The 72,089-nt window shown below is 41.0% G+C and overlaps 1 protein-coding gene across 2 annotated transcripts; it reads right to left on the reverse strand.

The window, feature by feature from the left end:
- Positions 1-2,677: 2,677 nt before the first annotated feature.
- LOC130165302 (prospero homeobox protein 1-like) lies at positions 2,678-41,650 on the reverse strand. Of its 2 annotated transcripts, XM_056370450.1 has the most exons (8): positions 38,876-41,650; positions 37,069-37,141; positions 34,586-34,998; positions 33,747-34,373; positions 31,830-33,062; positions 26,759-26,866; positions 17,519-17,713; positions 2,678-3,648 (listed from the first exon to the last, which is right to left on the reverse strand). In XM_056370450.1, exons 3-8 carry the CDS (start codon positions 34,934-34,936, stop codon positions 3,463-3,465), a joined length of 2,700 nt encoding a protein of 899 aa, XP_056226425.1. In that variant the 5' UTR covers positions 34,937-34,998; positions 37,069-37,141; positions 38,876-41,650; the 3' UTR covers positions 2,678-3,462. The 2 variants fall into 2 exon arrangements, with proteins under 2 accessions (XP_056226425.1, XP_056226426.1); XM_056370451.1 differs by lacking the exon at positions 37,069-37,141.
- Between the last annotated feature and the right edge of the window lie 30,439 nt (positions 41,651-72,089).

Raw genomic sequence — 72,089 nt, forward strand, 5'->3', positions numbered from 1 at the left:
ATTTTGTAAGGTGGGTAACTTCCTTTTTTTTTGCTTTATTCCCCTTTGACTTCTTCATAGAGAAAACAATCTTCATAGAAGCTGGTTTATTACAGGAGGCATAACTTTATGGGATTATAAACTGCTTTACTATGTTATTATCAGCATCGTACTTCTGGCAGTAGCTGCATTATTACATGCAAATGCTGCCATATCATTGTTGGAATTTAATTTAAACATGAGCACAGCACAACTTGTAGCCATGTTTTATACACACCTTGTTTTTTCCCCTCATATTTTCGGTGTGTGTGTGTGAGAGAGAGAGAGATAGACAGCGAGGGAGAGAGGCAGAGACAGAGTGTGAGGACAGAGGAGAAAAAAGAGAGGCACATTGAGTGCTGGCACTTTATCTCATGCTGGTGATGCTGGTTGGCATTGTGTGATGCCAGTTAGTGTTTGGCGCCAACACACAGAGGGCATGTTGTGTGTTTGTGTGTGTTAGGGAGGTAAGTGGTGTGAGAGGAGGGTCGATGAAGTGAAAGCTATGAGAATGGAAGCAAAGAGGGGAGAGACTGGAGAGGTAAAAATGGGGAAGAGGAGAGAGTAATATCAGTGATAAAGGGCTGAGAGAGTATGAACAGAGAAGGGATGGAGGAGTGAGAGGGATAGTAGGGCAATGAGGGCAGACGGGCCTCGTCCCTGTGCCTTTGTGTGTGTCTGTACCTATGTCTTTTTGTGTGTGTGTGTGTGTGTGTATGTGTGTGTCTGTCCCTGTGTCTTTGTACTGGCTAATCTAGGCGTCAGCAGCTTTTTGAGGCTTTTGTGCTGACAATAATCACACAGCGCTCCTCTTTTCAATTCATCAGCAACAACAACAAGGGATCACATGTCCCCTATACAGAATCCAGAGAGAGAGAGAGAGAGACAGAGAGAGGGAGGGAGGGCATGGACAGAGTTAAAGTGGCCATCATGTTGCCTAGTTACTGCTTGGGTTGATGGTGATTTGGTGTGTGTGGGAAGGCACAGGCAAACGGTCAACGCCCTCTGCACCTCTGCTGGGCGCGAATAGAACAGAGAAAAGTACAATCACACACGTACAAACCAAACATCCCCTCCCCCTCCTTTTTTTTTTTTCAAAGAATAATTTATTTCATGTTGCAGTGTGATGGATAAACAATGAGTAAACCACTGGTCAAATCTGTAGCAAGCATTAATAATAATCATCATCATCAGAATAACATTAATAGGAATAATTATTTCAATTATAAATAACAGTATCAGAGTGATCAGAGTAATTATTACATCTATACAAGCTACAAATATCAGCATTTTGTTGTATGTATTTTTTTTCTGCTGTTAAAACCTTAAACACTTCACACATGACCTGGCTGGTGTAGCTGCCCCTCTTGGCCGCCCAGAGCAGAGAGAAATATCTAAAGAAATCGAATGTGTCAATGATGAAGGGGGTTAAAATTGAACATTTCTGAATGTATGAGATACAAACTTAAAACTAAGAACATCTGATTGTACCACAGTCAGCCATCTGAGTTTTTAAATGTGTTACAATCCTCAGTGCAAGTGTTTATTTTTAAAGTCCAATCAATACTTAAACTTAATTACAAATACTTAAATGATAATTCTTCATCTTTCTGATCAAAGAACCAGATGAAACTGGAATGAATGGAGAAATTAAACAAACACTTTTACCAAACTGCCCTGTGTAAATCAACATTACTTTAAAAAATAAAGTGAAAAACTGACATAAATGTGATTTTGAGATTCTGTGAAACATGACGTACAAATGAAGCATCTAACAGAAATTAAATAAAACACACACAATGACATGAAAATTTGTACAGCACCTGTCATGTCTTAAGCATTTATCCATTATCCTATATCAGTGCTATATTTTCCAAATATTATAATTAAAAAGCCAGAAGTGGTGGAGGCTGCCGTTGGCATTTTTATAGTGGTGTATATATTGGCTGATAACTGACACTTTGTTTTTGGTTATGTAGTCACCATTACATAGTTTGTCCACCAGAGAGCACTGACGTGTATTTTTCCTGTAAAACATCCTGCTCAGTACATATTTTGGTCATAAATCTCAGATAACAACACTTAAGGGCTCCTTGTCGTGCAGAAAGTGTACTGTAAACAGACAGGTGTGTAGGAGATAAAGCAGTGGTTCAAAACAAAAAAGTCAAATACTTTTCAGTCAAGCAACCTTCAGAAGGTCTTAAACATATCTACTGAATTCCCAATAAGTGCTGACAGTGTGTGAGAGCATCTGCCTCAAAAATCCAGTGTTGGTCAGGCTCTTGTAATTAAATAAAATCAGTGCAGTAAATGAGAAAACATGGATGAGGACAATGGGTCTCTCCATAATCTGGTTTTCAACAGTTTACAATAATATGTTCATCAAGTTTGTCTCAGATGTGGATAAACCTTTTTTTTCTTAAACAGTATTTTGTCATCGACGCTCTGGGTGCCTGAATGCAACATGAGCCAAAAGGGGCAGCGAGGGAGGGGCAGGGAGAGCCACACAGTCAAGACAAACAACCAGTAAGTCTCAGTACAGTAAGAAGAGGAAGAAGTAAAAAGAGGAGGGAAATGAAGGGAAATAAACTAAGTTTGTTTTTTGCCCAGTTTGTCTGGGATTGGGATTGCTACTGTGCTTTTCTGTTCAAGAGGTGTGTGTGTGTGTGTGTGTGTGTGTGTGTGTGTGTGTGTGTGTGTGTGTGTGTGTGTGTGTGTGTGTGTGTGTGTGTGTGTGTGTGTGTGTGTGTGTGTGTGTGTGTGTGTGTGTGTGTGTGCCTGTATAAGTGACTGAGAAGCTGTAAGCTCATACAAAGGAGAAAAATTACAGAAACATCACTTTTTTTTCCAAAATGTCCATGTAACTTAAAAACATCCACAATAAAAAGATTTCTATATATTATCATCTTTCTTTTTAGTTCACTCCTGATCCCAAATCTTGGGCTGAAGATTGATCCATAATCCTCCTCATCCCTGAAGGAGGATGAAGAGCGAGCTTGGACGAGATGGAGGAGAAAGAGGAGATCGGGTTTTTGGCAAGGAGGAGCTTTTCTGTAAGTGCAAGGAGGTTCAATTTTCACTGTTTTGCTTTTAATTTATAAAAGTCTCAACACACTTTGTTAATTTGAGTATCGTATGACTCACGAGTTTCAGCCCTCTACCTCAGTGAAGAGGAATATTTTTTCTTTATAAAACATCTTGAGGGCACGTTTGTCTTTAAAAGATGGGCTGACCAAAAACAACCACCAACAAACCTCTCCAGAAGCCTCCAAGTAGAAGAACTTCAAGTCTCTGCATCGTGTTATGAAAGTCAAACTCCTTCAAATGTATTTCACTGAAGACCTTAACCTAGTCTAACTGTGCGCCTTCAGAGGCCTTTTCTTAAAGTCTTCTCACAGTTCTTGGAGGTTTGTCTTGCTTGCTGTGTTTCCTCCCTCGCCCTAGTCAGTCGTGGAGGAGTTCTTGTAGACAGTTGGGGGATTTGAAAACCTCAGGAACCTCGCTGTCGAGTTTGCAGATCACCTTGTAGATGGCCTTCTTCCAGGACGGGTCTGCGTCTTTGCCAGCCACGATGGCATTGAAGAACTCACGAAGAGTCACCTGGGCCACCTCCAGAAATCGATCTGGAACCTGAAGTGGATAAGAGGGAGAAAGAGGGAGAAAGAAAAAGGAAATCATGAGTCATCATGTGTCTGTTTGATTGGTTGAACTGAAGAGGAACCTCTCCTCACTCGCCTTCTTCTTTCTTGTCCTAAATTTAGATTTACAACACAGTATTCTTCACCATAAAAAAGTTCAATATACAGAGCAGTTTTACTTCTGTATGAGCAAAATGGAGTACATTACATAAACTGTCATGAGCACTGTCAGGTCCAACACACAGTGTTTGGTGTGGAGACCTGGCTCGCAGTTGGTGTTCCGGTTCATCTCAAAGGTGTTGGATCATGTCAGGGCTCTGTGCAGGCCAGTCAAGTTCTTCCACACCAAACGGGGAAAACCATTTTTCTTTTACTCCGTGTAATTTGTGTGAAGTGGCACTGTTGTACTGAAAAAGGAACTCCCCCAACCTGTTGCTACAAAGTTGGAAATATCATTAAGATTTACAGCTTAACTGGAAATGACCCAAACCATAAAGCTCTACAACAAAGGTAAACACAGTTTTTCAGTCAGCAGCCACAGCCATCAAAAGTCCCTTAGAGACATCCAACTGTCCAAAATTATCATTGCAAAGCAAAAATAATCTGTAAGAATAAAAAATGTTGAAGAACAAGTACTCGGATACAGAGGGTTTGCTTTTAGAAAAGTGATTGTGTGACTGAACTGGATCTGAATCAGGGTAAGTGTGCGTGTGTTTCAGGTGTCCATATATTTCTATTTCTGTAACAAGTTCTTGTTCAGCGGTGAACTTCCCCTAAATGTACTTCCCCTTTCTTAACAGCCCCCAGCTGTGTGTGTGAACACACACACTCACACATAATGACAGATGACACACTCAGTCCTTGACAATGGCAGGTGGACAGTTGTCTGTGATCTGTCACTGTTTGTGTGTGTGTGTGGGTGGGTGTGTGTGTGGGTGTGTGACAGAGTTTAAACAAGAACGAAGGGATTGCAGGGGTCCAATTGTCCTTTCCACAAGTAGGCATAAATATACTGTCATCACAAGGCTTTGTGTGTGTGTGTGTGTGTGTGTGTGTGTGTGTGTGTGTGTGTGTGTGTGTGTGTGTGTGTGTGTGTGTGTGTTTTTGTGTGTGTGTGTGTGTGTGTGTGTGTGTGTGTGTGTGTGTTGGGAGGGGTTTAATGCTGCGTATGTGCTCATAGCAGTGTTTGACAGCAAAACAATGGCGCACACACACACACTTTTCAGTCTTTTTTCTACCCTTTCTCCCGGGGGCAAGATCATACAAAGACACTAAACAACCTGACGAGGGTTCTCCACCCCCCACCCCCCTTTATTCTTCTTCTTTGTCTCTTTTTCTGCGTGCAGATGCAAACATAAACATACACACACACACACAAGGCTGACTCTTCCAGATGAGTACATGCTCCTTTACACACCAACAAACTCACACACGTGTAGAGGACAGCAGAGTGCCATCTGGGTGTAACCCCGTCACGCGTGGCAGGACATGCCAAGGTTAGACGCCACCAGAACGGATGAATCACCCTCCACATACACACACACACACTCACACTCACACACACACACTCACACATAAAAACACACACACACACACCCTAAATGATTCCCTGGACTCTCGTATACTCTGTCTACCCTCACCTACCCTCTCGCTCTTTTTAGCTGGCCCCTTGAGACCACAGTTATTTCAATGAAGCCCTCTGTCACTGTCTTGGTGTAGACACTACTGTACGCACACACACACACACACACACACACACACACACACACACACACACATACATATACACACACATACTCTTTACTTAATTGCAACTTTGGTCTTGATTTTGTATTTTGTATTTTCTGTGGCCATCATCTCAGTTCTGATAATGTCGTACTCTCGAATGAGATCTAGGAACGTGGTAACTGCTCTTCAATGAAGTCCAACAGGGCAAGAAACCAACAGTCAGACAATCAGACGCCAATAGTTTTGCCAGACCAACTAACTGCTTTATTTACAGGTGATACCAAAAGTAGGTACTTTCAAAATGTTCGTGATTATCCCTCATTGCACACGAATTTGTGTCTGCACAACTCCAGTAAGATTGTTAGATCAAGGTTGAACCAGGAACTCACCAGAAAATAGTGATGGATATTTATAATGAACAGCATTTTGACTAGCTAGTTGTGTCTCTTATCTGGTCTGCCTTTTCACTGATGCAACAATTAACATGGTGAACACAATCAGAACTACAAAAATAAGACATGGTTGCAATGAATGGAATCTTCCCTTTTTACTAAAAAGAAAAATTGAAATGAGGCTTAATCACTAAATCTCAGCAGGTGCCAAAACATTTATGCAATTTTAAAAGGCTAAAACTCATTGTTTTATCTCTGAAAAAATTTAAGAAGCCCCAAAGACAAGCTGCTGTTTTTAATAGCTGCTGTGAAACTGCCCACTGGGACAAATAAAAGTTGAAACCTGAGCTTGATCTTGAAGATGAATGTGCCTTTGAGTCGACCTCTCCCTCTTGGATTACATCCCTTCATCCCTTAGTTGTTCAAATTTACTCTTATCTTAAAAAAAGACAAAACTTCTCTTTTTAATGTCTCCCCTGGACAATTTTTCTTAATTTTTTTTCCCCTCAAGATCTCTGACCTCTTTACTTAGGGTGATGTTCACATGTGAGCTTCTGTTTATACATTCATTCTGATGAGGCGCATCAAGGAAACACCCAGATGCTGTGAATGAATATTACCCTTAATCAAACACCTCAACTTTTGCAATTGCAAAGTCAAAAACCAACATGCACAGTGGGACAATAAGAGATTGAGTGGCCTTGACCTAGAAAGGTCCAGGTCTTGTCTTTTTGTTGTAACACTGGTTCTACCATGTTCAGTATGATGATTGGTGTGTTTTTAAAATGTTTCAGGGTGGAGTGCGTCATCATTACAGTAGGGAGAGGAGTCAGAGTGCTGAAACAAGACTACGACGTGGAGAGTAAAGGACACCGCTTATTCACAGAGAGGTACGGAAACACAAGCAGAAAGAATGAAATGAACCAGGGAGGATATTGAGTGTCCGGTTTGGGTATCAGCTCAACTGGACAACACACAACACACACACACACAGACACACACTTGGGTCCAGATGCCCAGATTTGTCTGGCCATCGTAAATCAGTCCAATAAAGAGATCTAAATTAGGCCATCATCAATACAGATGGGCCTGTTTCCCCTGTGCGTGTGCATGCGCGTGCGTGCGTGTGTGTGTGTGATTTAGCCCTGGCTCGGATCTCGATATGATGTCTAGTTGCCAGGAGAGAGAGAGCGAGTGAGGAATGAGGAAAGTAGGAAAGAGAAAAAAAGATAAAGAGGAAGAAAGACACTTCGTTCCCAGTAAACATAATTCGCATGATTGCTCTGGTTTGGTGGGTAAATATTGGATGAAGGGAGGCTCAATTACTCTCTCTTCACACACACACACACACACACACACACACACACACACACACACACACACAGACTCACACAGATGCACGCTGTCACACACACACACACACGCACGCACGCACGCACGCACGCACGCACGCACGCACGCACGCACGCACGCACGCACGCACGCACGCAGAAGGACAAGAGCCTGTAAATCTCTAAATCACTGCCCAACAAAGAGGCCTACAGGGACACTATCCCTCCCTCCCTCTTTTATTCCTTGTCTCCTTCCTCTCATTCTCTCCCTTCGTCCTCCTCCTTATTGGCTCCTCTGTTCCTCATCTCTGCTTGGAAATTTATTTTCTTATTTATTTTTTATCTTGTGATAAATCATAAGCTCATGTAACCGTTTATCTTTCATTACACACACAACCTCGTGGTGTACTTTGACATGTTTGAAGTGAGAAGTGCTGACGGAAACATTTGCTGCCTTCAAGAAAAGTCACCTGCATTAATGCCACTTCAGCTCTTTTGTTTGTTTTTTTCTTGCTTTTCCCATTGCAGTTACTGCTTGTCCTCAGTCATTTTCCACTGTTTCGTATGCTATTGTCATTTGCATTTTCTGATTTATCAATCTTTACCCTTTAGTTTCACTGTCTCAGTTGCATTTTAGCAATGTCGTTGCCTCTCTTTAAGGTTTACAATGGGTTGTCAAAACAGGAAGTTTCTTGTGAACAAGTCTTATGAACAAATACTATATGGATTCATAAATATAAACATTCATTGCATTGCTCTATCTTACGTGGTGTAACTCAGTGTAGTTTTGCTCTTTCCCAGTTATTATACACTACAACAGCAGATGCTTGTTTGCAATAAACAGAGAGATGATAGCATTCTTAGCATGAGCAGTAATAACAAAAACGAGCGCCACCTGCAGAAACTCAAACCATCACTTGAAAACCTGAAGTGCAGAAACAGCACAGCAATAAGCTCATAGCAACAGTGACGTCTACTTTGCTAATTTTATCATTTTTTACAGTGCAGGCCACGAGCACAAAAGGGCAGTGTTGTACTAAAAACTATTTTTAGAATAATAGAGAGCCCTTTAGAAGTAGGTTACTTCTTTATAGATGCAATGTCTCATTTTAACACATTTAAAATAAAGAAACTTAACATAGATTCCACATAGTTACACACAGACAGAACATCAACACAGACAGCGTCAAGAGTATCCTCACTTTGTCCACAACAGTGTAACTCCTTCCTGTCCCTCTGTGTCCTGCCCTCCTCTCTTCTGAATATAAGCCCCTCCTCTTTCTGCGTCTCCCCTCCATCAAAAAAGATTTATTCTTTTCCTCCTCATGCCGTCACCATGAGACTGATGCAGACGTCTGGGCTGTGTGTGTGTTTGCGTGTCCTCAGTTGACTTTACCTATTCACCTCTCCATACGTCTTCCCACCTGCCTATCTCTCCTTTACTTTTCCATCCTCACTTACTGCCTTGCACAAAAGGGAAAACACACACACACACACACACACACACACACACACACACACACACACACACACACATACACATAGGGCTCTTAAGAAATCACTGCACAAACACCATATGTTTCATTCTCAAGGTGTACAAACAGAAATAAACTGTGTGTGTGTGTGTGTGGTGTGTGTGTGTGTGTGTGTTCTTTTTTTCTTTTCTATCTACCTTCCTCCCTCAATGACACTATTTACTTCAGTGTGTGTACACATGCTCAGCTTTGTTTAGGCAGTTAAGTGTTTTTTTTTTTTTTTTTTTTTAAAGTTCATGTTTATTTGCATCATTTCATCATTGATCATTTTTTCAGCTCACTTGTACTTTTCAGACGACCCCTCACTCACTCCATTTTGTTGCCATTCATTTGCTCTGTGGCCTTGAGCTCCACTTTACTGTTGGTCAGTGGAGTATTTTTCTATCACTGAGACAATACTGGAACTCTTTCATCTGCTGCTCCTTCTGTGTGTGTGTGTGTGTGTGTGTGTGTGTGGTGTGTGTGTGTGTGTGCGTGTGCGCGTGTGCGTGTGCGTGCGCAAGAGAGAGACTGAGTGGACATATCATTTTTGTGCCAACACATGAGCATCTGCTTCCTTTTTCCTCCTCTTCTCTCTCACTCACTCTCCTGCTTTCCCTGCTATCAAGCGTGGCTTTAGTCACACACACCCTGGCAGGAAAATACAAACACACATACACACACACACACACACACACACACACACACACACACATACACACACCAGAATGGCGTGTCCTTTCACTCTTTCTCTCCCCTCTCTTCTCCTTTCATCCTCTCTCCTTCAAGTAGTAATTCATGAAAATTCATAGTATGACAAATTAATTTTGCCTTTTTGTATTATTGTATTGAGATTCAATTTTGGCTTAACAGTCCCACAAAGATCCCTCAGCCTCCCTAAAATGCATGACAGTATTTTATACCCAGTGCTACCTCTAGCTTAGCTTTAGGTATTCAGTTTAAACGGAGACAAACATTAAGGAAGTTAGGGAAACACTCTGATTGCTTTGGAGGTTTGTAGAAAAATATTCTTAAATTTTTCCCCTTGTCTGTATCTGAAATCTTCTTTTCCCATTTCAATCTCTATTTATCTGGGGAAAGTGGACTGAGCATGCTTTTCTAGTTGCATCCAGTCTCTCTGTAAACACTGATTCATGCATTTGAAGGACACTCCTTTATTTGTGTCCAAAACATTGTATTCTGGTTTGATAGTCTGAGGGTGCACACCTCTTCTGCATAAAGGCGTGTTCTCCTCCTTTACCTTGTAAGCTCCTGACGCACCTGCACACGTAACCACTCCTTCTACCGTGCATACTTGCTGACTGTCTATAACTGTCCCCCTCTAGCGAAATCTAACATGAAATGGCTTTTAATGTGAAGTTGTGCAGCTGTAAATCTGATAAAACCACAAGCTGCTGCTTCTGGTTCAGTAGTAGGGGCTTTAGACTTGGAGTCAATTCAGATTTTGGTTGAGTCAGAAAAAGAAGGACATTAGACTTGCAAGAAAATGTAAGATGCTGCATTGGTGGGGGCGTGTTGCTTCATGTACAGTGGAGTCCAGTTTCAGTACAGTTGATAACTTTATAATAAAAACAGAATATATATACAGCATTCATGTTACAAGTAGGGTTTTCTTCTTCTTCTGTTAGACTTGAAAAGCAAAGTCCCATGTTTTGATCTCGGACTTGGTCTCACTTTTGTGAAAAAAATCCACTTGTTTTCATTCAGAGACTTCTAAAGCAAATTTAAGGCTTGTCACTGGGACTTGCCGTCTATGACTTAAGATGACACTCATTTGTTTAGGGAAGATGTGGAAATATTCCTTTGCATTTGTCATTTCTCCAGCCAGTCAGGGAATTCAGTTCTGTTGCTCTATGTCCCTGCTGCATCATACATTCTGCACATAAATAGCACTGACAACAACCTGCTGGTTAGGTGCTCTTTGACACAGTCACCCATATTTGCACCAGGCACATAGCTGCCATTCCCAAGTGAAGCAGGAAATGGAAAGCACTGGAAGACAAAGTTAAAAAAAAAAATAAAACACCTCATAGCTTTTTAGAAAAATAATCAGTTTGATGGCAGGTAAATCCTTCTCATCCCTATTTCAACAATATTCTGACCTCAGGGTCACAAGTTTCTTGTAGCTGCCACGTAAAGTGTGAAATTGAAGGTAAAAGTGGAGACTGGAGGTTCCTCCAGGACATCAGCAATATGTTTCCTTTCTCTGCTGCTCTTTTGTCAATCAGTCACTGATCTCACTATCACCAGGACAATGGCTATGAAGTTTCTCTTTGTTCAGACTGCATGTGACTGAGAGGAAGGGTCTGCGTCCTGAGATTGCGTCTGTGTGTGCGTGTGTGTGTGTGTGTGTGTGTGTTTGTCTCTCTCTTCTCACTATCTCATGAGTGTGTGCATCTTCTATTTGTGTGCAGCTGTTGTGTGTGTCTTCGTGTCTCTGCATGCTGCCATTTGTGTGTCTGTTCATACACGTGCTGTGCTTCCTTGGAATGGTGTGTGTGTTCTTTGCTTCCTTGTGCGCGTGTGTGTGTGCATGTGTATGTGTGTGTCATCCATAGAGGACAATAGCCTGGGTCATCTGACTGAGAGGCTGCAGACCACTAGTATCACATGACAGAGGCTGAAGGCCACGTCTTTGTTACCAGGCCTATTGTTAAAGCTAAGGAGACAGCTGGGGCAGGGGAAGGGAATCACTGCATGCACAACACACACACACACACACACACACACACACACACACACACACACACAGATTCACACAGATATAGAGGAAGACCATACAAATACACACACGCACGCACACACACATACATTGCCCCCTCGTGACTCCAATCAGGCTCAGTGACAAAGATGATGCCTTCTTCTTCTCAACTGGAATACTAAGACACACACACACACACACACACACACACACACACACACACACACTGCAGCTATAATTATAGTGACAGAAACTGGCAGGTGGCATTGTCTGTACCATACCACTTTCTGTCAACCAACAGCAGAGAGAAAGAGACAGTGAGGAGGACTTGAGTTACTTAGTCCTCATACTTGCTTAATGACACTGACAGCAGCAAAGAGTGTGCTTTCACATGAAGTGTGTGTGTGTGTGTGTGTGTGTGTGTGTGTGTGTGTGTGTGTGTGTGTGTGTGTGTGTGTGTGTGTGTGTGTGTGTGTGTGTGTGTGTGTGTGTATTAAACCATGTTTCCGCAAAATATATTTTTATAATTGGCTTTAGCAAATAGTTTTGTAGGAAATGAAATAATCAACAGCTCGGTTAAATATTGAAAAAGATAACTCCAAAGATAAAGCACAAAATGATGTTTTCACTCTTCTGACCTGTTCTTAGTCTTTAGCGCTTCAGTACTCTACAGCTAACGATATGTTGCATGATCCAAATCCCAGTGTCCTGTGTCAAAATTTGAAGCTTTGCACACCAATCCACCCACCCTGACCTACAAGACAAGGTCACATTTAACTTTGGTCCAGCAGATGTGAAGCAGTTTTTCTTAATTTTTTTTTATTCATAATTACTGCAGACGTCATCAGATCTACACAGATTGTTGATGGGAATCCCCCAGTCTGAAAGGATTCCCGAAGATAGCTGAGTTATTTCTATTTTGTATTTGAATAGAGGCTTTTGGTGTCCCATGACAGTCTAAAATTCAGTGTCAGATGTGTTGGTTCCCCGTTAAGATATTTCATCATTAAATATTTAATTTTCAGAATTCCTTGGCATAGAAAATAGTTGTTTTTTAGCAACTGAAACCTTGTGTAAAGTATCATCAATTAGTAGCTTGGTTCCAGCAATGTCTCTAGTGGTAAAAGCCTTGTAAAACTATCATCACATGAACCCTAGTGTGTAAGACCTAAGTGCCAAACGCTCTACGCTTAAAATGACACATCAGAGTTGAGAAAAAGGGAGGAGAGGAAAAGAAAGCAGGATAGGTATAGTGTTTGAATTTCACCGGCTCTCTAAAGGCTGATCCGTTTCTCCGAGTGTGTGTGCGCCTTCTGGGTACGTTACAAATAGAAGACAAGAAAGTTTAGGTCAACAGAAGGATGGAGTAAACGTAAGGGGGAAAAATATAAATGTAAGGCTAATGGATTGACACAGATGAAGCTTTAATATTACAGTGTGTTGATTCACTGAAACATCACTGTTCACAATAAAAAAAAAAATAAACCAATGAACCCAAACTTAAGCACCAAGGCATTGATTTAAAGCTGTAGAGCATTTTGTATTTGTAGAGAGAATCTGATAGAAAACCCACGATTCCTGAGAGTTGCGCTCTGTCCCTTTTTCAGTGGAATCGTATGAAGAGGAAGCGGAAAAGATGAGTGAATAGATGAATAAGGGGAGAGGAAGGATAACAAAGAATCTAAAACGGCGGAGAAAGACATGAGAACTTCAGCCTTTCATGAAGTGCACAGCTTATGAAATAAGATAGCCCTGAAATGTGAGTGTGTGACCACTCTGCCTCCAAGTGTGTGTGTGTGTGTTTGTGCCGTTCAAGTCAAAGGGCAGATTTCGATGGCAACCACACCTACACTTCAAGGGAAGGTATCTCTGCTCTTTCAGATGAACACAAATGAGTATCTGTGTGTGTGTGTGTGTGTGTGTGTGTGTGTGTGTGAGAGAGTGAGGCGCAGCTGTGCTGTCGTTTGGTGCTGACAGAGCCAGTGAGGATCCTTGAACTGGAAAGATGAGAACGTCCTCTAGAAGGCTTCATAAAACCGTCTCATTGTCCCTCCTCACACACACACACATACACACACACAACTATGACAACTTCATCCCTTTACAAGACTTCAGGCCTCTATTCTTTGCTTCACATTTACTTTGTTTGTGTGTGTGTGTGTTTGGTGGAGATTTTGCGCATGTGCTCTGGCATGTCTAAGTCACCAAAGTGTAGGTGTACTTCAAATATCATACCAAAACTTTAACACACACACACACTCAGGCAAGTTAAGAGTGCCTTGCCCAGTGCTGCTGGCAGACTTAACCAACGACTCATCAATCAGTTTTCAATATAAAAAAAGAAAGAGGAAACGTTCCTCTTCCTCTTGGCAGAAGGTGGAAGCTGACACCTTTCCCTGAGTGTCCTGGCAAAGAAAATCTCTCTCTGTCTCTTTTTGTTTTCCCTATTCTTTTTTTTTTGAAGATGAGACTATTCCCTGTCTCCTTTCCCAGCCTCCTTCCTTTCTTTGCCTTCCTCATTAGTTAGTGGGCAGAGCCGCAATTAGGACAAAATTGTTTCAGAGAAGAGGGACTGTAAGGGAGGGGAGGGGAAGGAGGAAATGGGAGGCAGCAAAGATGGAGAGAAAGAAAGGGAGAGAGAGAGAGAGAGAGACAGAGGTAAACAAGAAAGAAGAGTTGAAAGAATGTGGCTGGAGAGGAGGGGAGGAGGAGGTAATTAATGAAGCTGCTATAATTACTGAGGCCTGTTTACGCCAGCTTTGGAAGACAACACTCACACACACAAACTCCCGACAAATTACACTCACCTTTCCACAGCAATAATCTGCAATTATTATTTAAAATGCTAGAGGTGTACATTGACTAATGACACAACCTTTTCCTAATAACCCGTCAAACCTAAGAACACTTTCTAATTTCACCAGGTAGACGGTGTCGACTAAGATTAAATTCTTTTTTAACCAGGAAGATGTAAGAAAAAAAGAAATTATTTAACCTTGCACGACCAATTTTTACTGTATAATTTAACAAAGAACAGATTTGTATTGTAGAAAGCAAAGCTGAGGGGAACAAAGATGAGAAGATGAGACAAGTAGGGGGAGAGAGGAAAAAGAAGATAAGATGTAGATCTGAAGGGAGTCCAGGAAAGAATAAGACAAAAGTTGGAGGTCAGAGGAAGAGTAGGTGAGACGGTTGGAGAAAAGGAAAGAAAAGAAGAAGTGTGGAGGACGGGGAGAGAAAGGGACAAGAGTAGAGGAGGAAGAGGCAGCAGTGGACAGAAAGGGAGTCGAGAACAAATGAAAGGGGGACAAAAGAAGAAGAGGGGAAGGAGAGGAGGCGACGGAGAGAACATACTGACAGAGGACAGATTCAGCAGGAAGGAGAGGGAGCAAGGAAAGAGCAAAAAGAGGAGGAGAAAGGAGGGGAGGGGTGTGTGATGGGGGACAAACCAAGGTGGAACTCTGATGATGCTAAATTTGGCAAAAGGAGAAGACTGACTGTGTGTGTGTGTGTGTGTGTGTGTGTGTGTGTGTGTGTGTGTGTGTGTGTGTGTGTGTGTGTGTGTGTGTCGGGAGACTTGCTGAATCGGCTGTGGTTCCAGTTTCACGCCTCTGAGTTTGACAGGGGGAGAGAGAGGGAGAGAGAAGGAGCGAGAGAGAGGGTCCCTAGCCAGTAATGTTCCCTCAGGGCGGACGGACGAAAGGATGGTGGAAGGGATGGAGGGAGGTGAAGGGAGAGAAGGAGGCAGGCAGGAAAGGGGACAGAGTAAGAGAAGGAAATTTATACCTACCTTTGCGAACACATTATCGCACAGAGGACGCACATGTTCTTTTACTAAAGTCCTTATCAGCATCTTCTCCTGATTACAGTTATATCTAATAGTGCTGCAAATTGGCTCTTTAACTCCAAATCTAGACCTTTTTTCAACAGTTGTAAGTTTGACTTTTCTACCTTTCAAGCACTGTATGTAAATGAACTTTCAGAGTATTGAGGGCAGTCATCTTCTCATTGTCTCTGGTCTTCCCTGGTCTGTGTGTCAGTACGTTTAATACCCAAATAGATCCAGCTGAGTTCTCTTTTGGCTCTGATCAAGTGTCATGTCCACACCTCTGCAGGAGGGGCATGTGTTTTTAGACGCTTCTGCTTGTTAAAACACAGAGAGCCAGAAAATGATGGATTCTTCAGGAGATGTTTACTGTTTTTGTTTCTGATTTACAACTACCACTACTTGGATGTATCTCAAACTTCAAGTCAATTAGTCCATTAGTCAGTTGACATGAAATTAATTGCCAACTACTTTTATTATGTCATAGTAATCTGATCATGTTCGGTGTTTGGACTGTTGCTGGGACAAAGAAAACTGCTTGAAGACATATTAAGACAGCATGGGCCTCAGGAAGTTTTAACAGTTACTGTTTTCTGACGTTTCATTTATTATTTCTTTAACTGAGGAAATAACTGGCATATTAATCAATATTGAAATCAATCATTAGTTGCTTATTTCCAGCAGTTAGCAGTCAATTGTCGGGGACTGTTAGGAGAACCCCATTGCTGATGGTGCATATGTTCAAAGAAAGATAGTGAAACCATTATATTCACATAGCCTTTTTGGAAAATCAGATCTGCAAGTCAAACAATTATCTCACATTTACATTCTCAATAGACAATGCAAAATGATAACTACTACAATATCCTAACTATGAGGGTAAAACAAAAAAATACAAATGCAACTTAATAGTTTATCTATCTCAGCCTCCGGTATCAAGTATCCTCACCTTGATTTTCATATTGAACTGAAATGAACTTAAGCAAAAGTAATGAAAGCCGGAAGGCTGACAAACGAACTTAAAAATGTGTGATAAGCTTTCAAGGATTGTTGGCACCAATTTAAAGTATAATTGCTATGTGGTTGAAAGGCGAAGCCACCGTCATGGTTCCCGATTCCTCACCTCAGTATGAACCCTACCCTATAATCCCTAAAAATAACCCCACTGAAGACGGGCCAGAGTAAACACAAATTAACACAACAATTATTTGCATGTGTGTGTGTCTGTTTCCTGTACAGGTTCTTTACATACACACCTGTAAAAAGCTACCTGACTCTCGTTATGCAAAGCATGCAAAGCATTTGCTATTCATTCGTCCAAAGAGGATATTCAGATACCTTAAAGTCAGCGTGTGTATGACTGTCTGTGTGTTGTGTCTGCAAATCTTGTTCTTTATACATTTAAGCTTCAACATTCATCTCCCTAAGCAAAAAAAGAGTGAGTGTGTGTGTGTGTGTGTGTGTGTGTGTGTGTGTGTGTGTGTGTGTGTGTGTGTGTGTGTGTGTGTGTGTGTGTGTGTGTGTGTGTGTGTGTCAGTGGTGAGGTGTGCGCTAATGGACATCTAAATGCTGCTGATGTTTCGTTAGATAGTTTAAGGCCCCTCAGGTCCGATATTGGGAGAGAAAAAGTGAGGGAGAGAATGTGACTTCTGCAAATCGCTTTGACAAGGACACCCGCGCCCCGAGCGGCGTCCTCTTTCGCCTCATCGAACACACACACACACACACACACACACACACAAACACACACACACACACACAAACACACACACACACACACACACACACACACACACACACACACACACACACACACACACACACACACACACATACTGCGACATCCACACCTCAGCAGAATTGTGAGGTGACTGTTGCGCTCCGAACAGCTGACTTGGTAGAGGACGTTTGTGTGAGTGGGCGCAAGTTATGCTGAATCCAGTTTTAATTCAGTTTTGAATGTGAAGAAACAGAGAAACAGTTTGCAAATGATGAAAGTCTTAATTTTCCGAAGCAATGTGCAGTGGATAAAGGAAAGGTAACAGCTGAAATATTTTGGAAAGAAAACCAATCACATGTTGACTAGACTGAAGGCGAACTGGCCCTCTATCCTGAATTCCAGCAAAGGAACCTTGCAAGGAATTTAAAAAAAAAAAGCTTTGTATTGAGTAAAATGCTTTTTTTTTACATGTTAAAAAATGTTTTGAGAGGGTTTAAGATAACTTTCACAAGTTAGCAATTAAATGCACAAACTTTCTTGCCATTTTACTCTGTTGAGCTGAAGAAGCTTTGTTACGTCCCTCCAAACTCTGAACAGATCATTATATCCCAACATCTGGCCCATCTTACCTCAAAGTCATTGGCCTTGTTGTAGTGCATGTTGAGTGCCCTGAAGAGCTCAGCGTCGCGGCCGACTGTCATCTCCTCTGAAGCGGTTACACCCTCGTTGATGGCCTGTCGGGCAAACTTCTCCATCTGGATGTAGTAGAACTCCCTGAAGTTGCTGAACCACTTGATCAGCTGGGAGGTGATGCAGCGATTGAACTGGAATAGTACACACAGAAAATGAATTACATTAAATAAGCAATATAAATTTAGATTTAATTTCCACTGTGTTTCAGAAGTTCATTTTATATTGTTTTAATTGTAATACATTCCTACATTTCTCAGTATTCCAATGGGCAGCCCAAACAAAACAGGGGTAACCTCTCCCCCTTTACTCCAATGCATTCTGGTCTATAGACGCCAAACACTGATGTTTAGTGTGGAAACATTTTATATTGAACCATATTGATATATAACACATGACAACTATGGCCATTTATTCATGAGATACTAACAGTTAGCTCTTCTGGAAATGTAAAAGAAAAATGTTTGTAACAGATTGTAGTGATTTACAAAGGCTATGAAAGATTTTAAACATATCGTAAAAGGTTATAACAGATTTTAGTTTCACAGTGAGATGGAGTAGATTAAGCACTGAATGTTGCTTCCTGTTTGATGGTGCTGTCGATTTACAATGGAACAGCCTGTTTGCTTTGGTACTTATTTGCATGGTGGTATGTCATCAAATTTGACTGGAACTGGGCCTCTGTATGAATGCTTACAACATTTACAAATGAAATTACTTTTGTACAGAGTGCATTTTAAACGCAGTTAGAAACTCTTCTTACAAGGTCAGTCCTTGAAAATCTTCTTTTTCACTCAAAGAAAACTTTATCAGCACTGAGCTGAGGTCTTTCTGTACTTCAAAACTGATGAAACAGGCGCCTTAAACACAGGAATCGCTGAAAGGAAATTAGCAGACTAACCTTGAGTTTGTCTGAGTTTGTATGCTTTTCATATTCTTCTTTAGGTGATCCAGTTGATGTTAAATGTGTGAGTTTGAATTCAAACGACTTTTGTTTTAGCATGTGCTTTAGTTTCGGTTGAACAATTTTCTATACAGTGGGAATATCATTCAAATTCGGCAATCTGAACAGGAGAAAACTGTTTTAATTTACTTGTATTTTCTTGTGTGTAAATGCATTTGAAGACAATGAGCAACAGAAACCCTTCCTCCAATTAACTCTTAACTAACACACACGCGCGCACACACGCACACACGCAGCCATACACACACACACACAGTAAAAAAATATTTCCATTTATCCACCTCATTAGCCACTAAAGCAAAGTCTAAACCTTGAGGGTCTTTGTTGGAAAAAAAAAAAATCTGCCCCTAGAAACCTTCCTAATCAAACATGAATGACCCAAATATTCAATATATTTTATTATTGCGCCAGAATGAGCTTTCAGACTGAGCAGAACCAACATTAAACAACTCAACAAACACTGTTTCTACCCCGCAGGCCTGAACAGAGCACTGCAAATATACGCTGAGAATACAAGACATTTACACTTGTTCTCCCAAAAAATAATGTTTACAAAATCAGAATAATGGAATATTTGCCCTCCACTTTTACTCATTAAATATATTCCAGCACTAAATGTGAAACATCAAAAATATTTACTAAAAATTGTTGTAGTTCCATTTATGAATAGAATATTGATCACCTTGTAAGTACTGTGTGAATGAGGAAAATGAGGGAGCAGTGTTTTTCTGATCTGCTCTGACTATCTGCTAAATTTGTTGGATTAAATCATTTGTAGGCTTTCATAATAGTCGTATTTGTGTGTGTGTGTGTGATATCTACTTGCATTTGCATCTCTTCCTCATAAGTAACTGAAGGCGGAGAAAAAAAAAAAACAAAACACAGTGACAGCCCCAGTGAAAGTGTATGTGTGTGTTTGTGTGTGTGTGTTCGGTGAAGGGGAAAAACGGCTTTGACACGGAGATTAAGCTTGGTATTGTTACAAGACATTGTCTCACAGGAACAAGGGATGAGCGAGAGAGATAGGGGGAAAGAAAGAGGGAGACAGAGTGAGAGAGCAATGAATGGAGTGAGGTAGCACGGAAAAAGGAATGCAGTGAGAGAGAGAGAGAGAGAGAGAGACAAGCAGAGGATGACAGAGGAAAAGAGATATTTTTTCAGGAGCGGTCAGAGGGGTGACATAATGGAGCATAACTGGGGGGCTGGTGTGTAAGTGTGTGTGTGTGTGTATGTCTGCAGCAGAAGGAACAGGAGTTGGTTTTACAAAGCATAGAGACAGGAGGGGAAAGTGTGTGTGTGGGATGATGGGGGTGGGGGTGTGTTTTGACCCACAAAAGATTTGCACGAAGGGAACGTGATAACTCAGCAATTAAAACACAAGTGCACACAGTTGCACACGTAAGACGATGTCATCTGTCCATCTACAAACACAAACAGCAACCTGGCACGCAAACAACATATGTACACAAAGCCATTAACCTATGTAAAAACACTGGGAACTATATATATTTATCAACATTTTTGTACTGTATAGACTTCCAAATATTCCTTACCAAAGACGTTCCACTGCAAAGTGTCAAAGGCCACCGCACATTCCATGAATTTATTAACATAATTTATACACTAATTGGCACTAATAGAAATTTAAACTTTATTAAACCCGCCAAGTCTAGCAGAAATGTCGAGGAAGTGAGAAAGATGGTGTCGTCAGATAAAAAATAAAAAAAATGGACACTACTTTAACACTCAGATTAGAGCTAATAATTTAGTTGAGAAAGTAATCAGCAACAATTTTAATATTTGATAATAATTTAAGGCATTTAAGGGTCCGCTTTGAGCAGCGTGATGTAAAGATCTGCGAGGGTCTGCGCAGACCCCAGATAAGAAAATGGATTGTTGGTTTGAAGAGAGCTTGTGAGGAGATTGTTGCCACACTGTGCAGTCTGGCCAGATAAACTACAGCAGGCAAAACTACAACCCCGTCTGATGTCTTTTTATGTCTTTCTGGGGGGGGGGGGGGGGGCGTCAAGTTGCAACAGAAGGTGCAGGTGTCAGTGTTTCTCAACCCGATAATTTGTTTTTTGAAAAGGACAAAAGGCCTCTTTCAGGAATTACTTAATATGTAGACAGGACTGGGAAATACAAACACATATGCATACACCCAACCATCCGACCACCTGCCCTCCCACCCACTGGTCCCGTCCAGCTCATCACAATCAGCAAAAACCAAAACAACCAAAACAAAACAAGAGAGGCGAGAGACAAAAGACAGACAGAGAATGGGGGGGGGGGGCAAAACGCTGAGCTTGAGGAATGCCATTTTCTGTTTACAACGAAAAGGGGGAAAGAGAGTGTCAGAGAAAGTGTCAGGGTGCCCCGACTCCCCTCTCCTTCCCTTGATGGTGGGTGTCGTCAGGCCCCCCAGGCCATGTTGGAAGGGCAAACACACACATCCTTTAAGAATCTGCCCACTTCAACCAGATTCGTCATGGCTCGGCACATTTTATAGAGGACAGCGTGAATGTGCACGATCAACATAAATTCACTGAGTTCTAACACTGAAGGTTTCCTGTGGATCCTGGAGGAAAAGCTGTTGTAGGAACTTTTTCAAATTATGTTTTCAGGCATTTCTGCTTTACTCGACAGTATACACTGCACGAAAGTCGTATGTGTGTGCGTGCATGTGTGTGTGTGAGCAGCCTCTTCATGACTTTGGCTGACTGTCTTTACAATGAAATGTTAAAGAAATGAGTTTCACTGTATTTGTTAACCATAATACTGTATTTACCAACTTGAATTCAGCCCATTTTGTTGTCTTTTGGACGCAAAATCCTGTGTTCTTTGCACTGTTGAGTTTATTTATTATTTTGCAAGTTTTATTCAGGTAAACTCTAAAACTCTAAACTATCAATTATTACAAACTCCTTACACCTTAAACCTGCTGCTCAGTAGCTGTTCTGGTAATGAAAATACTGAGCAATTAAAAAAAAGCTTGTTTCAACGTTTTCCCACACAGTTCTAAATAAGTAAAATTATAGCTACATCATTTCATGCTACACATCTCTTCTGTCACATCAGTGCATGTTGAGCCTCTACAGTCCCCACAATTCAGATTTAAATGCTTTTGTGGAAACGCACATGGTAATTACTGAAGTTCAGTTATATCAGTGTCAGTAGATGAGCTGTTGCTGGTTCATGTCCTGATGTTGCCAAATTGGCTGTGTAACTCTAACTGACAAGACGAGTGAGAGGCGGGTTGGATGCTAATTGATTCCTGCTGAGACGGCGGCATCGAGATGTCATTTCAGACTCTCAAGTCTTAAGAGCTCTCGCTGATGAATGTGTTGCTGCTTTCATGTTCAGTGCGTGCGCATGTGTGTGTTTGCGAGTGTGTGCAGTATGTAGAAATCCTCAGCTGGCCGGGAACATGTGAGCGAGAGTGTGTGTGAGTCTGGAGGAACTCCCTGAGCCAGCGAGCTTCTAATTAATCCTAACTCCTCCAGTCTTAACAAGGTCTTAATTACTCTCACTGACTCTCTCAAGACGAGACAGCAGCGACCTCAGCGTCTCATGCTAACATATATGATTGTCTGGTCAGAAGGCAAGAGCTTTCTCTATGCAATTAAGCTCCTGTGTGTGTGTGTGTGTGTGTGTGTGTGCGCGAATGCTTGCTCATCTGTGCCTAAAACAGTTGTCAGCTCAACCCACTTCCCACACCAAGTGAGGGGGACATTGTGTGTAAGAGGCTCATCTTTAAGAACCAGTTTCCCATAGACAAAGTCCATTCAAGTCCAATTAGGGGAAGCCATTCAGGGCCCTAATTCCCTTACAGTGAATCTGCCTGATCCTCCTAACACATGCTACTTATTGTTCCCTGGGAAGGAGGAGGGAGGAAGGGGGGAGGAGTAAGAGAGAGAGTGAGAGAGAGAAGAAGAAAAAGAGACATTGACCCGGATTTTGGAAATATGGTAATGATGAGGGTAATGAATGCAATGGGACAATGAAACAGGACACACACATACACAGACAGACAGCAACAGGGTGCTCTCTCTACTCAGTCCTATACACACACACACACACACACACACACACACACACACACACACACACACACACACACACACACACACGCCTTGAAAAGAACAGCCTTGTTCAACACAAATAGGATTATCCATGATTCATTTTTTTATTAAGGAAAATAATATCTGCAGAGTTCCTCCCACAGATAAATACGATGGATTAACTAGGATTACGACTCAATTAAATCTAAATTTGACTGTAAATCATTATTTGCATAAAATATGAAGGATGAGACATTTTCTTAAAGGATAATGCTGTTGAGACGTCACATTCTTCTTATTGTCAACTAATTCAATGTAACAACCAAAAGCATCAATTAATTGCTCCTGCTGACACATATTATCTGTATGGACAAAGCAGGATATACCTTATTTTTTCTGTGCAACAAAGCTCCAAAACCGATGAGAGAACACATCAGCGAGCCACACTGTTGCACTGATCGACATGTTCCTTCATTAGCATGAATACACACTGTAGTTTATTTAGCCTCAATCCCACATACACAGACTTGTTGCTGTAAATACTCACTAGAGCATCAAAGGTGTATTCTTACACATCTGAAAATAGTTAGAGTGATTTTTGCTGAACATGACAGTGCTCAGCTGTTTTAGATTAATTAACCTTTTTAAAAATGATAGACTATATATTTGTGATATTGTAATATTTAGATCTTCAGTAGGAACCAGGTTTGGGCCCCTGTGCCACAGATGTGATAGGAAAGGTGCAAATTATAGAGAGACATACTAACGGATTGTAGGTTTTGGTCTTTTCATGGGTTTCATTTACGAAGATTTTTCATTAAATCAAATCCTGCTTTTCTCTTTGTTGGCATTGTTGGAGTAATAGTCATTCTAAGCGTTTGTGGTCTATAATTACCTCTATATTTAGTAGTTTTCTTTGTTAGTAGCAGAATCTGCCGCCTGCACTGTGGATTCTGGTTGACCACTCACGCACGAGATGCATTGCTGCTGTAAATTTGACTAAATGTATAGATAGGAGACAGAAAAAGATGTAAAACCATCTACACAAGTTTGCTTTGTCTACAAGCTGCGACACTGTATACTGTCAGTCCTTAAACCTCATACAATAAATTCCAATAGAAACATTTTTCATTCCATTAAATCCCCGTCCTGTGTGCGGTTCTGACTGCAGTTACAGATCGAAGCAGTAAAACCGTCCATCTGCTGAGCAAAGTGGCAGGCCAAAGCACTGCAAACATCTCCTAATCTAAATCCATGTTTGCTGAGATGAAGAGATTAATTGAATATCAGTTTGGATATAAACCCACAGATTGGAGACTAGATTAATTTTAAAAGCTAATATCAATCTCCACGAGATGAACTGAGCGTGTGTATTAACTCATTAGTCCTAATTTATTCATTTTCCAAATTAAACCCCAAAGCCACAGTTTATTTGGCCACATAAATATTAAGCATATTACTCAGATAATGGAAAGTATGACTTAGACAGGGGAAGTAAGCTGATTATGGAAAATTGTCAATGTCAGCACATAATAGTTTTAAAGTGTTTTCATTTTTCTTTTCCTGTAACTGAAGGTTGGCCAGACTTTTAGTAAATGAAGTTTGGGGATACACAATCATTTATTATAACTCATTAGCTCACTTAGCTCATTACTATTAATGTTGAGATTCAGAAGTTCCGAGATATTCTTGATTTTCATTATTTATTTTTTCTTTTCTCCGTAGACTTTAAGAAAAAGTGAAGCTTTAAAATTCTACTGCCAGCATCTGTGTGCAACCACCTAATTTAATTTATTCAGCACATTCACTGCTCTCAAAACGGTGTCGTTGTGACACAGAAAAATGTAAGATTTTAAGTCAGAAATTCTTCCAGAATGAAGAGCTTCTAGCTGGGATTGTCACTATGCAACATATGTTTCCGTCCTTGCAGAGTGAATGTATTAAATAATATTTAGCCTGAAGATAATGCAATGTTTAATGCATTGAAGAAAATTCTTTGAAACCTTTTAAGTTTGCATTTAATTTATTTTAGTTTTGTTTCTTCGGTTGACATTTTTAGAATTATCAGTGTCACTATGACAGAATTAGATTTTTTGGAGAAATTAAAGTTTTAGAGCATGTTACTTTGGCATATATCTGATAATTGGTTGATGAAATCCATAATTTTCTGCTTTTATTGCATCATTAACACTAAAGAGAGCTATAGCTGGGTACTATGATGCCCATTTTTATTACTTAATGGATTCCAGTTAATGACAAATCAGAGTCGCACAAACTGGGAGCAGGTAGGCTTAGCAACCTTGTGTTTGCCTAGCAACCTGGTGTCCCAGCGACCCTTGTTGCCATGGCAGCTGATAAGGATGTGGCACTGTCCTGAGGAAGTGGTCACCACAGATATGAGCCAAAGGGCAGCTGGTGTGTGTGTGTGTGTCTATACGAGTGTGTGTGTTGCTGCTCATTTGAATACAGTGTCCTGAATCCGTCGAGGAGCCGTATGCTCCTTTTGCAAAACACATAGCAGCCTGTAAACACAAAACAATCAGCGCCTTTGTTTTAAAGCTGTTGTTCTGTTGTCATCCCTCTCATTTGTTTGTCCTCCCCTCCCCGCGTTCCCTCATTTTCTCAAAACACCACACAACACACACACACACACACACACACACACACACACACACACACACAAGCACACACTTTCCATAATCTTCTTTTTCCTTCTTACTCATTTTCCTTGTCTTGCTATTCACTCTCTTGTTTTCTTAATGATTTCATTTCCTTTTATTCCTTTTTATTTATTTTTTCTTTCTTTCTTTCTTTCTACCTGAGTATCCTGTCATCTGCCAACACTTAGACTGAGTATTTGACTCGTCTCTGTTTAAAAAACAGTTTAACTTCTCATGTTGTGTTAGTGAGAGTGAAAGTGTGTGTGTATGTGTTTCGGGTGAAAGGGAGCTAGAGGTTGAGGCCGATGTGTGTGTGTGTGTGTGTGTTTGTGTGTCTGTGTAATTGCAGTGGTGGGGGGCTTACAGTATGTGTGTGAGAGGGAAAATGGGCGTCGTCACCCCCCTTCCCAACCCCGGGCCGATTAAGGCCAGGAACTCTAATTATGCCACAAAGACGTGACAGACTGGAGCACCCATCTGCGCTGTAGGGTCTCTCTCTCTCTCTCTCTCTCTCTCTCTCTCTCTCTCTCTCTCACACTCACATATACAGAGTAACGGAATAACAAACAAAATTGAACCAGATCATCAAATGCGCACAAGTCTAAAACAGATGAATGTGAGACTATTTGACAGTGAAAGTTGGTGTGGAGAGAAAATGATCGTGAACATTAAAAACCCATCTCTAACCAAATCTGAAGACTGAATGCGTCACACAAATACAAATAGTTCGTCTGCTGCATCTGTCACTGAAAATAACACTGATGTGATTTTTGAGATCTCATTCTGAAGATGCATTGAATTTCGCTTTCTGTTCACGCTCCGACCCTGACAGTGACCACGTGGCCTCTCATATTGCTTGTCTGTTCGAGTCATGGTATGAGTCACTTCCTGCTCTCTCTCTCTTCTGTTTCGGCAGTTATGCACATTGAGGAATTGATTTTGACAAGGCAAACCTGACTTTTTCTCTATCTAGTTTTAAGAATCCATGACCAACTTAAGCAAAATGTTAAACTTGTGCACACAGATCTGCCTCTTAATGTGCTCTGCATGATGAAATGATAACAGTTTGTCCTATTAGCACATGTATAGTTTTAACCTCAAGAAAGAAACACAGTTGCTAAAAATCAGAACAGGCAGGACTCATGCCTTTGCAAACATTTTGTATTCATTTATTTGCTGATTTTCAGTTCATTGTATGAGAGAGTGTGTGTGCCTGCACGGAGTTTATCAAGGTTAAGCTGTGTGTCTCATTGTTTTAAACCTTGTCTAAAAAAGCACTTCATCTCCTACAATCTCAAGAGAAATAAGAACATTGAATTCAGGGTGAAATTAAAAGATCTTGAAAAGTCAGATGAAAAATGACACAGAAGAGAGGCTTGAATGTGATGGAGATGGATAAAAAGAATTAGGAGAAAACAGTGATAAGAGGTTCATAAAAGAGAAGAAATTGGAAAGAAACAGCACGGAAAAGAGAGGAGGAAGGTGAGGTCTTACCTTGACATCGGAGAAGTACATCTTGAGCATGTTAGAAGAAGGGTAGCGGGTGTAGAAAAACATCAGCTTGGCTTTCTTCAGGTGGTTAGGAGACAAGCCCTCCTGAATCTGAAAAGTAAGATGTTAAGGAGCCAGCAAGCAAGTACCAGTAAATCATCTGAAAATATATTGTTTTCTCTCAGTCAGTGCACATTATCATCAACTTCATATTAAGTGATGAGTTTAAGCGAAATTCTGTTGTGTTGGCTGTAACACGGCAACAATCACAGTTGTTGTATGCTGCACAGAATGGTGCCTGCGTCTCCGCTAAAGCAGTTTGGCATTTAAGTTCTGCATTTAAACCTCACTAGTGAGGAAGTGTGGTGTCACCAAACTCAAACTGTTATCTTACAACCTAGCTACAGCCCTCTGTTGTTACCAGAAACCAGACAACATCCATTTCAGTTGAGACAGAACGTCTTGTTGCATGGTTTCCACTTGTCAGGAAAATGATAATGGACCTAAATGGGAGTTGCTGGTTACCACAGTATCATTTAGAAGAACCACAATGGGCTCAGTTATAGACTAGCTACCTGTCCAGGATGAACCCTGCCTCTCACCAAATGCATGACGGAAGAGGCTTCAGCAACCTTCAGCCAAGCTCCTAAGAATGATGCTGGGCTGTGTAGCATCACAAACACTGATATAACTCTTTGCATAATCAGACCGGTTTCAAAAGTCTGAAAGAGCCATTCATGTGTGCTCAGACAGAAAAAGGCTCCAGCACAACCAGCCTGGCCACAGTAGAACCTAAAAATGACCCATAGACTTGAGGGTGTCTGAAAATCTTTGAGCAACTTTAATTAGACAGATGGACAAGGAACTACAAGAAACTCCGCCCCCTTCCCTTAATTATATCTAAATTATTTTTAAAACATAATCTACAATAGCCTGTTCAAAACAGAGAGCAACAGTGCTGAGAGAAGATTTCTGTGACCTCGTAGTGATTAGTGACAAAGGAGGGTGACAGCAGTACCGTTTAACACAACCACCAAAACCCAGAGATAGGAGAGACCCTTGTCTCTGGTAGGTGTGCCATTTTACACCTAAAGTCAAAGCAAACACAAGCACCTGCTGGCTTTGGATCAAATCCCAAATTCACTCCAGCATCTCGCCGACTCTGCAGCCCCAATGTCAATCCCATTGTCTCTACATGGAAAATAATAATTGTGGAGGCCCTGGTTGCAGGGGCGCCGAATGTGTGTGTGTGACATGTATGTGTGTGTGACAACAGCTGTGCCCCACCACGCTGCCATTTCCCCACCACATTAACAGCCCTATAATCTATCAGAGAAGATGAGGCAATCAATGGAACCCCCTGCAAGGTCAATTAGCACACAGACAAATACACACATAAATACACACTCACACAGACACACCCACACACACATGTACAGAAACCCCAGGGGCCCTATATGGCTGAAAGAGGGAGAGTAGCATCAGCACACGGGAAAAGAGGGAGCGAGAGGAAGTGAATAAAGTGTAAAGAAAAAGAGAGATGGAGCAGCGTCAGGGCAGGAAGCAGAGGAAAAATTTGAATTTTTAGTTTGGCCTTTTAATTCTCACTAATTGTTTTATGTTCTTATTAATTAGGGCTGGGCATTGCCACTCATTCCCCGAATCGATTTAATTCCAATTCACAAGGTCCCGATGTGAATTCTGATTCGACTCAATTTGATTCAGTATCGATTCAGTTATAGATAATTACAGTTACAATACTTTTTTTGCTTCGATATGAAAGAGATTCTTAAAGAACTAATGCTGTAAATTGTGCCTCTAACCTGGTGCATTATTAGAAATATTAATGCTAACATAAGAACATTAATGGAAAAAAGCCATAGACTATAAAAGGCATATAATAAATGATCAATCTCAGGATTTGACTAGATATTTTATGAGATTAGTGCGTGGTTTGCCAGTGATCCTTTTCATCAAAATTCAAAATTAGTGGGTTGGATTCAGTTAAGTTTGCTGAATGGGTTTTAATTAACTTTCGCCAGTTGTGATGTTAGTTTGAAAAATGCTGTTTTTCCACTGTAATGTACTTTCAACTGCTACAACACAAAGTAACCTGACTATATGTTACATATTAGCATGATACCACAAGACTGTTCACTTGGCCTCAGTAACTGAAGAGAGTCGAATTGTCATCCCTCATTCATTTAGGAGCAGATACGTCAGATAATCGGACAACAACACCATCACCTAGTTAACATTCATACCAACCTGTCACTATCGCTGTTTAGTTCAGGTAAATACACTGTGTTCAGTTTTTGCAACCTGACTTGTTTTCACACACACACACACACACACACACACACACACACACACACACACACACACACACACACTAAAGTACACAAGCATGACTCAGAGTAAACAGTGTGAAGCAATATCATGATGAATAAAAAGCAATAAAAAGTGTGTGTAACAAAAGCTAATGTGAAAAAACAATGCAACTAGTGTTGTTCTTTTTCTTCTACTCATCCTCCTGCCTCCTCCTCTTTTCCTATTGGTGTGTGTGTTCATCCTGATACACACCAGGTGTATCATCAGCTGTAACTTGACCTTGCTGCCAGGTGTGTGTGGTGGGGGGTGGGGATGGGGGAGGCGTATTTCATAAATAAATGGGGGGCATCTGTTCAGCTCAGTACAAAGGATTAAAGATACACAGACCTGAGAGAGAGCATGTGTAACTGCTTTTGTGTGGGTGTTTGTGTGCCTGTCAGGTGAACTATGATTGATGCAAAACAGCGTAACCTAACTGTAAGGCTTAAATCCACCGACAGTGACATGATCTATTATCCCTACACGGAAATCAAATAAGGATGTGCTTCTTAAACTAGAGCGGAAGAAGGAGATGAACAAAATAATATAAACAGAGTAAAAACAAAGAAGTTCGAACAGAAATTACAAAAATTATTTTTTTCTTCTAAGGATCATCAGAGGATCAGAGTTTATGCAAAATATGGCCTATTTGAGAAAATAGCCAAGTTTGGCAAGTTTTCACAAGAGCTAAAACTACATTTAAGACACAAGTGATCTGGGATGCGCCCATGGTTCAACTGGTAGAGCGCGTACCACTTAGGCTCATGTCATCCCGTCTCTTCCCCAACTTTCCTGTCACTCTCTCGCTGTCCCTATCTAAATTAAAAAACGCCCAAAAAATAATAATAAAAGACACAAGTGATCTGTGCAGCTAGTCCTCATGTTTGAGAAGCTGTTTTCTTGATGAATAACTTTATAAGAATTGTTTAGTTGATTTCCTGTTCATCCACTCATTGATTAATCAACTGATCAAAATAACAGAATAACAGTGTAACTATAACCACAAGTTAACATGAAATAAAAACTAAATTGACTAGTGTAGTAAAAACCAACAGTACCTAAAAAATAAAAAAAGGAGGGTTGAAGGGTGGTCAGTATCTTTGAAATACTAATGTCCAATTTCAAAGATTTTTTTTTTTCTTCCAAATGAATGGAAAAGCATTTTGGAATGAAACGGCTCAGCAGGATCAAGAGACGTGTCAAATTTTTCTTTTTTTTAATTAAAGCAACATCTAAATTGGCTTTGAAGACGACACTGTGATCAAATCCTCATCACAGCTGTAAGGAGTTCCTATTAGTCAGGTTCAAAGTCTTATTTTTCTTTTCACTTTGTTCTTCAAACGTGCATGCGTTTGTGTTCACGCGCCTGTTTGTATGCAGTCAAATGTGTGTGCATGCGTAGTGGCCGGGAGAAGCCCTCTCCATTTGAAAGGTTAGGAACAAAAAGATAAACAGCTACCTGCAAACACCTGTCCTCATGCACACGCCATGAAAGGGAGTGTGTGTTTGCGTGCGCGCGCGCGCGCGTCTGTGTACGTGCTACGAAAAAGAAGCAAACAACACCACACACAGCTGCCGAGTAACTGAGACAGAAGGCCAACAAATGAAAGCGAGTAGGAGTGATTGACAACGAGAGGGCGGGAGACAACTAGCTAAAAACTGTAAAGAGGAAACCAGTGTGTATTTTAGATATTACACTTCTCCTAATGTGTGCCCACATACACAAAACCAGAAACACACATTTAGAAAGCTTCCATCAATGAGGCTAATCATTCACCTGTCCCTCTGCTGTGCTCTTTGAAATATGATTAGCTTTGAGCTCCTATGTACAAGGTCTTACCCACACCCACACACACATGAACACACATGCACAGACACAGTAAAATATGATTTGCTTTGAGCATTTATGTACAAAGTCTTTGTGATGAAAGAGAACCTAACAGCACAAGTGTCTCAGACAGTGGGAACAGAGAGAGAAAGAGTGTGTGTGTGTGTGTGTGTGTGTGTGTGTGTGTGTGTGTGTGTGTGTGTGTGTGTGTGTGTGTGTGTGTGTGTTGAAGAGGGACCTCACTAGCCTCTCTCAGCACCTTTAAACACCACAACCTGCTGCACAGACTTAAAAGAGCTTGAGAGAGCAGCGTGCGACCTGTTTAATCTTCCCTCTCTTGCAAGACCCGGCGCGCCCCTTTTCATCTTCCCCACTCGGTGAGGAAACAAGAGGGTTAGAGCAGGAACCAATTAATGCAGATTAATTGATGTTAAAGACTTTCTGTGACTACTGGCTGCTGCCTATAAGACGTCTCAGTATGTTTGACTGTGGTAAAAATGTGACTCTTGTGGAGCAGAGAAATCAAATCTCTGCTTTCCTAGTGCACAAACAAAATCTTAAAGGTATTATTTTGCTAATATTTAACATATTCAGCGTAATACGTAATAACACCAATGTGTCCCAATTCAATACTATATGCTTATTCTATATGGCAAAGCTGGACAGTAAATTAAACAATAAATAAATAAATGAAATTTGTGGACTGCAGTCTGGGGCTGATGTAGTACGGAGTTGGGACACATCTGAATTCTAATCTGAACTCAGAGGATTAACCACTGAAAACTTGATACGGTGAGTATAACCTTCTGAGGGTTTAAAGCACTCGTAAAACATTCACACACACACAGCAACAAAACCTTACAGTGACAAGGATACAGTGCTGCCTGAGTAGGGCGATATGTCGGCAATGTCTTGCAGGTCCCCGCACTCAGACTTGATGAGGGACAGGGACAGACCCTCTGGCCCATGCTGGCTCGGTGAGCTCTGCCTGTGGTGGTGGTGACTGAGATGGCCCCCTCCGAGGGCTGCCATTTTGGTTCTGAGGCTGACAGTTTCCCGCGTCATGTCCATGGAATCGGGGGAGGACCGATGGTGGTCCTTGGGCCCTGGGGGGTAGCCAGCTCCACCCCCATGCGACCCCAGGGGGCTCTGAAAGGGGTAACCCATAAGGGGAAGAGGGAATGGGTGGCGAAACGATGGAGGGCTAAACCCGAGGGAGGCTGTGAGGGGAGAGGGGTGCAGGGAGGGATGGTGAGGAGGAGGAGGAGGAGGAAGAGAGGGGTTGATGTTCTCTCCTCCACCTCCACCGCCACTTTTGCGTACCACCAGTGGCAGTGCCTCTGTTTGGTCGTTTGGCGTTGGTACACCACTCAGTCTGCTGCTCAAACCACCAAATGAATCCAGCGGGCTCGGGACAATTACATCACCAAAGCAGTGCAGCCTCGGGTTTGAGGAGTGGTAGTTAGGGGTGGGACTGCCATCACCATTCAGAGTGAGAGCCAGGGCACCACTGCCAAAGCGTGAATCCGGGGTGAGGGAGGGGAGGGGGCCGAAAGGTGGAGGACACGAAGAGGACGAGTTAGAGGAAGAGGAGGGTGCGGCTGGTGTGTTGCTGTGGCAGCCATGATGGTGACTGACAGCCTGCTTGGGTGAAGAGAAGCCCTTGACGACGGTGTCAACGACCTGCGACACGGCACAGTTCAGCTCCTGCTTCAGCGTCTCTGCTAACTGCCTTCCTCCTCCCCCCCTTCCTCCCGCTGCTCCGCCTCTCCTCTTCATCACCCTTTCTCCGTTCCGCTCCTCTTCATCCCTGCCATCAACATCTTCCTCGATGTCTCCGTCTAACAGGGCCTGTTCGCGGAGGAGGGCTCGGGCCCGGTCCAGGAACAGACCTGGGTCCAGCTCAGACAGTTCGTCATGGCTATGGCGCCCTCTGTCCCTGTGCCTCTCCTCCAGGCCGTCAGAGCGGATACTGTCCTCTGACAAGTTCCCGTCCTCCTCTCTTTCTCCTCCTCGGTCGACCTCTCCACTCTCGCCATTCTCCTCCTCTTCCTCTGTCTCTGAGTCGTAGATCTGGTAGAACTTCTCCTGGAGTTGGCGCAGTTGTTTCTGAACAAGAGAGGATAGAAAATGTTAGAGATGTCTCCTTTTAAATATCATGGGAAAATATAAAGAAGAGATGAAAATACTATAGTATGCCTTTAATTATGTGCAACCCACTTGACTTTAAAGAGAGTCATGTGTTCTTCTGTTTTGAATGTGCAAAACACCAGGCAATGATTTTCCTACATCAGTTCTTGCTTCTCTCTAGGTACAAATTCAAGAAATATGTACGTACTGTCCTATTCCTACTGTTGAAAAGTTGGCCTTCTTTTAGACCCTGAAATCCAGGGTCTAGTGCCATGTTTCTCAGTAAATTCTTGAAACTCCAATAACACAGACAAAAGCATCAACCGTCATCAACTCCCATTTTATTTTTTTACTCCCATATATATACATATATATATATATATATATATATATATGTATATATATATATATGTATGTATATATATATATATATATATATGTATATATATATATATATGTATATATATATATATGTATGTATATATATATATATATGTATATATATATATGTATGTATATATATATATATATATGTATATATATATGTATATGTATATATATATGTATATATATATGTATATATATATATATATATATATATATATATATATATGTATATATATATATACTGCAGAGATGCCCTGAATGTCATCCCCTACCAACCTGCATGTCCTCCAGTTGCAGTTTGAGCTGCCGTCTCTCTTCCTGTCTCTGCTCCTGCCTCGAACACACCAGCTGGGTGAAGCTGTGTTGCTGCTGTGGCAGACGCTGCTTTCTCTTATTCTCCCGGTAAACTTCACCGATGCCGACGACACCGGCCCGCGACCCTGGAGAGCTCAGGAGGGAGGAGGGACAGTCACTCCGGATATGGTTGTGGTTGCTGGTGTTGTGGCTGCTGTCTCCTCTGTGATCGTTGCTGCTGTTGCTGTTGTTGCTGCTGTTCTCATTCTCACGGTTGCTCTCTTGGTTGTGGTCGCTGCCGTTGGGCCGGACGTGCGGCGAGTGACTCATGCCGCGGATGATGTTTTCCACGCGGGCGCGTTTGGCACGAAGGTGCTCATCCGACAGCCTGTCCAAGTCAAAGGAGGAGAGGCAGAGGGGCTGAGAGGGAGCATGGGAGTTGAGGCTTGAAGGAGGCGGTGGCCGTCCGAAAGAGGAGGAGGAAGATGGAGGGGGAAGCGGAGGCCCAGGAGAGAGGCAGTCAGATGGGCTGTCCTGGTCGCGGGAGGAGTTGCTGCAGGCGTCCTCGGCCTGGATCTCTGAGCCTCCACTGGACAGAGCTCCACTCCCCTGTGATGGACAACAGGAGGACAGAATTAATAAACAATTAATGGATTAATTAAATGATTTAATGGATGGGGATTGAAGACTATTAAGTGCCTTGTTTGTTTGGTTGATTTGAAGGGTGAAATGCAATGGCGACTAAAACCGTTAATTATCAAAACCGAAAACATCTAATTGATTAATTGACTTAATGTTTCATCATGTGTGTTTGTATATACCTGGAAACCTGAGTCACTGCCTCCATTCTTTCCTATGTTATTCTTCAGTAGCTGAGAGATGATGGTAGCACCGGGGAAAGGCATTATGGTGTCTTCATACGAGTTGGCCCTCTTCAGCAACTTCCTCAAAACATTTGACTTCTCTCCATCACTGGTTGTTCCCCCGTGGCCGTGACCGACCAACGAGCAGTCTCCGTCCTGATCAGGGCCGTGCGATTGGTTCATGCTGTCGAACAGGGTCTCTCTGGCGCGGGTGAATATTACGCTGCCCACAGTCCTTTTCACCCCGATGTCGACACGTCGGCGCTTTGTCTGTCTGGTTAGGAGGGTGGTGCTGTCATGATCAGGCATCCCGCAGGGCAGCTAAACGGACATGACCAAGGGTCCTCACAGAGACGGATGAGAGGCGTTACCTGGTCAACAATAAAAACAAACATGATGCCTTTCAATATCACTCAGGAAAAAACATTTAGCTAAACTCTACAGAGAGTATTAAAGTTTTCATTTACAAATGAGATTATCATTTAGCAGAATCATGCGTGAAGTGATCATTCTTTGGTCATAGAAAAGCCCATTCATAAAAATTTGTAACTATATTTAATGACTTTTAATTTTTAAAATAATGCTGGTGTGTACAGAAGGAAAAGTTAAAAAATGTTTTGAATTGTTGGATGTACTAGCACCAACATGAAAAGAAAAGACTTTATTAAAAGCAGTGAATTGGTCTGGTGAATTGGAAATGCTTTGTGGCTTTTAACAACGTCAGAAGACTTTCCAAAATAGAAAAACCTGTCTTTAGTCCTTGTTTTACATTTTGTTCATACAGAGTAGACAATAAATATGACACATAAATCACCACTTATGGAACTATTGCAAAACTGTCAAACAGCACAGACCAACATACCTGACAGAAGCAAAAGGGGCAGTCAGTTCTATTGATCACACTCTGAGCACTATACAAAAGAAATCACTCAGTGCATTTCTTGACCAAAAACCAAGGTATGAGAAAATAAAACACACTTTTTAAAATAGTTCAAGGAGATGTTCCCACAGAGGAGTAACACCTCCCTGTAATAACCAACATAATTTCCCATTTCCCCCTCCCCTGAGGTGTAACCTTGATTTCTGCATCTTGTGAGGAGCTGTGAAGAATCGACAGGCTCTCTTATTGTCAGAGGGATTTCGCTTCACTCTCAAGAAGAGAAAAATGATTTTTTTTCTCCCTTTTGTGTTGTTTTTTTTTTTTTTTTACTTCATCACATGATTTGAAAGCAGTCGCTACTTATCTTACATATTTAAAAACAGTGAATTTTGACGTTATTGAACTTCAAATAGTTGATTTTAACAAGAAAAGTTGAATTCGTATAAATACTACCGGGTTTTGACAAGTTCTCTGTGCACTTCATATCAAAGGTTTCTTTTTTTTTTGACGAGTGAATATTTCTTGTCTAATACACTGCAAATGTGATCTATTGATGCTCTGGAAACACTTAAAACTAACGTAGGAGTGGGGAAAGTTGAAGAGCTGGCTTCATCCCTATTCAGAAATATCACCTATATCTGGTTTACATTGACTGAGATACTTGCAGTGTAGGGTATCCAAACCTGAACTATCAAAATGGGATTTTAAAGAAAGATCAAAGAAAGAAAATTCTCAGGCTAAAGTTGAATTTAAGTCCGAGCTGATTTTCAACATTGCTTTCCTCATTCATTTTCAAATCTAATGGACAAAGAAAAAAAACATCAAAAAGCGTCACCAAAAATGAATTTTGGCTATTTTTAGATGGTGCAAGTTAGTATCTGCTTGCGCATGTACCTTCACACACATGCACATATAGGCAGTGTTTTCCATATTACCTGTTTGCATCTGTTTTGCAAATGATTTCACGGTCAGGTCTAGGGAAATATTTCACAGATTAAAGCTGCTTCCTACAACAGTTTGGTAGAGCTGCGTCCACGGGAGCTGAGCAGTTTTCATAAGAACAAATTTGTGACAGATTTTAAAGAAAGACAAAAATGTGAACGTGCTCAAATACACGTTCAGACTGAATCAAGTATAAAAATGAAATGCTTTTGCATTAGCCAACAACAGCCGATAAAGCAGACACTGTTGTGTTTCTGCAGGGCCATTACCAAATGAAATACTGTCCAAGCAGGGGAGAAGGGTTAGTTTGAATGTGACTCTGAGTTTCAGTGATGTAGACGAGAGGTGCTCAGAAAAACACTCAGCCCCTCAGCACAGTGCCCAGCAGTGACCCAGATACACCAGACACACACTCGCATACAGTCCACGCATGCATACAAACATTGCTCACTGTTTGCATTATTGGTTTCTTGGCATTACTCTGTACAGGGGTCTGGCACTGGCACACACACACACACACACACACACACAGAGGGGTGGTAGAGAGAGTGAGAGACAAACAGTTTAGATTAGGGGGGTCCAAAGAGCTTGAAAACTTGGTTATTGATTATTTACTTACTTGGTTATTTGGAAATATGTCTCTGAGGTCAAACTGAGGGTGTATCAGTGTAAAAACAGCCAGTGTTTCCTGTCTGAATGAATAAAACACAAAGCAATAGAGGATGAAAATGTCTTTATCACTTTTTCTGTGATTACTGACAAAATCATTTTAGACAAAGTCAGACATTGTTCTGTTCTACACCAGCAGCAACACACAACACGTGTAAAACCTTTGCATAGTTGTAGCTTTTGCGTTCATGCTCAGAAGAGCTTCACTGAAAGGTCCATTGAAAGGAGATGTGAGAGTGTGAGAGTGTGAGAGTGTGTGTGTGTGTGTGTGTGTGTGTGTGTGTGTGTGTGTGTGTGTGTGTGTGTGTGTGTGTGTGTGTGTGTGTGTGGTTTCTGTAACAAAACAGAAACTTTTTTTCTCACTGAGTTTGAAGAGCAGGAATAACTCGCTCTGCAATTGAGAACTGAAATGAGAAGTGACTGATGAGTAACTGCACAAGTCTAATTTTCATTTAAAATGAATGCAACCCTTTTGTGGTTTATGGATAAATTAATTTCTCTCAGGGGAGTCTATCTAGAATTATTTAAGCTTCATATAAATACTTCTGGCTAAAATTAGAAAAATGGAAAACGGGGTCAAAATGATTTTAGGAAATCAAACTTTTTGTCCTAGTCGGAGGTCATAATTTGCACATCTGTTATCTCCTTCTGTGCATCTGAGAGGAACAAAATAACGGAGTTATTCTAGTTAAAAAGAGTTACGAAAAAATATGTGACGCCTCAGTGTTGAGGGGATCCCCGTCATTCCTTCTCACTGTAGCTGCCTGTGTGCGCTCTGAGCAGAGAGCACCGCTGTCCAGAGACCGACACAAAACACAAGCTGCTACTTTTACGCACGGCGCTATTGACGGCAAATGAAGAGAGATGACTGTCACTCTCTAAACAATCATTAGTCCCCGGTAATGACAGACAGCAGCAGTCCTGCTGCAACAGGAGAGGTAGACTGGCGCACGCTGCAAACATGAAGTAGTTCCACCTTAATATGTCGTTTTTTAATTTTTTTTTTTTTTTAATTAAAGCGTATAAAGTTTAATTCCATGAGTAAAGAGGAAGAATTCAAAGCTGTTGGCTCTTGTTTTAGTGACAATCATACTGAATTAATTGACTGCAGATTAATTAAATGGAACTTGACTTAAATTCTTGAAAGACATTTATTTGATTTGGAAGCAGGGAGATTTTCTCTCTCATCCATAGTCAAAGTTCTCCCTTTGTTTTAATTTGACAAACAGAATATGAGCTGGAGGATTTTAAAACGCATCTCTGTGAACGACTTGTTAATCATCCTATAACAACTGTCACGAAGTCCAAAAGCAGCGACAGGAGCGTGAATCCACGGAGTTCACCTCGGCAGTGTCCACAACCGAAGTAAAATCACAGCAGCAAACAGTGAACAAAACCCCATTAGAATAATAAAAAAAAAAAGACAAAAAAAACTTCTATCAGTGATTTTAGTCCACGGAGCAACATTCACAGAGCCGGAAAAAGTCACAAGCAGTGTGAGACTGACGCGCATTAAGTCAATATGAGCAGAAACAGTTTCAGAAAAATTCATTTAAACCCTCTGGATCCGTGATGTGTGACGGGAATGGAGCGTCTCCATGAACCATCAGTGGAAGTTAAGTTACACCGAACACACACGATGCGATCGGACAAATCACACACGTATGCACACACACACAGCCTACAATAGCCTTTGTTAGCCCACTGGTGACAACAATAACCGTGATAAATAAGAAGTGTAATAAGTTTGTTCTTACTTCTCTCTCGAGCGTTCCTCCAAGTCGGTCCGTCGAAGAAAGGGCGAACACAAGAGACAGATCCGCACTCGCCGTTGAGATCAATGCCGTAATTTACCACGGCAAAGTGGAGACGTATGCAGAGCGTGCGTGCGCGCGGGCGTGAATGTGTGTACGGGAGGGAGCAAAAGAGACGGAGAGACTCGGAGAGAGATTGTGTGTGCGTGTGTGAGAGAGAGAGAGTGTGAGAGATAAAGAGAGAGAGAGAGAGGTTGCTCTTGTGCGCCGCTCTCCTCCCGGGATGGGAAGTGTGTAGTGTTGAGCGCACCCGGTCCGTCCGCCACTCTCGGCTCGTCGCGAATCCCGCTTTCTCCCTCTGACCGACGGCAAGACTCTCAGTAAGAAACAAGAAGAGACGCACATGAAGGATACGTGAAGACGCTGCGTCACCGGCCCCTGAGTGAGGTAACGGCTCCACCTGACCAATAAGGAAGAGGAGCCGGAGACGGTGGATTTTATTTATAAGGAGCCCCCCGAAAACAGCGAGCAGCCAGAGCGGAGAGGGAGAGGGAGGAGAGAGGAGCAGAGGAGGATGCGGAGGGTAAACTGAAAGTCAGGTTCACCAACTTTTCTCATTAGTGGAGACGCTGCAGAAAATCATTGTACAATTAATTTCCCGTTTAACTTAAACCACACTTTAAGGACATAAGTTCCTTTTCCGTGTGTAAGCATGATTTGTTTTTTTCTATTCAATTTTTTTCTTTTTAATTAAGGACTGAAGGGAGATCAGAGCCCAGTTTGTGATACAAATACATCAATTGAACAGATCAAAGCAGTAAATTTAACATGTGTACTTGTGTCGTTCAATAAAAAATAACTTTAAAACGACAGCTATGATTTTAGAGCCTCGTTCAACGATCATTGATTTCACTGTTTTCACGCTTTACCAACGGGTACAACAGTATGTATATGTACAGGTGCACTGCATGAGCTCAGCTCTGATTGCTAAGAATCCAATAAACACAGGCTTTAATGAAGTTTATGTTTCTTTTCATTCCCTTCGTGGCTTTACGCAGCTGTGATTGCGTGTGCGTAATTGGAAACAAGCGGGTTCCTCTTTGCTCAGCTCCTTGTCAATCACAGAAAGTTTCCCCAAACCGAGAAAAAAAACATTAGGCCGATAGGCTACTCCTGGTGGGGAAACTCCCCTCTTCTCCAGAGATCAGAAGTCAGGTCACCTCCGGAGCTGAGAGGGAGTCGGTGTTTTGCTCAAGGACACTTCGGCAGAGCGGAGGCTTGCTTCGAGCCGTCTCCACAAATCCAGCCCCGCTGTGTGTCCTTCTAAAGGCACTGAGAGCTCTAAAATTAAATATCACCACAGGAATGTGCAAACACTGTATTAAAGTGAATTTTAAACGCCAACACTGTGAGGCCTTTTAGGAAACAGGCTGCGTAAAGACACACCACTGAATCCCGCACCAAATATCATTTACTGCATAAAAATGTCAGCTTCACTTGTTACAATTTCGCTGAAAGACTCGCAGCTTTTTGTCAGTTTGGCCTCATGAAATAAAATTGTTAAGAGTTTGGAGTCATTGCTCTGCGGAGTTAACATCAGGTTTCTACAGTGTCGAGGCTCATTGATTGACTCTGATTCACGTTTTCTGTTCTGAGTGCGCAGGTCGAGAAAAAAAAAAAAAAGAAGAAAGCCGGAATTATTTCACAGACATTTTTTTGTAGGACGCATCATTTGTAAATCCACAGGCGCTCAACAGATGAATAAAACCAAATTCACACACACGAAATCTATGAAGGGAAAGGAAATTTTCAGGGAAGCTAATAAGAAGAATCCATTCACAGAGGAAGATTTCTGTTAAACAAGCAGCCGAGTGTCAAATTCTGTCTCTTTGTCTAAACGGTGGAGTGAACATTAAGCTGTTTGAGAGGAAGGTGTGAGACAGATGGCTGCTCAGGAGAAGCTACGGACAAAGCAAGGCAAATCGCAGAAAAGTTGAACCATATAATATCAACATTTTTGTACGATTTTTCAAAACAATTTGAAGCGGGAATGGATTGGAGATTTGCCAGATTCGAGTAAATATGGAGATATTTACTGTGTTTTATTCATGTAAAGGTATGCCAGTGCAGTGCGTTTCGTGTGTGTGTGTGTGTGTGTGTGTGTGTGTGTGTGGGGACCACCTTATGAAAAACACTTGGATTTTTCTACTATTAATAAAGCGCATCTATTGTTGAGATGAAACAATTATGAGTATTGTGTTCATCTTGTTTCAGACGAGGCCACTTAAAAGTAATACAGAATTCCTCCACTATTATCCAGTGTTAAATCCCATCAGCGGACTCTGTGTCTAACAAACGAGCAGTATCAGGGCTGTGCATGGCAGTGCCACTTATCCAGCATCTCTCCTCTTAACCTAATTACGCACGGGAATAATCGGCATTTACACAAAGTTGTGCAATTATTGAAAGTACTCTGCGGCAGTGTCGTGTGGTTTAATTTGTGGAAAAAGACAAATATTAAACTCCAGAAATGTCCGGTAAGTATTTTCCCCCGAGGAGACAGAGGTGTGTTTCGTGCTACGCAGGTTGTCCTTGCATGAAGAGGCAAACGGGCCCTGTTTGTCTAATGATCTCTTGCCAATTATTTAGCACAGAGACGGCAACTGAACTTCACCATCGTGTAACACACAAAGCTCGCTTTTTTTCTTTCTTTTTTTCCAATTAACAATGTGCTGTTAAAGCTGTGACCTATTTGAGCCACGGAGCCCTGGGTGATGCCATTTTGCAGTTTGGTAACTTTCATATGAACTTGAGTGTTTGCGTGCAGCCGCGCATCTGCAGCGGAGCCACAGCTGGAGAAGGAGAAAATGCGCATGTTTAGAGAAGACAACAAAAGTCCAGTTTCTATGACATGAGTATGGCTACTGGGATTATGTAGAAATATATATTTGGGGGAAAACCCCGATTTTCTGAGAGTGAGGCCAAAATAAGACGGGGCGGTGTGTGTGTATGTGTGTGGATGTCCTTGAAGAATCCTTTTATCTCATTAAAGAGGAGGGGGCAGCTTTTAATTTTGCTTATGGGACAGTTTTGTTGCTGAAAACGGGAGGAATGAGACAATGTGGAAAAAAGGAAATAATGGCAATTTACAGAAAAAAAGAGCAGGAGAGCAGTTGGTAAATTTATAACACTAACACTGGTCTTTTTTCTCAAGAGAGGTGTTGCTACATAACAGCCACATTTTTAAAGAATCTAAAAAAAAAAGAAAAAGAAATGTAGGTAATATTCACAAGTATGTGCTTTCACTTATTTTAAACAAATGGGCGAGTATTGAAAATATTTGCAGCAGTTGTACAGTAGAAAAAATGTATTAATGTTTAACTAGTTGAACTCCCTATGTTTACTTGCCTGATGTGGCATTGACCCCCATCAGTGTTTCTGTGAGACAGAGAGAGAGAGTGTGTTGTTCAATGGATGACACACATACACATACATGGAGCAAGTGTGCTTGCATTTGTGAGAGAGAAAAGAAGGTGGAAACTGTGTGAGCAGTGAGAGAGAGAGAGTGTGTGTGGGATTGCGAGTGTGTTTCTGTGTGTGTGTTTCGGTCACGGTCAGTCACCCCTGAACTGTCCCTGCAGTTTATCCGCTGCAGTTGAACGCAGACATCCTTGAGTGACCCGACAACCCGAGTACCAACAGTGAGGTTTTTAATCAACCGGCCGCTGCTAACATTACAGGATTTAACCAAAGAGCCAAACTGACAATCCAAACAAATGTAAGTCATGGTCAGACTGCACAACACACTTCATGTTCAGCTGACAGCAAAAGGATGAAAAAAAAACAGCTGAGGTAGCTTTGCAATTGAGCACTCTATTCTCATTCTTTTTCCTTTTGAATGTAACATTTTTAAGTAATCAGTGTCAATATTTAATCACTGTGTGTGTGGTTTATTCAGCAGTGTCTTTGAATACTGAGCGTACACAGCATCGTTTTGACACTTTTACATTACTGTAGTCACATACTGTATATTTGCCTCGGAGGGAATCTCACCCCAAACCACATTTTAATGAGCAGACTTGAAACAACAGAGTGAGGTTTAAAGGTGCTCCATATAACGCTTTAACATGACAAGTGACTAAATCAAACATTTGAAGCAAGTATATTGTAGAGACGCCTGGATGATCGGTCATTTAACACAGGTTCAGATATGGTGGAAAATTTGCTACATTTCTTTGTGGCACAAAACAGGAACCAGTTTTATCTTGCAAGTCTTAAACAGTTTTATTCCAGTTCCACTTTTCTGTTTCAACCATTGACTGAAGAAGACACGCACACTGCATCAGTGACGCCAGCTCTACATGTCTTAAGGGCTGTTTTTGGTGCAGAGGTTTTGGGGTTAGTTTGACTCTTTGTCTCACTGATGTCAGAAAATCTCATTTTTTACAAAGGTGGAGGAAGTCTGGGTGAAGCTGAGGTGGAAAGAGCAAGTTGGCAACCATGTGACACCAAACTGTACTTCTCTTATATGTAATATAACATTTAAAACAATTCACATAACAAAAAAAATATTGATCTAATGTGTGGGGCTTTGCATATCAACTGAATACCTCAAACTTTTTGTCTAGACTTCAGTAGAGTCGGTGTTTTTGTAGGAGCCAAGACGTAGCAGCCATTAGTGATTCTGCATCTTTAGGGACTACTGTAGTGGCTTCAGTGAAAAACAGCATATTCCCTTTTCTTCCTAAAAACCATCAGAGGTTCCCTTTGCTAAAAGGTTGGCATGTCACAAAATTACATCTTGCATGTGGACAGGCATGCGCGTGCACACACCCACGCACAAACACACACGCGCACACACGCACACACGTACACACACATACATACACATACATACACACAAGTTAAGATGTGTCTTTTTGCAAGAGCAAATAAAATCTCTGTGGATCATCATCATGCTGAAAAAAGAGACAAAAAGGGAATAATGAAAATAAAAAGGCAGAGAAAGGCAGAGAGAGGGAATAATGATAGGCCTGCTACTGATGGAGGTCTGGAGGTAAAGACAGATGGATGCAGTGGTTTCTCTTTCTGTCTTTTACTCCATCTCTTCCCCCTCCCCGTCCCCTCTTCCTCTCTCTCTCTTTCTCCCCTTTCTCTCTTTCTCCTCTCTTTTTCATCTGCTCTCTCTCCATCAAGATGCCATTATTCAGGACATTAGCGAAGAAGAGCTAAAAGCTCTCACTGTCGAGGAGGGTCCCAGGGTCTTTTCTGAGAGGAGTGACGCAAACATACACGCACGTGCATGCACACGCACTTTGACCACAGAAGTAACATATAGTATAGGTGAAGAGGTAAGAGGTGGTAAAAAGGTCTTATTGCAGAAATTACCAGGTATCTAGGCTCCTCTCCTCTCCTCTGTGCCCAAAAACATGAACATTAGATGACACAAAGAATGAGTAGCGCTCAATAAAGCAACACAGAGTGTGTTACACTGAGTAGGCACAATGGTTAGGTTTATTTATACTTTGTGAACTTTAATGCACATCATCTTCTCTCTTTGCCTGTTTTTCCTCAGCTTTCCTTTCTCCTGCCACTCTCTTAATGCCTTGAATAATGTGTGAAAAGAAATTCAAAATGTCTGCATATTATGTGAACAAATTAGATAAGGGTATTGGTGTTTGCAGTGCTCTGAAAAATTCTACTTGATGCACCCTTCATCTCCTAGGAAATGATCTACTGTATTAAGCTGTTATTCTAGTCAACTCTTAATGTTGTCTTAGTTTATTATTTTACGTTTTTAAGAATCAGACATTGTGTTGTGCCTCCCCTGAATATCCAGAATGGTGTCTTCATCGCTTCGTGCTGGAGAAAAACTCTAATGTGTGAATGAGTTGTCTTAGTACAAGCTGATCTGGTGCTCCAACATTAAGCCTACAAATGTATTTTTTAGAGCAGATGATGATTTTTTCAAAAACAAAAGTCACTGAAAGTCCTAATAAGAAGCTGGTACTTTAGTCCAGTCAGGTGTTCGATCAAGTGACAAACTGCGAGTTGCAGAAGTGGGGTAACACTAGTGCCAGCAACAGTAAATGTAATAGCAGTCATACTTGCGCTGTAGTAGCAGTAGCAGCAGCCGCGGACTGAAACTCTAATTGTGGAATTCGGTGGAGCTGTAGCAGCGGTAATGGTGAAAGAAGGGATTTGTAGTGGTCAATCAGTTGTAGTGAAAGTAAAAGTAGCAGTGTACTTTTTGGCTCATCGTCAAAACGCTGATTTAATTGTCTTTTATTATTGCATAATGTTTCTCTCTCTTATCTTTAATCACCAAAACACTTCTCTGCCTGTGTATAGAATAGAACAACCAGGCCACTGTTGTCATCACTGTAATAGAGTAAACCTGATATTATTTTTACAACAACTCTTAGGCATCTGAAAGTTAATTTCTGCCATTAACTTGAACTTTTCATAATTATTCCATTTCCTGAGCTCAGGGACTTGGAGGATTTTCGTCATTCATCATCCTCCTTTCCCCCGTTTTTTTTTTTCTCCCAGCACAATTACTGCAGTACAAAACCATCAAAATTATTCATCTGTTCCCCTTTTTTCAATTTACTATTCTTTCTTTCAGTTCCTGTAATTCATGTGTGTTTTTCTTTTCTTTTTATCAGTCCTGTGGAGCTCTACACTGCTCATGTATTTATTCATGTTTTTCTGCCTGATGGACGACATGGACAAGGCTGAATAGAGGCAGTGTGTATGTGTGTTTGCTTGTGTGTGTGTGTGTCTGTAGCTTCGCTGTATCCCTCTTCCATTGTGCTGATTCTAGGGGAAGGTCTTAATCTAGCCACTGCCATTACTGCTGCTGAGACCTCCAGCCTCCACCTCCCCTCTTGCCCTGATGTTGTGCCGAGCCACGAAGGCCCTTCAGTGGGCCGGCTGGCAAGCCAGATCAGGGTCTTGGGTCCGGGGCTTGGCCTGGATCCTCGATCCTCATCCCCCAGCACCAACGCCCCCTGCAGCCCCACAATGAAGCCTCCGACCTGGCCTGACTTGGCCCTGAAGCAGCCTTCCTGGCTCAGGGCCTGGGTGGATGGAGGGATGGAGAGGGGGAAGAAAGCCTGTAGCTGGATGTGCAGCGGAGTGAGGAGAGGTGGAGAGGCTAACAATGCTATCAGAGAGCTGGCGTCCGTCTCTCAAGCGCATGCACACACATGTATACTGCTGTGTTTGTCTTTATTTATCACAGCTCTTCACACATAGACGACAACAAAGGAAGACAGAGTGAGCAGAACAGAGAGGGTCTGAAACAGAAAAGGAAAGAGGAGAAAAGAGAGAAAAGGCAGAGAAAAAGAGAGAAACTGAGTTGAGGGTCTGCATAAAACATGGATACGGAAAACCAAATAGTAAAGGGAAAGATGGAAGGGAGGAGGCAGAGTTACAGGAATTGTTAAAGAGTGATAAACTAAGAAAGAGAGACAAGTAGTAGAGTGGAAAAGAAGATGCGTCAGGCGTCGAGAGTTGAGGAGAAATAGAGGGACACAATGTGAATAAAAGATGGAAAAAAGCGGCAGTGTTTTCCATCAGTCTGTTGGCCGAAGCCTCAGTGACATTGTCAGGCCTTCTGGATCCCCATGGAAACAAAAATCAACATGTTTGCTTGAAATGCTTTCATTAAAGCCTTGTAGCTGAGCCAAAAAAGCATGACGAGGGACGAGGAGATGCCGAATAAAAAATCCCCACACAAATAATGCAAACAAACAAAGGATAAAAAGAGCAAAAACAAACTTGGTAAAAGCAGTTCTGTGGGGCTTTTTCTATCTCTTTTTTTTTTCAATCTACTCATTGACCCGTGTCATTTTGTACACAATGTGACAGGCAGGCAACACGGGGCGGACTTTCAGGACGTTTTTGAGTAGCCATCACTTTGGGGATGAAACTGTCCTCAGTGTAATAATGTTGCCATATTTGCGTGGGGTATTATAATGATAGCCTTTGGCACATTAGAATAAGCTTTAGACAGGGAATGTAGCTTAAGCAAACAGTTTGAGTTTACTGACTTTTTTTATTTAATAAAAATCACAAAAGATAAAAACGAATTAACCCTCAAGCATTTTATTATCAGATGTACCTTGTTCATAACCAGTTTTTAGAAATATAGTAAATAAAACTCAGTCGAAAGCTAAATGTTTAAATATACAGATACAAACAAAAATGATTTAATTTACATTTGATTTCATGTAATAATTTAGTATATACAATACAGTGGTAATCTCAAATATGCAAAAAGCCTTTATAAATATTGACTCCATACCCATATTGCCCCAATGTAGACTGGATAACGTAACTGTATAATCAAGCAAAGAGAAAGTAGGACATCTGTGTGTGTGTGTGCGTGCGTGCGTGTGTGTGTGTGTCTGTGTGTGTGTGTGTGCGCACGGTCAGCCTGACTCTCACACACACAGCTCTGCCATAACGACAGTCAATTAAAGCTTCCTCTTCTCCTCCTCTCCGTTAATTGAAATTGAATTACAGAGTTTTACCTCCCGCCCCTTTAACTCAGCACGTAAGGAAACGCCTGGGGCTGATCTAAAGCTGATCTGTGCTCCCGTTTAACCAAGGAAGAAGTTTAAGGTAAAAACATGGCAAGTAATAAGGTTGTTAGGGTATTAAATACAATAACACACACACTCAGGCATGCGTGCACATGTGCATACACATATATGAGCTAATGTAACAAGGTAATTATATGGTAAAGCTCAGTCTAGCTGAAGTAAACATGTCTAGAAGGAATGTATTTAAGATGTGACTCGAACGATCACATCACATCACATTTTATTTTATTTCTATATTTAATAGTGAATTTCCTTTCTTTATTTTACGTTCTTACATTTCAAATGCTGTGATATAATATCTGTACTAATATTGTAACATTGCATTGCTCATTATTAATAACATCATTGATAGCCGTATACTTTTAAAAGGCAAAGCATAAAGCTCTTCTCTGTACCCGTCATTCCGACCATCTCCCCCCTCTACTTCTGCCTGCTTGTAGGTAAAATTATACCATTTAATTTGAAACTCTCAGAAGATAAATGTTTTTTCAAGAGGGCTGTATAACAGATTAATTTTCTGTCCTTCACTCCAACATCAGTATGAGCCCTCCATACACCCGATTGGAAAAGTGAGCATGCCTTACTGAGCTGTCTTTGGTTTTAACATTTGATTATCAAAGTACAAAAACAAAATATCTATTCTGAAAGTATTGTCAAGCATCTCCTTCTCTTTCTCCTTGTATCTATAGTAACTAGTTTTTATCATTAATAAGGTTATGAGTGCTTCAAAAGGGTTGACTCTCTATAGTTGGCCGATTGCTCAGGTTCATGCAGTGTATGTAACTGGGCTGAATGATGTCTGCGTGCTCTGGGTGTTTTTGAGAATAAGGCTGAAATTGCACATATCGGTGCCAATGCGTTTCTAAGAGGATCATCTTGTTGCAAAAAGTAAGCACACAAGTTGTGGTCTGGCATTGCACTGATCTTGTCCTGCTGCATTTGAAAAACTCAGTTATTTCTTGATTTCTTATGACGTTCTACCTGTTGCCACACAAAGAACAATGTGTCTGATCCTTGCAGCAAATGTCTCCTCACTGTTTGTGTCATATTAAGGCTCCAAGGCATTTTTGATCATTATTGACAATGTATTTCGACATGCAACTTGATTTTTGGAATCTTTTTTCTTTGTCTTAATGAAAAGCCACGCAGTAACTTTGGAGTCGGTTTGTTCTCAGTATTTTTTTTTCATACAAATTCCCTCTCTTGTCTTTTTCCTTATTTTCTCACAGTCTGTTTCTACAGCCATATTTACAGTCACTGTCCACAGTGTCACACTCTGGCCATATGTGTTTGTGGGGCGATACGCTTGTCATTGGATTTGAACACCCTGTTAGTTCCAACAGGACAAGGCTTTATATATTAATGATGAACAAGTAGGAGAGAAGGAGGAGGCGATGGATGGATAGATAGAGGGAGGTGAAAATTTGGCGTTTAGGGTGTAGGGATATACTAGATGCACTTAGATGGAAATGTAAAGTAGAAGTTTAAACAGGTAGGTCGGCAAAGAGGGAAATGGTTTAGAGATAAAAGCGCGACTAAGTAACAATAGGAAAAGAGGCAGAGAAAGAGCAAGAGAAGGGGCAAAGAGGTTGATAAAGAGACTAAAAACTGATAAAGTAAGGGTTAGGAGACGGAATAAAGGGATAGAAAGCAAACAAATGAAACACAGAGACCTGTGCCAAGCTGTGATTTCCCAGTAAGAGTTAGCTCTTCATCTGCTGGTGAACCCAGCCCTTCAGGAGAACAAAGCCACCACATACTGCACTCGTTTATCGTCCATTTTTCATCTCTCTTTTTTTTCTACATGCAAGAGCTCCCTCCGTCTCTCTTTTTCTCTTTCTCTCTGACACAGTGGGATAACCCACAACCTCGCACCTCCCCTACCGCTTCACACACACACACACACACACACACACACACTCATACACACACACACACACACACACACACACACACACACACACACACACACACACACACACACACACACACACACACACACACATTCTTTGCCAGATTCTGATGGACATGCAAGAGTGCCGCACTGACACAGAAACACATAATTATCTGTGCATATCAGCACTGATGTTCCTATAGCATTCACTTTTAGCTGAGCCTGTGACAGTTTGTTGTTGATTCATGTACATTTACAGTCTTTCCTGTCAGTCATCATCTCACTTGTCAACATTTTCCCTCCTGTCTGAATTATTTGGAGAAATGTTTAGACGTAGGTTTTTGCGACTATCACCCTCGACTCCCACCCTCCTGCTTTGCACTCCTCAGTCCACGCCTCTCCCCAGTGCAGGTCAAGAGGCGGTGTGCTGACTCCGCCACCTGCTGTCTGATAGCATAAACATAAACAAACCAAACACTTATTTCCTCCTGATCCGTACCCCGCAATCACAGCACCAGTAAAACCTCACACTCCATTTACCTTCAGTGCAGGTGACTGCCTGGGCACTGTGTCTTTTGTGTGTGTGTGTGTGAGTGAGTGTGTGTGTGTGTGTATGTATGTATGTGTGTGGGAGAGGGAAAAAGAGTTAGTGTGGACTTTTAGACTTTGAAGGAAGTGGAAAAAAAGATATCAAAAGAGAAAAAGAGAAAAGGAAAGTAGTAGAGTGACAGCATATGGCCAAAAGTATGTAGACAACTCTGATCTGGGATCTATGTGATTTCGGCACCTAGTTCCAGTTAAGTGGAATGTTAATCTGACAGTGTACAACAGTTTGGGGAAGGCCCCCTGACCTCAAACTCACCCAACACCTTTGGGATCAACTGGATAGCAGACTGTGAGCGAGCCCTCATCACCCAACGTCACTGCTCAGCTTCGCTGATGGGGAGCAAATCCCCGCAGCCAGGTTCTAAAAGTCTTGTGGAAGTCCTTCTCTGAAGAGTGGAGGCTGTCATAGCAATAGGTTAAATCATTAATAAAAGTAGTTTTGGAATGAGATACTTACACATATAGGTGTAATGTTTAGTGTCCACATACTTTTGTCCATACAGCGTAGAAAGAGAGAGTGAAAGAGAACACATCCAGATATGGGAGATGGCGCCGTATTACAGCGTCATCACAGAGATGGCTTGACCTACCGCTCACCCCTCCATCTTGTTTGTGTTCTGGTTTATTTGTTGGAAACAACAACAACAGCAACCAGCCTCTGTAATTATTCCTTAGTGCTGCTTCACTCACTGTAATTATACACCCATACGGCGTGTGCGTTTCACACATGTACACGTCGTTGATAGTAGATGTGAATGTGGAGATACTTGTGTTTGTGTGGTGGGACGTGCGTGTGTGTCAACAACAATTACGCACCCATATTGGCCAAAAAGAGAGGAAGAGAGAGCGAAAGTGAAAGAGACAGATGAAGAGAGAGAGAGGGGGATGAGGGGACAACAAGCTGAGGTCTTTGTTGCTAAATGACAGTGATTCACCATCAGGCCACCCATTTAGTTTAAGTGTGCTGCTCATTTGCCTGTGCGTGTGTGTGTGTGCGTGCGTGCGTGCGTGCGTGCGTGCGTGCGTGCGTGCGTGCGTGTGTGTGTGTGTGCAGATACGAAGGGAGTGTGTAAAATAAAGATGAGAGGATGTAACAGACATAGAGGGAGAGAGAGGCAGCAGGACAATGTTGTGGAAAGTGTGTGTGTGTGTGTGTGTGAGCACTCTTTCTCCCCTCTCAGTGTCATGAAGAACTGGCAGTAAACCAAACTGTGTGTGTTAATTTGTGCGTTTTAGTCTGTATCTCTGTAAGTGTGCAAAATATGTGTGTGCAGGAGCATCTGCAATTTTTGTCTCACATTTGTTTAAGCATCTGTCTGTGTGTGTGTGTGTGTGTGTGTGTGTGTGTGTGTGTATGTGTGTGTGTGTGTGTATGTGCAAAAGGTAAGTGATAGTTAGCTTGCGCCCTCTCCTTGTTGCTCCTGTCATGCAGAAATTTTTGAGTTTTTGGTTCGTCTGATTTTCAATCTGGCATATAACCACCCTCGTTGGGAAAGTTTAAACTGCAGCTCTGGGGTCTTTCAGGAAATGTTCTGGTGTTTTTTAATCATTTTATTTCAATTGAAGGTTTACTTTGTCCTTTTAAGGGTTGCAGTGTAACCACGTGTCTGAAAACAGCTTTTCTCACAGCTCATTTAAAATCAGACTCGGTAGGGAATTCAGAATCATGATCATTTCAAGCCTCTGATTGAAATGACCACTGATCTTAATTACAGATTTGCAGGTTTTGGTTTCCGTTTTTCCCATTTTGCAGTAAATGCTACAACTATATTTAAACTGATGTTTTGTTTTTTGTTGTTTCCAAAACAGACATAGTTTGAAACCATGCCAGATGATGAAACTAACTGCTGTCATGGCTATGAAAGTTTTCCTAAATGTAATGCAATATGTTATTTCCTTTCAGGGACTCCCATTTCTTCATGTAGGGTTCAGGTGGTTGACAGGGAATAAGGGGTAGCATAATAGGGCAGTGATATGAAAACACTCATGACATGATGTAACAACTAAAATCTTGTGACCGGAGCTTAATTTTAGATTTAAGTTCACGCAGCGAAGGGGTTTAAAGGAACATCATTCGAATACTTTCTTGCCGTTCTTCTTTCCTCAGGTAAATTCTGCTGAGGTGTTCCCTTGCCCCCTCCAGCTGAGACTTATCCATTATTAATGTCTGAACATGGTCTCTAAGGATCTGCCATCCATTATTAATGTCGTACGATTTCTCTCCTTCTGTCTCCACCTCATCCTTGTCGATGTCCCTCCTTTGATCCGTCTGTCCCCACTTCCATCTGATCGACCGTCTGGAGAAAAGCTAATAACAGGTGTGTCTTCCTCCCTCATCCTGATATCTCCTCCTCCTCCTGTCCTCCCATCTTCAATCTGTCTGTGATTCTTCAGTCATTGTTTTTTTTTTTTTTTTTTTTTTTAAACAAGGTGTGAAACGTGCTAAATGTGTGTGTGTGTGTGTGTGTGTGTGTGTGTGTGTGTGTGTGTGTGTGTGTGTGTGTGTGTGTGTGCGTGTGCGTGTGTGTGTGTGCGCGTGTGCGTGCACCCCCTGGGTAAGGCGCCACTTTGGCAACCTGCTAAACGTGTGTATGTTTGCATTAATGATGTATGAAGGCTTGTGTAACTCCTTGAGACAATTAACTTGCATGTGCACATACACACTCCACCAACTCACATATCATCTGTCTTGTGTGTTTACTCACACCTGCCCACTGTTTTTAGTCTAACACACATGAACAGTCTCACTTAAAACATCAATCACTGCATTGGATTAGACACATTTTTCAATGCTGCAGGTATCGTTTTAACATCAATATATGTTTACCTTCGTTTAAGACATGACTATAATTGATTTAATTATCTAGTAAAATAAAGTAAATACAGTAAAATAAGTACGACTGTAAGGCCCGGCTGTTGCAGGAAAAAACAGTTTGTACAATGTGTTGTTGGATATCCAAAAGGGTTTCCGTACAAGTGTTTTTTATAAAGCATAGAGTGTCTTAATGTGGCGGATTATATAAGAGAAGATGACATTACAATGTGTTTATCCTCTTCAGTGAAGAAAGACAAAGCAAAAATCGAGTGACAAGAATCTGCAAGGGTTGTGACAAAAATGATTCTAATTATTAGCTGCAGTTTAAGACCAAGCCATTTCTACCAAGGGCTGTTGCATCATCATATGACATTTAACATGAGAAAATTTGTCCTTCTCTATCTTCAAGAATCTCTTGAAGAGACGTCTCTTCTGAGAGCACCTGCTCTCCTAACACCTTCAATGTAACATCCGAACATGCCTAACTAGCACGCACAAAGCACTTTCAAGTCATTTCTTTACTTTATCTCCTTGCACTTATTAATAGATTTAGTACTAAGTACTTACGCCAAGGTCTCCTACTTCACTGAAGCTTTAGTGTTGTCCCTCACTTGTCAGTCGCTTTGAAGAAAAGCATCTGACAAATGAGTAAATAAATGTAAAATTCACCTTTATGTCAAACTTGCCACAGCTGTGAATCTAACAGTGGAGTCTGAATGTCTATTTAAAACTGTGATGCAGATCAGACTCACAGAAGGTTCTTGCTTGTATAGGCCTCTATATTTAACACAAAAGCTTTTTTATATTTTCAGCATGAATAGGCATTATAATAATAGAGCCCGAACGATATTGGATTTTTGCAGATTGGCCGATATATATATGTATATAACAAAACAAAAAATAACACTTGTGAAAAAGTTATGTAATGAAATCAGGATATTTTACAGTTGAACAATAAACTTTATTGTCCAAAATGACATCAGTGCACTGAAATGGTGAACTTCACTGGAAATTAAATAAAATAACTATAAAAATAAATAACTATAAATAAAAAACATAAGAACAAATATGCATATATATTATAATATAAATGTGTGTGTATTATATATTTTATATATATATATATAAGATAATATAATATATGTATTTTTTTTTAACTTGAATGAAAACAAAGGATCAAATATAGATAAAATGCTGCCTATATAAGTTGACTTGAACTGAGCATTTCCACTACATTATTGCTTCTTCATAAAAGTAATCATATCGGCGCATATCAGAGAATATATGCGCCGATACCAATATATCTGTGATAGGACAATATCGGCCGATAAATCAGTCGGGCTCTAATTATGAATAACCTTAACAATATGCAAAAGACCAAATGAGAGGCTGCGTCACACAAGAGGCTAAATAGTTTGATTATACAGATCTGTGAGAGGCTCGTAGCCAACAGCACCAACAGCAACATCTTAAATCACACTAAACATGCTGCTGTGAGAGTCACTAATAAAATATTTGTTTGTTGCAAATAAACTCATAAATGGTACAAAATCAGACAGAAAATTAAAAAATAGAATAAGAACAGAGTGTGTACAGGGTGTGTGTGTGTGTGTGTGTGTGTGTGTGTGTGTGTGTGTGTGTGTGTGTGTGTGTGTGTGTGTATGTGTGTGTGTGTGTGTGTGTGTGTATGGCAGGAACAGACGGTACTGGCCTTTTGCTGGCACGTGAGTGTATTCAGGTGCAAGGATGTGTGTGTGTGTGTGTGGTGACAGTTATTCTTTCCTCAGGTGCAACTAGAAGGGGAGTGCTGGGGTGTTGTCTTTTGGCAGGAGCATGTGTGTGTGTGTACGCATGTGTGTGTTTGTGTGCGTGCGTGCGTGCTCTCCTGGATCATCTTCCAGAGAGACGAGAGTCTGTAATTACTGTTGTAGGAAGACTCTTGCCAGCCACAGAAGAACCAGACATTCATCTTATGACATACACACACACACACACACACACACACACACACACACACACACACACTCACACTCACAATTATCTACATGTGAAGTATAAACTTTTCCTTTCCAATTACAGACTCCCCTGCCTATTAAACACAACTTGAACACAAACCACCTTAATGATTTCCTCTATGCAGCTCAGGTGTTTGTGATATCAGTATCTTAAAGTACAAAAACCCATTAAATAACCTCAGTGTCTTTACTGTGGCTGGTAGCAGTCGCGCTCTACTGTTGAAAGTAAAGTTTATGATGTTCAGATACGTGTTTGCCGATAACCTCATCCCGTCGTTTCCAGCCTGGAGGCAGGGATCCCTTCATTGGGTCACTGCTGCACAATTTCATATTATTTCTTTTCGGACTTCTCTCTAGTTTTTGCTTTTTGTGACTAATTGAGTCACCTCTTCAAGTCTCAGTGTCGGGGGGATCACTGAACTGCTCACATTGCACAGGAATCTGACTAGAGACTGCTTTACTTTAAGTAGGTGACAAGCCAAAAAAAAGTTTGTCACCCATTGGTCCAAATAAGAGATATTCAACTCAGCAAGATTTAGATGTTATACATATGTACCAGACTAGAATCATAAATGTCATGTCTTCTTCTGATTCTGATTGAAGATTACATCATAACATCTGCAGGTGTTGGAAATAGAAGAATCAGTATTCAGTAATCGTATATAAGGTTTCCGTTTCAGTTGTATACTCTGCCGTGCCGTACGTTTTTTTTATTACCTCAAAAGGTAAGTGTGTAAATGTTCATAGTCATGAAACTTCATGTAAAATCCTCAATTCAAAGGCAGGACTATAGAAAAAGTGTCTCAAATCCAGAAGTTCACTGTAATGTTTTGGTGTAGCATCATACTTGGTCGCCTGTTCTTGAAACTCGCTCAGTATTTCCTCATATACAGTGTTCCTGTCGTTTGTCTGGACCAAGGCTGAATGTCTATCACTTCTTAACAGATTCTTGTAATAAAAAAGTTAGAGGATTTTAATTAGTGCTCAATCTGCCTTTGTATCCCTGTGATCTTTATAAATGCCACATATTCAACAAATAACAATTAGGCTTAATTAAGATGATTAAAAACGCCCATCTAATCCGTCAACGCACCGTGTTTATATCTTACACGAGTGTGTATGTGCGCCTCTCCTCTTCATGCTTGACAAATCAAGAAGATCACCGTATAATGACTGCATAACAAGTATGTCCTTAAGATACACAGACACGCACCCACACACACATATACATATTCACAAACAAACATGTCCTTAAGACAGACAAAGCTTATCAATAGCTGTTAATTAAATTCTTGTGCGTATTAATGAAAGACTTAGAATTGCTGTTTACGGTGCTCTATAAGTGTGCGTGTGTTCCCTTCCTGTTTGTTTGCTTTAATGAAAAGATTTCACCTTGCAGCAGTTTTGGTTGTTGGAAGTGTTTGTGTGTGTGTGTGTGTGTGTGTGTGCGCAAGGACATGTGCACTGGTTGTATGTACAGTATTTAGTGTGTTTACCATCTTAAAGTAAATGACAAACGTTTTTCAAAATGTCAGAGCTGACGATGAATGATTAGGAACATGAGGCGCTGAGAAAAAATATGGCAAGAAAACCAGAAAAAGAAACAGATTTTAAAGGTTTGTTATGTTATGTAGCCGTCCAGATAACTTTGATTTATGTGGCCAGATTTTTCTTCCTTCTTCATTTCTTACTTTTTCAGAACTTTCTGTCATCATCCTGTTACTATGGAGGTGTGGTGCTCAGAGCAATGAAAAATTACATTCAAAAACTCTGCAGCATCATGTTTCTTTTCCATTAACAATGTCCTAGTTACTTCTGTGTTGTGTAAATTATGGGGATGCCGTTGCTGAAGTTTTTAAGTGTAATCGTCAGTCGATCTATCACTTTGATACAGACTGAAGTCTCTCAACAACTATTTCATGAATTGCCATTTATGGTCATGAAACCCACTGACTTTGATGATCCCCTCATTTTGCTTTAGCACCACTATAAGATTGACATTTTTGATCTGTATTAAGATATCGACTTAGTGAGATTCTGCTCAGGTCGAATTGTAATAACTTTGATCCAGACTTTTCATTTAAATTCCATGCAATTTTAATATGTCCTATGTCTTGTTTTGTAAATGTCAACATGTTGGTGTTGAGTCTGATTCTGTGAGCAACATGTAATTACAGTTATCACCATTGTATTGAAGCAATGGCAGAAATCTCATAGATGAATATCTCAAAACCCAAGGGAAGAACTAAATGCGTAACTAGCTGCATAACCAAATCCTAGTAAGTAAGTAAGTTAGTAGTAAAACTAGACAGAAGTCTCTTTTCTTTTTTTGTAACTTGGGTGACACATTTTTTTTCAATCAAAGACTTTTGTATATACTTTTGACTTAATACTCTCTCTGGACAAGATTGAAACACCAAGGCCAGTTTAATGTGAGGTCTTTGAAAAGAGTCTTTGATGAAACATACTGATTCTGAATAGAGATCATGACTCTTATTTTCATGTACATTCCTCACACAATAAAACCTTGTCCTTGGAAAATATTCAAATCAATTTAAAGTGTTTATTGGTATCTATCATTATTGTCCATTTCTCACATAACACCACTTCCACCACTGCTTTCAGGCTGCCGGAGCCACAAGTTTCTCCATACCTTTTATTGACCAGCACACATATTTTGATTTCCATCTCCCAATGGAGTAAAATATGGTTAATGCACCCTTTTATAAAGAGTAGCAATGATGCAAAGAGAAAAGATGACATGGAGAGGATACAAATGTGGCAACTCTTACCCAGAATCCCCTCATCCTGTCTTATCTCATCGTATCTGTTCTTTCACCACTCGGCACCATCTGTTCATATTTAGCTGAGAAGGAGCTCACTGTCGTCTCCGGCTCTCTTCCACTCCCTCCTCTGACACTGTGACCTGACCCTGTGCCCTGGGCTCTTATTTATTACAAAATGAGAGCGTTTCTTTAAATCCACATCCTTAATGGCTTCAACATAACCAACATGACAGTCTGACAGATAGCGTAACATTTGACTCAAAATAATAGAGGCAAGAATTTAAAATTCATAGAATGATTTTTAACATGCAACAACTGATCTGAAAAAGCATAAATATACAGTATATAACAACTTGAGACTGCTCCCCAGATCCTTCACTTCTTACCTTTCTTCTTACATTTCTCTTATTCTATCCTCATTTCCTCTGTTCTCTCCTCTTTCCTGCTGATTAACACCCTCCTCCCTCTTCCTTCCTCCTCTAATATGCCCTGCCTTCCCCTCCATTTCCCATCCACCCTGCTCCATCTCATGGGCATATGTCAATAGGAAGCAAGCATCTGCTCCTTGAGAGGGATTTTTGTGTACTCTGCCATTCTGTGCCAGAAGTCCGTCAGTCGCACGGCGGCAGTATGGCCATGCACTGCCTGGCGAGGAAGTGGGACATGGACCCAGGAGGGAAGCTCTGCTTGATTCCATTTGGGTGTCTGTGTCTCGGTGTGCGATTCTGCGTAGATATCTGTGTAGCAGAGCTCCGTGTGAGGGAAAGACAGAGCTGTACCTGGTGGTGAAAGGAATCGGTGTGAAGGTCTGTTAAGGATAAGAAGTGAAAATGAAATGAGGAATAAAGGAACAAAAGATTCAAGTGTTTGTTGGTAGGGAGGATGAATTGTCACCAGCATATGAAAGTGAATGCTTCAAAGTGAAGGCCAAGTGAGGCTTTGTGTTGCAGAGCCAAGTGGGATGCAGCTGGGAAGACATTGAAACATTTGGTCAAAGCTGGTAGTTTAGGTAGATAAAGTGTTTTTGTGATCAAAATGAAGGAAGTATTTATTTCCACCTCATTTGTTGTTGTTGCTACTCTTCTAACTTCTTCCAACTTCATTGCATCACAATCGCTTGGGTTCACACCGAAGATGTGCTTTGTGTCAAAGCTTTAGTCGCTGCACCTTTGAGAAAAACATGCAATAAAAACGAGTACTGTATATATACAGTATGTACTGACCTTCCCATGTGTGAATCAGGGCATGACAATGTCAGTGTCCTCACCGTATAACTGTGAAACACTCACAGTGACTTTAGCCATGAGCACCTGCAGGACGGCCAATTCATACACACACTAATCAAAAAGAGGCAGACACATGCAACCATATACACATACAGTAGATACACAGTGAATAAGAGCAGCACCCATGTGGGCACGCAGTATGGCATCGCACACTCCCACCTCCTACTTAATGTGTATTTTCATAGTAATTCAACCCCAGCTGAATCAGCGACGGTCACATAGTAAACAAATGTGTCATGTTTTGATTTCCTTCACTGGCTGAACACATCTTTCCTCGCGTTTTTGAGTGGGAGGAAGCTCTTTGTATGTCGATGTCAGTGGCAGTGCAAGGTACGTGGAGGCTGCTGTTCCTCCTCGCAGCCATTTCATTTGCTTCTCATCCACAGTCCATGCGTTTCACATGAGATATACTTTCATCGTATCACAAATGATTGCCCCCTCACAAGTTGCGAATGCATTTGCAAGTCCTGTGGTGCTCTCGCAGGCTCACGATGGGATTGCAAGTTTGGCTTGCATGGGAAATTCTCCATGTTGGTCCTGCTCATATTTGCATTAATGTGTGTCTTTTATGTATATGTGTGTACTTTGATTTTTCAACAACCCCATTGATCCATGAGACCTCTCTCACTTTCTAAAATGTTTTAAAAGCTCACTGTTTTTAGTTCTTAACCATTTCTACGAATGTTTCAAAAGACCAAATTGGTTTAAACTGATTTACCTTGATTTTGTCTCTTACAAAGTGGTTATGCTTCTTACTGCAGGAAGGCACTGTTCACTTCAGTTTACACTAAACAATGTCCCCTTGTGCCCATAATAATAGCAAAAAGAAAAATTGGAAGAAAATGCAAATGAGATGCTGATTATGCACCACAGTCTCAAAATTAGTTAAAACAATCGATGGTTGAACTCTAGTGTCTTGACTGCAAATGGTATTCCATAATTTAGATTTTTGCGTCATTGTTTTTCCTTTTATTAAATTTTCATCAGCTTTTCATTTAATATACACACTGATAAATTTATGTAGGTTTTATTAAAAAAACAAAAACAAAAAACAAAAAAATAGGAATAAAATAATGAGCCCTAAGCATATTCAAATTACACATGCTGCCACACACAAGGCATGCACTTTTAAGACCTCTTCACTCTCCAATTTAGTGCAAGAATAAACAACAGCGAGGGAAAAGAAAAGAGCAAATGTGTCATTAATAAAAAAGAAAGACGAGCTAATTATGTTGCATGCTCTGGAAAAATCAAAAATCCATTAGAGAGAGGGAAAAGGACAGTGAACATGGCTTTTTGAAAATCAGGTGATGTCTCACAAAAGAAGAAAACCAAGAGCGCTTTTACCCTTAATTTGGTCCTATATCCTCGATTTAAGATGGTCTTCTTGTGTACGTCTGTTTGTGTGCATGCGTGAGTGTGTGTGTGTGTGTGTGTGTGTGTGTGTGTGTGTGTGTGTTGTTGTTGTTGTGCTCGCTTAATGCATGCCAATGAGTCACGCAAGAGGCAACTTTATCTAATCTCCATAAATGGCCATACAGTTCAGAAAGGTCACACACACACACACACACACACACGTGTGTGCGCGCGGTCACACACACACGTCCTCATGAGAGAGCATAAGGAGACGGTAATTGAGAGAAATTAGAAGAAATGATGGAAGGGGCTGGTCGAAGTAAAGGGGAATGAGAGAGACAGAATGGACTCTGGGGTGAAACAATTAGCTCTGTCATTTAATGTTTGCTCTGCTTTACCAGCACAGAAAGGTCAGTGTGCTCCTACAAGGGAGAAGTCATTTTCCTATGGTGTCTAGTGAGGGACAACATACTGTATCTTGAAAATTTGCTTAGTAATATGGCAGAGGGCTGACCAGAAAGATACTAAAATCCAGCTGTGTTCAGTGGAGGCTTCATTTTTAACTTTTACTCTGCTATGGAAGAGCATTACTCTCATTGAAATCAGATGACTTCCGTATGCGACCTAGTGTCAAATAATTTTGATAGAAAATCTTGTAATTATGAGGATATGATGATCAGTCATGTTTGTGACCCAGACATGAGACAGACCCTCACCTGAACAGTCCCAGTGATTTATGCTGCATGCATAGTGTTGACATAGTAATTGTAATGCACAATATTCATCATGGCATCATCGTGCTCCTGTCTCCTTAAGTGGTCACATTCTGTTTAATGTAATAAAATTATTACATTAAACAGACAGTGAGTCATCAGCAAGAGAACATTTGATGTGTATGCATCACTGTGCAATTAAGTTGTGTCACTTTTTTCAGTCATATGGAATGTGCTCTTTTTGAACAATAGGCCTTTTACAGCAGACATTTTGACTTGTCAAACACAGGTGTCACAAATAGCACGACTAATTGAATTGATGGAACAGAGCCATCGTTAGTGTTATTAGTTCCACCTGTGCTGTTCCTGCTATGACAAGTCACAATGCCTTAGTAATGGGTCAGTTGCTGCATTAAGCTGGCCTGTGCTGTGATTGTAGAAGCAAAAATTCTTTCAATTCTCATTTTGTTCAGCTGTTGTGTGTGTGCGTGCGTGCGTGCGTGCGTGTGTGCGTGTGTGCGTGAGTGTGTTAGCATGCATGTGCAAGTGCTCTTGGCACTTGGTAAAGCCTTCACCGCCATCCGTTTTTCATTTCCCCTTCTTTTTTTTTAGACTTTGTTTTTGATCCCAGCATGAAACCGGCTTGGGGGGGTCTCAGGGGTGGGTCATTACTTTGTGTGTGTGTGTGTGTGTGTGTGTGTGTGTGTGTGTGTGATGTTGGCATTACCTGCCATCTCTTTGAGGCCATCTGGAGTCGGCACATGTGGGAAAACCCAGTGTTAGCTCTGAATGTGGGTGTGTCACTTTGACATGCCAACACATTTGTCAAAGATAACATCACAGTTGATGTTAAATTCACATCCAACTGAGCACAGCAGCTGAGAAAAGGGGCAACAAAACTTAGTTAATGATGGTAATTTCATTTCTTTATTCCCTCATACATTTTTCTAAACATCCATATCGTCTGCAGTAGAAAATTCCAGTAGAAAATTGATCTGTTGATTCTTGAGCTGCGGCTTAAAGAGGCTGACTCACTACTTAATGATGCCCAGCTACTCTCTGGGTATGTTTACTTTCTACATCCTTGTCTTGATAGACAGTTTTGTGGGCAGGGCTGGGTTCGGTTAGAGTTGGAATAATGACAATATCAGCCTTGATAAGGAGTTGTAGATGGTTCAAAATGTTTTACGGTTAAGGTTAGCAGTTGGCAGAGGATAGTAACAAGTGAGACTATAACTAGCATTCAGTGCAGATGACAATACAAACACATATTATAAAGTAAATGTCAATATTGAACGAGATGACAAATTCTTCTTTACTGTGTCCACACCTTTCCCCCTTCCTTAAAATACATGTGCATCTCCTACACTAACATAAAAACATTTGAAATTAAACAAAATTACTTAAACAGACAGGAATCTGTCAATTGAGAAGAAGGGACTTCTACTGTAGGTGGATGGAGACGGAGAAGAATTAACTCATAAAAGAGTGCTGTGGATGTAATGAGGAGAACACGGTAAAAGGAGAGAGAGACAACATGGTTGGAGGTTTATTTAGGTGTGAACCTGTCTGCCAAATGGACTGAATAATAGATGTGAGGGAACGAAGGATAAAAAGAGGAGAGGAGAAAGGCAGGATGGATGGATGAGAGAGATGAAAAAGTGTGCCCCTCCTGTTCTCTTTTACCACCTAGATCTCTGTTTTTCTAATTTTCCGTGTGATTGAGGATGTGCATAGAAGCTTCATTAACTAAAATCAAGTTGACAAGAACCTTTTTTATTTTTATTTTACACTTTACATCTTTAAGCTCCCGTACAGTCGTCAGTTCCTGCTAAAACATTTTTCAAAACAGCCACTGTCCTCTCCTTTTTTTTTTTTTACTATTCAAAATTTAAAAATGTAGTTTAACAAACAAAAATTTATGATTATTCCCAGTGTGAAACATAAACTACAGATTATCATATTTGATTTACAGAACAGTGAGTGCAGATTGCTGCCTCCCCTTAAATGGCTTCTTTAAAGCACCTACATTACACAGAGGAGCTACATCCTTTTTATCCAAACCGCATGGGAATGATTGTGCATAACTTTATTTACATGTATATGACAACAAGAAGAATATTTAATCTGTATGTTTTCTCCTCAACACCCTGCTTTTTATTCATCTTCTTAACAACCACACTCCTCTACTGTTGGATTTGTTTTTAACCTAAATGCATGAAATGGCTTAAATGTATTGCCCAAAGGCACGTTAGAAATACATGTTGAGGTCAAAAGCAGGTTGTCCTCACTACATTTCCCTATTTTGACCCCAGAATTGTGATTTTGACATTGGAGTCAGTTGTCTGAGGAATTTCTTACATGGAGCTAAGACATTCTGGAAGTCCTAACAGACATCAGAATACAGGCACAAACAGTATAGTATATTAAGTATAGAGACCCAGAACACACACTCAGAAACACACACAACCTTCTGACTGCGATCAAGAGAACAATGTTCCGCTCTGCACAGTGATCGGTCTCCCTTTTTCACCTTTTCTCTTCCCGTCTTTTTATGTTTCTCTTTCATCCCTCGCTCAATCCCATCGGGCCCAGGACCTGAGCAGCTGAGCTCGGCCTCCACCGGCTCAAGTTGGACACATACACATGATAATTTGCATTCATACTTGCGCGCACACAACCACACACACACACCCTCAAAACTTCATACAATGCCTCCGATTAATTTTCTTGCCTCATTTGTTTGAGTCAAGACCCTTAAGAGAGCATACAAACGCTGACCTTCAGACACAGAAGATTAGACACTTGAACTCCGACTGAAGACAGACGCATCCTCCGAGTGGGAGAACCTTGTGGAGAAGCGACAACATAGTTCTCTAAGAGATGGGAGGCAGGCACTTGAGGGAAAATTAAATCTCTCCAAGGATGCTGTCAGGGCATTGAGAGAAGATTGGCGTTTTGTGTCTAAATACATGTACACTGAACTCACTCGGTTCACTTATCCTCGATTTTCACATGTTTTTGTTTATGGTAGACTCGTTTATACTGCTTTAAATGCTGTTCCAAAGGTTGAGAAACTTGCCTTGGAAGGATTAACACAAAATCTTTATCTGCGGCTGCTGGTGAGAAAGTTTGAATTTCATTATTTGCTTTCTCTTCAATGGATGAAGAGATGAAAAGGTTTCTCAATAAAATTTGGGAAATGAAAAAATATAATTAAAATCTCTTCAGTACAAAGTCAGAGGAAAGTCCCATCAGTGGCACCAAGCTCACAGCAGTTCTTTCTGCAAGTTTTTTTTTTACAGATTCTCCAACCCCAACTGTCTAGGTCATTACCTTGTCTTTTATGTGCTTTTTGAAATTTTCAGAATGTGAACTCTTTTTATGCAGCCATGAATTGTGAGCTGGCTTATTTTTCTCTTAAATTGATTGAGCTGGTAAAGAAACCTGTATGACCATTTCAAACCAAGCTTCAAATGGTTAATTTGTATTGCTCATAAATACTTGAACAAATATAAACTGTTGTGAATCTACAGGTGCATCTCAATAAATTAGAATATCATGGAAAAGTTCATTTCTTTCAGTAATTCAATTCAAAAAGTGAAACTCGTATATTATATAGATTCATTACACACAGAGTGAAATATTCCAAGCGTTTATTTCTTTTAATTTTGATGATTATGGCTTACAGCTCATGAAAACCCAAAATTCAGTATCTCAGAAAATTAGAATATTGTGAAAAAGTTCAATATTGTAGACTCACGGTGTCACAGTCTAATCAGCTAATTAACTCAAAACACCTTCAAAGGTTTCCTGAGCCTTTAAATGGTCTCAGTCTGGTTCAGCAGACTACACAATCATGGGGAACACTGCTGACTTGACAGTTGTCCAGGAAACAGTCATTGACACCCTCCTCAAGGAGGGTAAGCCACAAAAGGTCATTGCTAAAGAAGCTGGCAGGTCACAGAGTGCTGTATCCAAGAAAGGGACTGGACTGTTGCTCAGTGGTCCGAAGTCTTCTTTTCAGATGAAAGTAAATTTTGCACACTGCCAAAAGTACCAATACCTGGTTTAATGACCATGGTATCACTGTGCTTGATTGGCCAGCAAACTGGCCTGACCTGAACCCCATAGAGAATCTATGAGGTATTGTCAAGAGGAAGATGAGAGGCACCAGACCAAACAATGCAGACGAGCTGAAGGCCGCTATCAAAGAAACCTGGGCTTCCATAACACCTCAGCAGTGCCACAGGCTGATCGCCTCCATGCCACACCGCATTGATGCAGTAATTCATGCAAAAGGAGCCCGACCAAGTATTGAGTGCATATACATGAACATACTTTTCAGTAGGCCAACATTTCTGGATTAAAAATCCTTTTTTTTATTGGTCTTATGTAATATTCTAATTTTCTGAGATACTGAATGTTGGGTTTTCATGAGCTGTAAGCCATAATCATCAAAATTAAAAGAAATAAAGGCTTGAAATATTTCACTCTGTGTGTCATGAGTCTATATGATATATGAATTTCACTTTTTGAATTGAATTACTGAAATAAATTTACTTTTCCATGATATTCTAATTTATTGAGATGCACCTGTAGTTTGTAAAGATTCAACTAGATCACATTGCGTCAAAATTTGTGGTGGTAACGCAGTAGTCAAAGCTGAACACTGTAGGTGTAATTTTCATAACACCCACAGCACAATCCCCAAGCCCAATATGGTGCTGTGGACCAGCGAGAACCAGCGTGTACCGCCACAATGTCTTCAGCTGAAAACCATTTGAAAACCAAACCAATGCTGGTTACATAGAAGCTTTCTTCGAGAATCTAATTGTCCTGTGGTTGACATTTCTGCCATTTGAGTAAAAAATGTAAGGTTCAGAGATTTTAAGGTTAAGGATTTTTTTCGCATTGAAGAAAGAAAAGATATTCTGCTGCTGCTCCCTCCTTTCCTCTTATTGTAAATTTGAATGAAGTTTCATTTAAAGGTGTGCTGTATCTATGAAGAGATGTCTTTTGAATGGTTTGCTTGCATTGTGAAAATATGAGGTATTCTACTGCTCTCCTTAACTTTTATTATGAGTTTTTTTCTCATTACTCCTCCGTGAAGCAAGGGCTTGATGGCACTGACCTGTGCTCCTCACTCAAATGGTGCTTATTTTATCACCATATTTTATCATTATGTTTGCAGATCTCCCAACCTTGAAGAAAGTTCACCTTATGCCATAACGTATTGGGGGCAGGGGTGTTACAGCTTCTTTTGGTCCGTTACCGTCATATTCCTACTTGAGCTTAATACATGCTTCCCTCAGAACTTTAACATGAGCACCTTATGTTATTTTTATTCTGGGCATATACCTACATACATCTAGTATTTCCATTTTTGTAGAGATTTTATCCCTTTTAATTGACAGTTTTGCCAATACATTGCTCTTAAAAGCATATCATTCGATGTTCAATTGTTACCTGCTGATCCTTGATGATTGATATTGAAATCAGTGCAAACTGTGCAGAAACCACTGCAGTCTGGGATGCGGAGGCATGACCGTCTCTCCTCTTAACTCTAGGAATTTTGCCGGCACATGTACTCATCTTTGTTATTCAGCCGGCGGTGCCGTGATCTGCTCTGTTCACTATGATTATGGGTTTACTGCAATAATTAATGTCATGAATTCTATAAAAAGTCACGTTTGACCATCGGCAACACACGGACAAAATAATTTACATTGCCAACTTAAATGACTGGTGAACAAGAAAGCCAGCATACATACTAACGTTAACTTAATTCACAATCTCAAATTTCCACATCTTCCCCAGTCTGTTTACTTTTGCAAAGGGGTTCAAAGAACAGTCCTCACTTGAGGAACCAGCCGGAGTGAAGAGAGAGAGAGGGGAACGAGAGCGACAAAATCAAAGTCATGTGTTGCTGTCGATTTGCAGATCCTGTTGAAATGATATTACTCCTTTGTCAGTCGTCCTAGCTTGCGAATATTTATTTCGTAGATGAATGCAGCCAAAGGAAACAAATCTGGTGCTATGATTGGTTGAACTCTTCTTCTTCTTTTCCTTTTCACAGACTTTTTACCTACTTTAGAGTGACAAATTGTACCAGCGTATTTTGTTGTTAAAATGCGTAGGCCTGTGTTTGGTACATACTGTCAGCTGATGTGCCTATGAGATGTCAGCACTGGCTTTTAAATGAAATGTAATGGGGAATGGTTCGATTTTGGTTTGAAAAAAGTTTTTGCAACTCTCACGAAAGTTAGAAGTTCTGAGAACACTTAAAGTTGATAATTTGTTGCTTTTAACCAAAACTAAGAGCTTTTAAAGCCTTGGTGCTGCTCTCCAGTTTTGAAAGTCAAGGTCATTACCCTCTTGCACCTTCAATTTTTATCTTTAATTAGAACTTCCAATGTTTATCCGGCTTTTTGTTCAGTACTGAAGTATAAGGAGTCAAATGTTTTTTTCCCATTCTGCCAGTTTTGAAAGAATATGGAAGCAGGCCGAGGTAAACACGACTCATTGAGACCGACACACACTACTGAAAAGATTGAAGGAATGAAAGAATGAGTCATCTAAAACTTTCTCCAAAACCGCAGGTAGTGTCGCAGAGGGGATGGATGGGATGAAAGGCAAGGAAAAGTGCAAATGAAAGCGAAAGGTAAAATGGCAGGGTGACTGCCTGGCAGGGCAGATCGCATGCCAAGCCACTGTCACTGGCACTTAAAGGGCAGACGCACACAACACACACAAACATACACACCATATATTATAGTCTAACCTCTCCACTATGCATCTGCTGTATGCACAGTCACATGTTCGGGCTAAAAATCAATGAATATTTTTAGAATTTGCTGACATATTAACCAACCAACCACCTCAACATCATTTTCTATATTTGGTCTCTGTAGGAGTCACATTTATACACACACACACACACACACACACACACACACACACACACACACACACACACACACACACACACACACACACACACACACACACCAAACCCAGGTTAGCTAATGATGTGTTGTCGAAAGTTTCCTCCCCATCTCTCCACTTTGTTTCTGTACCTGTCTGGTTACCGTGATGCCCAGGGCCACTCAGACAACTGTGCAAAGATGAGTAAAACACACACACACACACACACACACACACACACACGCACACACACACACACACACACACACACACACACACACAACTACACACCTACAAAGACGCACACGTGCATAAACAGACACACTCACTCAGCAACGCATGATGGGCGACGGTGTACAAGGGACTGCGGGTGCCCACATCAGAATGCAGGTTGGAGGTTTGACATTCCTGGAGGCTGTGTCCGTCTAGCCAGTTAGGGGGAGGACAGCCAATAACACACACACTCACTCACACACACACACACACACACAAACCGCACTGCTGTGACTATCTGATGAGACTAATGCTGATCCAAGTCAATAGTGAGAAAAAAAAAAGATGGCTTTTAAATGTTCCACCTCTTACCAGGGTTGTGTGTGTTCGTGTTGGGGCTTGAATGTATGTGCGCATCCTTGATGCTTGTCTCTGCGTGTGTGTGTTTATGTGTGTGTGTGTGTGTGTGTGTGTGTGTGTCTGTGTCTGTGTCTGTGTCCTATAACAGTAATGAAGGCAGTCTGAGAGATTATCACAGCTGGGCGCTTGCAGACCTCAAGGTTAAAGGAGCACAAAGGCGCAGCAGAAACAGTATGTTCTGTGTGTATGTAATTGTGTGCATGCCTTTGTATATGTCTACATGAGGCTGTATAAGTGTCTGTGTATGTGTGTATAAGATTTGAGCACGAGACAGCAGATCCACAATAGGCATGATGATTGATTGGATTGAGAGAGAGAAAGGAAGAGTGAGCCAGAAAAGAATGAGGCTGTTGAAGATCAAGTTAGGTAATTGACAGGCCTCATGATTTAAAGAAAAGTTCAATACGTTACAAACTACACACATTCTAGTGAAAAGTAGACTTCAGATGAACTCAACATTTTGAAATGTACACTTTTGCTTGCTTGCTTGCTTGAGTGAGGTGGAGCACAGAGCTTCAGAGATGAAATTTGGGATTTTTTAATTTGGAGTGACCAGATTAGCTCTTTTCATCAGTCTTGTTAAACACACCCCGACACCAGCTTTGTGTTTTGACCCAGACTCATTGAACTGCTTTGCTGTAGTGCAGAGATGTTCTCTTCTAAAGTTTTTGAACAGGTCTTGCTCTTCTAACCAATCAGAGGAGGCCAAAGTCAGGGGCGGAAGCTCACAGCTGTCAATCAATATGTGAATGTTCTTCTGGTCTGTTACTCCTCTTGTACCGAGTGTTTTGCTTATGAATCTCAAGCTAGCAGGAGCTTGATCTCCAGCACTTGCATGTTGTAGCTTTAAGTGAATTTTGGTAAAAACATTAAAATCATGGGCGTAATCAAGAATTGTTAAATTTGACATTTCTTTCTTCTGCACCTGGTAGAGTGACTACAAAGTTTATTGCAATCTAATAAACAGAGAGGCAATGATTTACCTCTGACAACAAAACCAAAACTATTGTCTTTGCAGAGCTGTGAATTCTGTTCCCAATAAACTGGTAACTTGTAGTACATTATTCAGAACCCGGGCTTTGGATTAAGGCTTCTCTACAGCAAGTGGACGAGGACACTTTTTATAGTTTTTGAGAGGCCTTTCGACTGTGCTTCAAGTGTTTCCTTTGGTGTTTATGACTGTTTAGTCAACCTTGCCAAATGGCCTGTGAAGTTTTTAATGTCGCTCATTCAATTAAAGTTCGAGGGAGAGCTGAACCTGGGGGGGCAATAAGTCACATATTGGTATTATCCTGCCCTGCTAATTACCGAAGCAATGAACTTTAATTAATATCTGAGCTGGGTGTGTGTTAAAGTATGCAAATGTGAACGTGTGAGTGTGTGTGTGTGCATGTTTGTGTGTTTTTTTGCGCACTTGTGGCCAACTCTCCTTTATCTCAAGCCATCGCTTCTCGACACGTATATACACACACTGAGGCGCAGGCTGACATTTCGCCGAGTGTCTCGGTTCACATGAGAAACGCTGACACCATGAACTGAGGCAGGTTATCAGGTGCCGTTAGCATTAGCATAATTATCTCAATTATCAGAAGCACTGAAGACCAGGTCCGACAACAGAAATGACTACAACAATGACAAAATACTCGGTGGATTTCTCTTTAGCATGAGGAAACAAAACCTCAGCGCAGGCCAGCCTCTTCTTGGAAATTTGTTCTTAATCCTAGACATTTTTCATTGCATTTCCTGTGTGTTTCCCAGTGACACAAGAGTAATTCAGCACATAGCAGGTTGTGCTAAAAGCACATAAATTCCCTAATTAATAAATGTAATTTAATGAGTCCCAGTCAATGGTCGTTTTGTGAAGACGTTTCAACAAGATTTTGTTATCAAGGGTCTGAAACTGCTGCTTCTCACCTAATAAGTAATTTATGCTAGTTTCAAACGTGGAGTCTCTGTCTGAGGCATTTTGGATCTCTATTTCAACTCTGTGGGTGTAAAGGAGGGGAGCGATGTGTGGCAGCATTATGCTAATTTGAAATTTCAGCCAGTGATTGGCTAATTTTTTCATTTCAGCCATCTCAGAGTTCTTTTTCACTTTTTTTATTTTAGTTGTTGCTCAATGTGCTCTACACAACTGTAAAAAAAAAAAAAATTTTTAAGTGAACTGATGCCTGTGTGTGTGTTTGTGTGTATCTGTATTGTGTGAGCTACCTACTGGGCTTTGCCTAGAGCTAGCAGTGCCCTTCACTTCCCTTTGCCCAGAGCTTTGCTACGGCCACGACTGCTGCGAGGCAGACAGAGAAACTCTCACAACTAAAACACCTGTCCTGATGAGAACAATGGCTTCTTGGACGTGTAAAAATACTTTGATTTTCTCCTGTCCTTGCTAGACTAGGGTGAACGTTTTAAAAAGAGTTTTGCTGGGCTGCTTGAACTTCTTGTGACAGGAAACATCTTGGCGAGACAAAGGGGACATTTGTGTGTGATATTTCAGATTGTTCTTTGAGAAGACGGTTTAAAATGCAAATTGCTTGATACGTAATGTAGACATTTGAGGTTTCATTAAACTACAGTAGCTAAACCAGTGACTCTTAAATCATCATTTTAAATTTTGTATTGAATGCTGTTGAATCTGAGTAAACTGTCACTTTCAGCATTTCCTTATCAGCTGTTTGTCACTATCACACTTGTAGTCTATAAATGAAGCAAATTTTAAGAATCTTCAAGTTTCGAGACATTAAAATGAGCAATTTTCCTCTGTCTTTGCGCAAAATTACAAAAATCTGTGACTCATCACTTAATTTATTAGTGGTTTATAAAAGTATAACATTCAGCTTTTGGAGCTTACCACTGTCATTTGCTTCCCTCTGTCCCTCTTTCCTCTTTCCTCCCTTCCCTTCCCTTCCTTCATCCCACCCTTCACTTTCATCCTTTCCTGTCGCCAGCCTCCCTATGATTTTTTTCCTTCCCCACATCCTCTCTCCCTCCCTCTCTGCAATTGTTTCATGTGTGCTGATCTCACCTTGTGTGTTTGAAGCCCAAAGAGCAGCGGCAGGCAATGCTGGATCACACTACTAAAGACCCTGACACATCTGAGAGAGAGGAGTGGGGTGATAGATAGATAGATAGATAGATAGATAGATAGATAGATAGATAGATATAGATAGATAGATAGATAGATAGATACTAAATAATTATCAATAACACAAAGAAAAGGGACACAGGTAAGTCAACTGTGCCTTTCATGTCTGTCTTTAATGCTACTCATCTGCAGATGTCACCAGTTGTTTTTGCCAGGAAAACACACACACACACACACACACACACACACACACACACATAGTGTGCTCTCTCAATCACCTTGCCACAGGCTCTATCCTCCTGCTTCAAGCCGGCACTGTCTGTGCGTGTATTGAGTTGATTCAATCAATGGCGAATTGTGTGTGTGTCTGTGTGTGTGTGGTAAGCACAGAAAATGATGTGTATTACCTTACACTTCCCTGAGTGAGTTATATGACGATATTCACACATTGAACTAGATGAATTCAGTCAGGAACCAGCTCGGCACACAGAA

This window comes from Seriola aureovittata, chromosome 24 (assembly GCF_021018895.1).
Source record: "Seriola aureovittata isolate HTS-2021-v1 ecotype China chromosome 24, ASM2101889v1, whole genome shotgun sequence".
Taxonomy (NCBI): domain Eukaryota; kingdom Metazoa; phylum Chordata; class Actinopteri; order Carangiformes; family Carangidae; genus Seriola; species Seriola aureovittata.

Bases quoted from the DNA above. Each gene is read 5' to 3' on its own strand.
- LOC130165302 (XM_056370451.1), bottom strand. From the start codon at position 34,936: ATGCCTGATCATGACAGCACCACCCTCCTAACCAGACAGACAAAGCGC. The intron at 33,063-33,746 runs GTTGGTAGGGGA...TCTCTTGTTCAG, and splicing joins TGCAACTGGAGGACATGCAG to AAACAACTGCGCCAACTCCA. The intron at 26,867-31,829 runs GTATCCTTGTCA...CTTACTTTTCAG, and splicing joins CGCCCTACTCAGGCAGCACT to ATTCAGGAGGGCTTGTCTCC.